The sequence below is a fragment of the Cervus canadensis genome, chromosome 4 (assembly GCF_019320065.1).
Source record: "Cervus canadensis isolate Bull #8, Minnesota chromosome 4, ASM1932006v1, whole genome shotgun sequence".
In the NCBI taxonomy this organism is placed as follows: Eukaryota; Metazoa; Chordata; class Mammalia; order Artiodactyla; family Cervidae; genus Cervus; species Cervus canadensis.
Window position 1 is genome coordinate 98,571,733 of NC_057389.1, and position 72,089 is coordinate 98,643,821.

Genomic DNA, 72,089 nt, shown 5'->3' on the forward strand with positions numbered 1-72,089 from the left:
TTATAACAACAATAAAAAGTGTGACTGAATATACACATATACATAGACACTGATAAGCAAAATCAAAATAGTCTAACAAAAATGAAGTACAATAGACTGATTCAGTGAACAAAGGGAACTAGAAATTATGTCTACCAGAATACTAACTAAAGCACAAACTGGAAAACAAAGCTAAAGTAAGGTGCCAATTGGGGAATAAAGCAGTGAAAGTAAAACTAACAAATATGTTGAGATTAAAGGAAAGAAGGAAAAGAAAGAAAGAATAGATAAGCAAAGTTAAATAGAGGTAGATAAAGATTTATATATATCAAAGATTGACTGCAAGGGGAAGAGAACAGTAGGAAAAGCAAAGGAATAAATGTAGAAAAAATAATAATAGGTTTTTAAAAATTATAATTAAAAAAGAGAGGGGAAAAAAAGACCTCCCCAGAACTGCAAAAGCCCAACATAGAGGCAGAGGTTTATAACAACAATAAAAAAATGTGACTGAGGAAAAAAAGGGGGAAAAAAGCTCAAAAGCTTAATTAGATTTCATAGTACCGATAAAATCAACAACTACAATGGGGATGGGGGGAAAGGAAAAAAAGAAAGAAAATCGTAAAGAATCTACAAAACAAGTCAAAACATAAGAATAATAACTGTTTTTCTTGAGTCACTGCTGTCAGAGTCCTTTCCCTCGCTGGGAGTCACAGTCCCCCTCACCTCCCTAGGACGGCCTCCAACAGTGTGCTGGTCTCTGGACCTGCTGTGGGGGCAGCTCAGACTCTAATCTGCTCCTACTCCTGTGAGTTCTCGCCTCCAATCCCCACAGCTATCAGAACTAGCGCGTTTCTCTTGTGGGAGCTCTCAATGACCTCTTAAATATTCCATAGACTCAGAGTCTGCCTAGTTGATCATGTGGATTTAATCTGCACTTGTACAGCTGGTGGGAAGGTTTTGGGTCTTCTTCCTTAGCCACACTGCCCCCGGGTTTCAGCTGTGGTTTTATTCCCACCTCTGCATGTGGGTCATCTACTGGGGTTTGCTCCTGAGGCTGCCCTGGAGGACTTGGGTTTGCCCTTGTGAGGGCCAGGTGTGGAGGTGGGGCAGCTGCTTGGGTTGCAGGGGTTCTGGCAGCACCAGGTACTCAGGGGGTTTGGCGGCTACGGCAAGCAGGAAATACAGTGCTCTAGAAGGGTATGGCAACCAGTATTGGCCCATAGGCTCCAGGATTCTTGCCTGGAGAACCCCTCTCCCTGACAGAGAAGCCTGGTAGGCCATAGCCTACAGGGTTGCCGAGATGGACACGACCGAAGTGACCCTGCACACATAGGCACAAGACTTTTTTTTGCCTGTGGCAGCTCTGCCCCAGTGAGAGCTGAGTGTGAAGCTGCTTGGCCAAGTGTGCAGGGACACGGACTGCCTCCGCCAGAGGAGTTAGGGCCATATCAGAGTCTTTTTTCCAGCCTCTTATAGCTGGTGATCAGAAGGCCTCTTTGGCCAGTCTTTCTCCATACCTCCGCCTGTTCAGGCACTTAGAGGGCTTCCTTGCCTGGGGTCCTTCTCTGTCATTCGGTGCATCAAGCACTTAAAGGGGCACCTGGGTGGGATCCTACTCTGTATATAGTTCAGTGCCTCAGGCATTTGATGGTCCAGCCTCTCTATTGTTCAGCTGCCAATGCTGGCAAGTGGGGGGAGAGAGGCTATGGTGATGGCGCCACCCCCTATGCATGATTCAGCAGTATCGCCTTGCTTCCATGGCTCCTTGGCTTCTCCTTGGCTTTCCTCCACAGGCATTTCCAACCACAACCTCCCTCACATCCCCTCCATCAGTCTTTCTGCAATCAGAGCAGCCCTTGCCCTGGGATTGCTCAACAATCCCTAAACTCCAGCTCCCAGCCACTGCGCCATCTGGGGTATGTATGGCTGCGGCAAGGACTGTCTGATTCTCATTCCATTTAGGCTGCCACAGATCAGCTGTTTCACTCTCAGCCTTAAATGGTTCTCCTCTGACTCAGACAATTGCCCCGATGTGGGGATCGGACCCCTGCTTCAGTTCCCCCACCCACCGAGGGCAGGTCCAGTCCTACTAACACTCCTGTTTTTCCCTAGTTCCTTCCTCCTACTGAGTTTTGCATGGGTCTGTATATTCTTTTCTGCTGGTCAGGTACTCCTGTCTGCTTTCAGCTGGTATTCTGCATGCGCTTCTGTGTCTGAAGGTGTACTCCTGATGTATCTGTGGGGGGAGATGTACTCCACGTCCACCTGCTCCTCTGCCATCTTGTTCTTCTTTTTTTTTTTTTTAACTAGAAAGTCACATTTTTATAGAAATAGCTATTATAAAAAAAGAAAATTCATATCAATGACTAAACTAGGACCAAATACAAAAAAATTAAATATCAGATATAAAGCAGTATTGTTTTGTTCTATGTATACTGTCAAATTTTCTTATTTCACTGTGTGGTACATACTATATTTAAATTTTTTCTTTTTCCTTAAAATTGACTCAAGAAACAATACAAAATATAAATACATCTGCAACAAATAAAGAGATTGAATTAGTAGAAACTTCATAAAGAGTCAGACACTACTGAGCACCAAACACTTTCACTTTCAATAAATGTCCAGGCCCCAAAGACTTCAATGGTAAATTCTGTCAGACATAAAAATCAAGACCTGTACTCAGAAAACTATAAGATACTGATTTTTGTTGTTCAGTCGCTCAGTCATGTCCAAATCTTTGTGACCCCCATGGAATATTCAGGATCGATTTCCTTTAGGATTGACTGGTTTGATCTCCTAGCAGTCCAAGGGACTCTCAAGAGTCTTCTCCAACACCACAGCTCAAAAGCATCAATGCTTCTGCAGTCAGCCTTCTTTATGGCCCAACTCTCACATCCATACATGACTACTGGAAAAACCATAGCTTTGACTAGACGAACCTTTGTTGGCAAAGTAATGTCTCTGCTTTTTGATACGCTGCCTTTTAATATGCTGTCTGGCTGGTCATAACTTTTCTTCCAAGGAGCAAGCGTCTTTTAATTTCATGGCTGCAGTCACCATCTGCAGTGATTTTGGAGCCCAAGAAAATAAAGTCTGTCACTGTTTCCATTGTTTCCCCATCTATTTGCCATGAAGTGATAGAATGGAATGCCATGATCTTTGTTTTTTGAATGTTGAGTTTTAAGCCAGCTTTCTCACACTCCTCCTTCATCTTTATCAAAGATACTGATTAAAGAAATATAAAAAATGATACAAACAAATGGAGAGATATACTGCGTTCTTAGACTGGAAAAAATATACTACCAAAGCAATCTATAGATTCAATGCAGTCCTTATTAAATCACCAATGGCATTTTTCACAGATTTAAACAAAAATTTTACAACTTGTGTGAAAACACAAAAGACAGGAATAACCAAAGCCATCTTGAGAAACAGGAACAGGGCTGGAGGAATCAGGTTCCCTGACTTCAGACTATGCTACAAAGCTACAGCAATCAAAACAGTGTGATAGTGTCACAAAAACAGAAATATAGATCAATGGAGCAGGACAGAAAGCCCAGAGATAAGCCCATGCACCTGTGGTCACCTAATCTATGATGAAAGAGGCAATAACACACAGTGGAGAGAAGACAATCTCTTTAAGAAGTGGTGCTGGGAGAACTAGACAACTGCACGTAAGAGAATGAAATTAGAACATTCCCTAACACTATACACAAAAATACTCAAAATGGATTAAAGACCTAAATGTAAGACTAGATACTATAAAAACTGTTAGAGGAAAATATAGGCAAGCACTCTCTGACATAGATCACAGCAAGATCTTTTTCAATGCCCCCACTTAGAGTAACGAAGATAAACAAGTAGGACCTAACTAAACTTAAAAGCTTTTGCACAGCAAAGGAAGCCATAAACAAAACAAACGATAGCCTTCAGAATGGGGGGGCAATTTTTTCGAATGAAGCAATTGACAAGAGATTAATCTCCAAAAGATAAAACAGTTCATGCAGCTCAGTATATATATACATATATATAAAAGCAACAAACAACCCAATGAAAAAGTAGGCGAAAGATCTAAATAGACATTTCTCCAAAGAAGACATACAGATGGCTAAAAAGCACATGAAAAGATGCTCAACACCCCTAACTGTTAGAGAAATGCAATTCAAAACTGCAATGTGATATCACATCACCTCACATTGATCAGCATGACCATCATCAAAAAAATCTGTAAACAATAAATGCTGGCGAGGATGTGGAGAAAAGGGAACTCTCCTACACTGTTGGTGGGAATATAGATTTGGACATCCACTGTGGACAACAGTATGGAGGTTTCTAAAAAAACTAAAAATAAGGCTACCCTATGATGCAGCAATCCCACTCCTGGGCATATGTCTGGAGAAAACCATAATTCAAAAAGATGCATGCACCTAATGTTCACTGCAGCACTATTTACAATAGCCAGGACATGAAAGCAACATAAATATCCATCCACAGAGGAATGGGTAAAGAAGATGTGGTGCATGTATATAATAAAATATTACTCAGCCATTGAAAAGAATGAAATAATGCCACTTGCAGCAAAGTGGATGGACCTAGAGATTGCCATACTGAGTGAAGTAAGTCAGGAGGTAGAGAAGGAGAAATATCATCTGACATTCCTTATATGTGGACTCTAAAAAGAAAGGATACAAATGAACTTACTTACAAAACAGAGACTCACAGCCTTATAAAATGAATTTATGGTTGCCTGGGGGAAGTATGGAGGGAACGGATAGTTAGGGAGCTTGAGATGGACAGGTACACACGCTATATTTAAAATTGGTAACCAGCTAGGACTCACTGTATAGCACACGGAACTCTGCTCAATGTTATGTGGCAGCCTGGCTGGGAGGGGAGTTTGTATGGCTGAGTACTTCGCTGTTCACCTGAAACTATCACAACATTGTTAATAGGCTATACCTCAATACAAAATAAAACTTTTTAAAAAAAGAATGAAATAATGCTATTTATTGTTTCTAGCTATTTATTATATCTAATAACATGGATAGACCTAGAGATTGTCATATTGAGTGAAGTAAGTCAGAGAAAGACAAATATCATATGATATCACTTACATGTGGAATCTAAAAAAGGGTACAAATAAATGTATTTACAAAAGAGGAATAGAGTTACAGATGTAGAAAACAAGCTTAATCAGTGAAGGGATAGAAACAAACTGGGAGATTGAGGTTGACATATAAACACTATTATATATAAAACAGATAATTAATAAGGACTTAATAGCACAGGGAACCCTACTCAATACTCTGTAATGGCCCATATGGGAAAAGAGTCTAAAAAAGAGTGGATACATGTACAACTAATTCACTTTTCTGTACACCTGAGACACAAATTGCAGATCAATATACTGTAATAAAAATTTCTAAAAAATCAACACCAGTGCATTACAAACTCTTTAAAAATAGAAGAGGAGGGAACACCTATTAACTCATTCTTTGAGGCCAGAATTTCTCTCACATCAAAACCAGGTATAAACATCACAAGAAGACCCAAAAATTCTCAACAAAATGCTATTGAACTGAATTCAGCAACTTAGTAACAGGATTATACACCACGTCCAAGTGAGATTTGTCCTGGAAATGCAAGGTTAGGTTAATATTCAATAATTAACTAATATAATACAAACAGGTTAATAGAATAAAGGCCAAAAACCCACATGATTATCTTATACATGTAGAAAAAGCATTTCACAAAATCCAGCACCCTTTCATGATTTAAAAATCTCTTTCTGTTTTCTCATTGTTAGTGTATAGGAATGCAAGGGATTTCTATGTGTTAATTTTATATCCTGCAACTTTACTATATTCATTGATTAGCTCTAGTAATTTTCTGGTAGAGTCTTTAGGGTTTTCTATGTAGAGGATCATGTCATCTGCAAACAGCGAGAGTTTCACTTCTTCTTTTCCTATCTGGATTTCGTTTACTTCTTTTTCTGCTCTGATTGCTGTGGCCAAAGCTTCCAAAACTATGTTGAATAGTAGTGGTGAGAGTGGGCACCCTTGTCTTGTTCCTGATTTTAGGGGAAATGCTTTCAGTTTTTCACCATTGAGGGTAATGCTTGCTGTGGGTTTGTCATATATAGCTTTTATTATGTTGAGGTATGTTCCTTCTATTCCTGCTTTCTGGAGAGTTTTAATCATAAATGGGTGTTGAATTTTGTCAAAGGCTTTTTCTGCATCTATTGAGATAATCATATGGTTTTTATCTTTCAATTTGTTAATGTGGTGTATTACATTGATTGATTTGCAGATATTAAAGAATCCTTGCATTCCTGGGATAAAGCCCACTTGGTCATGGTGTATGATTTTGTTAATATGTTGCTGGATTCTGTTTGCTAGAATTTTGTTAAGGATTTTTGCATCTATGTTCATCAGTGATATTGGCCTGTAGTTTTCTTTTTTTGTGGCATCTTTGTCTGGTTTTGGAATTAGGGTGATGGTGGCCTCATAGAATGAGTTTGGAAGTTTAGTAAAGTTGCAGGATATAAAATTAACACACAGAAATCCCTTGCATTCCTATACACTAACAATGAGAAAACAGAAAGAGAAATTAAGGAAACAAGACCATTCACCATTGCAACAAAAAGAATAAATACTTAGGAGGATATCTACCTAAAGAAACAAAAGACCTATACATAGAAAACTATAAAACACTGATGAAAGAAATCAAAGAGGACACAAACAGATGGAGAAATACACCGTGTTCATGGATTGGAAGAGTCAATATTGTCAAAATGGCTATAGTACCCAAAGCAATCTATAGACTCAATGCAATCCCTATCAAGCTACCAACGGTATTTTTCACAGAACTAGAACAAATAATTTCACAATTTGTATGGAAATACAAAAGGCCTCGAATAGCCAAAGTAATCTTAAGAAAGAAGAATGGAACTGGAGGAATCAACCTGCCTTACTTCAGACTATACTACAAAGCCACAGTCATCAAGACAGTACGGTACTGGCACAAAGACAGAAATATAGATCAATGGAACAGAATAGAAAGCTCAGAGATAAATCCATGAACCTATGCACACCTTATCTTTGACAAAGGAGGCAATGATATACAATGGAAAAAAGACAACCTCTTTAACAAGTGGTGCTGGGAAAACTGGTCAACCACTTGTAAAAGAATGAAACTAGAACACTTTCTAACACCATACACAAAAATAAACTCAAAATGGATTAAAGATCTAAATGTCAGACCAGAAACTATAAAACTCCTAGAGGAGAACATAGGCAAAACACTCTCCGACATAAATCACAGCAAGATCCTCTATGACCCACCTCCCAGAATATTGGAAATAAAAGCAAAAATAAACAAATGGGACCTAATGAAACTTAAAAGCTTTTGCACAACAAAGGAAACTATAAGTAAGGTGAAAAGACAGCCCTCAGATTGGGAGAAAATAATAGCAAAACGAAGCAACAGACAAAGGATTAATCTCAAAAATATACAAGCAACTCCTGCAGCTCAATTCCAGAAAAATAAATGACCCAATCAAAAAATGGGCCAAAGAACTAAACAGACATTTCTCCAAAGAAGACATACAGATGGCTAACAAACACATGAAAAGATGCTCAACATCACTCATTATCAGAGAAATGCAAATCAAAACCACAATGAGGTACCATTACACGCCAGTCAGGATGGCTGCTATCCAAAAGTCTACAAGCAATAAATGCTGGAGAGGGTGTGGAGAAAAGGGAACCCTCTTACACTGTTGGTGGGAATGCAAACTAGTACAGCCGCTATGGAGAACAGTGTGGAGATTTCTTAAAAAACTGGAAATAGAACTGCCATATGACCCAGCAATCCCACTTCTGGGCATACACACTGAGGAAACCAGATCTGAAAGAGACACGTGCACCCCAATGTTCATCGCAGCACTGTTTATAATAGCCAGGACATGGAAGCAACCTAGATGCCCATCAGCAGATGAATGGATAAGGAAGCTGTGGTACATATACACCATGGAATATTACTCAGCCATTAAAAAGAATTCATTTGAATCAGTCCTAATGAGATGGATGAAACTGGAGCCCATTATACAGAGTGAAGTAAGCCAGAAAGATAAAGACCATTACAGCATACTAACACATATATATGGAATTTAGAAAGATGTAACGATAACCCTATATGCAAAACAAAAAGAGACACAGATGTACAGAACAGACTTTTGGACTCTGTGGGAGAAGGCGAGGGTGGGATGTTTCGAGAGAACAGCATGTATATTATCTATAGTGAAAGAGATCACCAGCCCAGGTTGAATGCATGAGACAAGTGCTTGGGGCTGGTGCACTGGGAAGACCCAGAGGAATCGGGTGGAGAGGGAGGTGGGAGGGGGGATCGGGATGGGGAATGCATGTAAATCCATGGCTGATTCACGTCAATGTATGACAAAAACCACTACAATATTGCAAAGTAATTAGCCTCCAACTAATAAAAATAAATGAAAAAAAAATCTCAACTTGATAAAGGGCATCTAGGAAAAAGTTTATAGCTAACACCATAGTTAATGAGGAAAGACTAGAATTTTCCCCCTAATATGCAAAAAAGAAACGAAAGACCATTAAAATTTTAATCCAGATTGGAAAGGAAGAAGTAAAATGATCTACACTTGGAGATAACATGATCTTATGTATACAAAAATCCTAAGGAGGTCACTAAAATCTGTTATAACAATAATAACTGTAGGAGATAAGATCAATGGACAGAAATCAATAGTATTTCTGTACACTAGCAACAAATAATCCAAAAGTGACATTAGGAACTCAAAAGTTCACCCAAAAAGTCACTCAAAAGTGACTCAATTTATAATTGCACTGAAAAGAATAAAATATTAAGGAACAAATTTAATGAAAGAAATGTAAGACGGGAGAAGTTTTGAAAGAAATTAAAGATCTAAATAAATTAAAAGTTGCTCATATTCACGGGTCAGATTTAATATTATTAAGATTGTGTATTAGTTTCATAAACCTGATCTACAAGTCTTAGTTCCATGGAGAGGGATACTTTCATAAGGAAACACAGCAGTGATGCCACTGAAGTGCAATTTAAGACTGCCACCCAGCTAGTTTTTGCTCCTTATGCTTCTGAACCAATAGGCAAAAGGAGGAGTTTTTGTGCTAGCTGGGGTGATTCAGCCTGATTACCCAAGGGAACTTGGACTGCTACTCCACAATGGAAGTAAGGAAGACTATGTCTGAACCCAGAAAGTCTCTTACAGTATCTCTCTGTATTACTATGCTGTGATTAAAAATCAATGAAAAACTACAACAATCCAATTCAGGTAGGACTAGTAATGGCCCAGACTCTTCAGGAATGAACATTTGAGTCATCTATGGCCTATGAAGTAAAGAAGCATAACCATCTTAGGGTGCCTGCTGAGGGCAAAGGAAATATGGAATGAGTAGTAGAAGAGGGAAGTTACAAACACCAGCTAGGACCATGTGACCATTTACAGAACTAGGACTGTAGGTATTATGAGTATTTTTACCTCATTTTGTGGTGTATGTGTGTGAGTGTGCATTTCAGGATGCCAAAGAGAAGAGACAACATCACTCAAGGACTTTGTATTCTCTCCTGGGAAAAGGGTTCCTGCATTGTCAGCTGTACTCAGGATGAATGCATCGTGTTAGAAGTATAACTTTGCTGTTGTCTTTATTGGGGGTTAATATGGATGTGTATGGGCTTCCCAGGTGGCACTGGTGGTAAAGAATCCGCCTGCCAATGCAGGAGATACAGGAGACACAGGTTCAATCCCCTGGGTCAGGAAGATCCCCCGGAGGAGGGGATGGCAACCCACTCCAGTATTCTTGCCTGAAAATCCCATTGACAGAGGAGCCTGGCAGGCTACAGTCCATAGGGTTGCAAAGAGTCGGACACAACTGAAGTGACTGAGCATGCATACACAGGGATGCCTATGGGTGCCAAGTTGACAAGGTAGGACTGTCACAGTTAATTTTATGTGTCAACTTATTCAAGTTATGGTGCCCAATTGTTCCTTCAAATGTTGTTTAAATGTTTCTGTGAAGGTATCTTGTAGATATAATTAATATTTATAATCAGTTGACTTTACATAAAGGAGATTACCTTTGATATGTGAGTGGGCATCATCTGGACAACTGAAGGCCTCAAGAGCAAAAATCTGAGATTTCCTAGAAAAGGAGCTCTGCCTCAAGATGATAACATATAAATCCTATCTGAGTTTCCAGCCTGCTGACCTCCCCTACAGATTTCAGAATCAAGATGATAGCTCCAGCTCTTGCCAGAGTCTCCAAACTACTGCTTGCCCTGTAGACTTTGGCCTTGCCAGATCAACTCCTGTTACCAAAATGTACATCAGTTTCCTACGGCTGCCATGACAAAGTACCACATGCTTGATGGCTTAAAACCATTGAAATGTATTCCCTCACAGTTCTGGAGGCTAGAAGTCTGAAATCAAGGTGTCAATAGAATTGGATCCTACTGAGGTCTCTGAGGGAGTATCAGTTCCATATGTTTTCCTAGTTTTTGGTGATTGCCAGCAATGCTTGGCGTTCCTTTGCTTTTAGGTGCATCCTTCCAATTTCAGTATCCATCTTCACATTGCTTTCTCTGTGTGTCTCTGTGTGTTCACATGGCCATTACTCCCTACATGCCTCTATCTCTGCTTCCTACAAAGACAACAGTTATATTGGATTAAGGTCCCACCCTACTCCTGTTTAACCTCATCTTAACTGTAATTACATCTGCAATAACCCTATTTCCAAATGAAGTCACATTCTGAGATACTGGGAGTAAGACCTATCCATCCAGGGATACAATTCAACCCACAACAGATGGTAATACTCTCTAAGTTGATCTACATATTGACTGAATCCTTATCAAAATTTCAGATGAATCTCCTATAGAAATTAACAAGCTGACCCTAAAATTCATATGGAAAATGACTCAGACTAGTAAAAACAATCTTGAAAAAGAAAAAATAAAGTCAGAGGACTTAAATTTTCATGATTACAAACTTACAAGACTACAGTAATTGTGACAGTGTATAACTGGCATAAGGGTAGAAACATATGGGGGGAAACTCCTTACATTTATTGTCAATTGTTTTTTAGCAAGGATCCAAGAAAACCAGTGAGAAAAGATGAGTCGGTTCAACAAATGATGTTGGGACAACTCAATAGCCCATGCAAAAAAAAAAAGTTGGACCCCCATCTCACATCATAACACAGAATTTATCTCATAATCAATCACGGACCTAAATGTAAGAGTTAAAATGATAAACTGCTTATAAGAAAACATAGGAATAAATCTTTATGACCTTAGTTTAAGCAATGGTTTCATAGATATGACACCAAAAGCACAAAAGAAAATAGAGAAGTTGGACTTCTTTAAAATTAAAATCTTAGTGTGTCATAAAGCACATTCAAGACAGTGAGAAGACAGCCCACCTACTGTGAGAAGATACTTGCAGACCATATATCTGATGAGACTTGTATCAAGAATTTATAAAGCACTCTTACAACTCAATGACAAAAAAAGTATCCATGTGAAACTATCACACACTGAAAGAATATTCAGTAAAGTAGAATACAAAACACCAATAGCCTGAATATGTAAAATAATAGCATTAGGGAGTTTCCAGGTGCTCCAGCGATTAGGATTAGGCACTTTCACTGACGAAGCCCGGGTTCAATCCCTAGTCAGGAAGCTAAGATCCCACAGGCTGTGCAGCACAGCCAAATAAATAAAATAAAATAAAAATTTGTTAGAAGATACCAATATCAGGAACAAAGATGAGTGATTATTATGGGCACTAAAAGAATAATAAGGAAATATTTACTAACTTTATAGCCACAAATTCAATAATTCAAGTGAAATGGACAATTTTCTTAAAAGATGCAAAGTACCAAAACTCATTCAAGAAGAAACAAATTACCTGAATAGTCCTACGTGTATTACAGAAATTGAATTCACAATTAAAAACCCTTCAGAAAAGAAAATTCTAGGTTCAGTGATTTTACTAGCCATCATATGGATAAATCTCAAATGCATTATGCTAAGTAGAGGAAGTCAGACTTAAAAGACTACATATATAATATTCTAGAAAAGGCCAAACTATGTGGATGGAAAAGTAGCTTAGTGGTTTAAATGGACTGGGGGGAAAAGGAAGGCTTGACAATAAAGGTGCACAGGGAAACTGGTGGTAGGATGAGGGGTACAAAGGAATTCTATAACTTGATGGTGGTGGTAACAGGACTGTATTTATTTGTCAAGACTTGCATGATTGGATACAATTTACTATTTGTATATTATACCTTAATCAAAAAGGTTTTGACAAGTGGATGGTGGATCTATACATAGTAATTTACCTTAAAGAATTGAGTGGGCTATGAAGAAAGGCAAAAACATAATGATCTATAACACAGAATTCTCAAAAAGAAACACTGTGTCTAGATCTGACTAGGAAGGAAAGAATATTGGAGGGAAAGCTGTTTTAGACAGTTATATCCCCAAATCTCCCTGTTCCATATCTCTAGGCTAGTATACCTTACTGACTATTGCAAAAATCTGAAGTTTTGTTTTCTGCTGGGAGTAAAACAAGTAATTCACATTGAGGAGTTGCAGGGAAGTTCAGGGCCCTTAGATGCCAAAATTGGAAGATTAGGAGATGGCTTACTTAATGAAGAGTATGCCACCTTTGATCTGAGCTGCCAGAACCCTGAAGTAAGACTCCCACCATTCAAGAAGGAGTTTGGGATCCTCTGGAGAAGCTAACAAGTCCAAGAAAGATGTCCTAAAGATACTGACATTAGCATCTCTCCCATGACTCATCCAGTTCTCTCCCTAGGAAGTTCAAACTAAACAAGCTAGGTTCACATCCCAGAATTTCCAATCACTTTTTATTCCAACACTCATAATGTCAAATAGAAGACCAGACATCCAAGGAAAATCTCTAAACACAGAAAATAAGCATTGAATCAATCAAGTTGAAAACAGCAATTTGTAGGAAACAAACTCAGCTGGGAGAAGAAAACAAAAGTCATTAAGGATGTCAAGTTCTTTAAAGTTTAGAAAAAATGAATACATTTCACTTTATTCCTCCCAGTGACCACAATGCCACAAGCCACTTACCATTAGATTCTGAAAGGTGGACAAAAGGAGGCAAATTAGCTAGGGACCTCAGGACTCAAATACTAACCCAATGGGGAGTTTCCTGGGGTTTTCTTTCCTCCCATGTATCCAACTTGAGGTTAGAGAAGCCTGAAATCTGGAAATACCAACCTGGAAATCACACACATACACATGCCTTAAGAAAAGCTGAAGGTCCAGAAAAGTTTTGCCTACCATGACAAAAACCTTTTCACCACTCTGGTCTTGCGGCAAACATGAGGAGAGCTGCAATTCCCAAACAGGCATTGCAGACACTGAATTCACTGGTAAGAGGCTATGTTCCAACCTCTTTTCCCTTCAGTAAGGTGGGCCTCATGGAACCTGTGAGCCAAGATATCTCATACTCAGCATTATTGACATTTGGGGCTGGAAAAGCCTCTGCTCTGGAAGGATATACTATGCACTATAGGATGTACAGCAGTATCCTTGTATAACCCATCAGATGCCAATAGCACACTCCCCCAATTCCTATAATCAAAAATGTATACAGATATTACCAAATGTGCTCTTGGAACATCACCCCTGATTGAGAACCAATGCTATCTGACTTCACAACCTCTTGCAGGAAGGATAGGACATGCAAGTCAGACACATTGTAGAGCCTGTCTTCTCTCCTCACCTGCAGTAGGAGGTAACACCCTTCCCCATCTCAAGCCAGCACTGAGAATACTATGAGGTGGGATCCCATCATCTTGGAAGCATGCAAGTGGACAAACAAGACTAGCCCTGCAGAGACTTGATAAACTGCTGTTGGAACCACAGTTCACCAGAGTGAGCCAGGATGTGCATTCTGGACCTAAACAGATTTTTCAACCTGCTAAAATAGAAGATTTAAGTAGGAACTAGCGTCTCATGAGTAATACTCAAAATGCATAGGACACAGTCCAAAATTATTTGTCACACTATTGAAGTCACTCAGTTGTGTCCGACTCTCTGCAACCCCGTGGACTGTAGCCTACAAGGCTCCTTGCCCCATTGGATTTTCCAGGCAAGAGTACTGGAGTGGGTTGACATTTCCTTCTCCAGGTAATCTTCCCAACCCAGGGATGGAACCCAGGTCTCCTGCATTGCAGGCAGACACTTTACCATCTATGCCACCAGAGAAGCCCTTGTCACACTAAGCCTTTGTCACACTAAGAACCAGTAAACTCTCAATTCCAATAAGAAAAGACTATTAGCCGGTCAGAACAGCTGCTCTCCAAAAGTCTACAAGCAATAAATGCTGGAGAGGGTGTGGTGGGAATGCAAACTAGTACAGCCACTATGGAGAACAGTGTGGAGATTCCTTAAAAAACTGGAAATAGAACTGCCATATGACCCAGCAATCCCACTGCTGGGCATACACACTGAGGAAACCAGAATTGAAAGAGACATGTGTACCCCAATGTTCATTGCAGCACTGTTTATAATAGCCAGGACATGGAAGCAACCTAGATGTCCATCAGCAGATGAATGGATAAGAAAGCTGTGGTACATGTACACAATGGAATATTACTCAGCTATGAAAAAAATGCATTTGAATCAGTTCTAATGAGGTGGATGAAACTGGAGCCTACTATACAGAATGAAGTAAGTCAGAAAGAAGAACACCAATACAGTATACTAACTCATATATATGGAATTTAGAAAAATGGTAATGATAACCCTATATGTGAGACAGCAAAAGAGACACAGATGTATAGAACAGTCTTTTGGACTCTGTGGGAGAAGGCAAGGGTGGAATGATTCGAGAGAATAGCATTGAAACATGTACTTTATCATATGTGAAACAGACCTCCAGTCCAGGTTGGATGCATGAGACAGGGTGCTCAGGGCTGTTGTACTGGGCTGACCCAGAGGGGTGGGATGGGGAGGGAGATGGGAGGGGGGTTCAGGATGGGGAACACATGTACACCCATGGCTGACTCATGTGAATGCATGGCAAAAACCACCACAATATTGTAAAGTAATTAGCCTTCAATTAAAATAATTAAATTAAAAAAAAAAGAAAAGACTTAATGAGCACCAACATCAAGCTCACATAGCTGTTGAATTGCTGGGCAAGGATTTTACAGCAGCCATTATAAAAGTTCTCCATTGAACAATAATGAACACACTTGAAACATATTAAAGAACAAGAAACAGTGGAGAAATAGAAATTACTGGCAATAGGTTTAAAAGACAAGGGATTAATATCAAGAAATACAGTGTACAGAGATGTCCCAATACGTCCTACACTGATACATGCATTGACTGCCCATTAACAACCTCTGTACCTTCTGTCTACTTTTGCTGTGAACCTAAAATCGCTATAAAAAATAAAATCTATTTTTAAAAAAAGAAATATAAGAACCAGAGCAGAGGTTGGCAACTACCGACTTCTGTACATCTGAACTAATGTACATGTGTTCATTCTTAACTAAGAACAGTTTATACACTTTTATGAGATGCGAAAATAAAATTCCAGTTTCAGTGTCTGTAAATGTTGGAATATAGTCCTGTTCATTTGTGTATGTATTGTCACAGCAACAGAGTTCTGAAGTTTCCAGAGAGGGGGCTTAAGTACTACAGTGCATTTCTCCAACCCCTTTTCATCCCCAACATCTGTATAACTTGCTTTATTCAATGGTACATCAATATGATCAAGAAGAGGTGTGAAAAGTGCTTGTGTATTTCTGAAATGCTGGAACTGAGACATGACCAAAGTTAAGCTTGCTGGCTGGATGCTGGGAGACTCGGGATGAAATTATTCCCATTGCGTTAACCAACAGCCAGGCAGCTGAGTAGGGAGAGAGACCACCACCATCCAGGGAGAAAGACCAGCCAGAGTCTAACTGAGCACCCTCCAGGGAGTGAAACCACAGAGAGCCAGCCATGGTGGGGTGGGGGAGGCGGTGTGTGGAGGAGCGAGACAGCTGGTGCTTGTGCTGTGGGGCCTTCCTACCATCGTGCGCCTGGGCACCGTCACGTGTTTATGACGTCACAGGTCGTGCGCTCCAGCCCTGACATCCTTGAGGCAGGCTCACATGGCCGCCGCCCTGACTGGCCCTCACACTGTGCCTGGAGAGCCCTGGCCCACGACCCTGAGCCTCCTCCTACTCCTTTTTCTCCTGCCTCCCACCCAGGTTGCAGCCACAGCCCACAGGCACCCTGCCAGTGAGGACGTCGCCTTTAGCCGTGATGTGGGTAGGGCGCCCCCCAAGCCCAGGTTGGCGGTGGTCCTGGTGGTGAATCCGGTGAATCCCGGGCTTCCGACTCCCATGGGTGGAGACCCAGCCTTCCGCGGTCCTTTCCTTTTTCCACGCCTCCCACTCTCCCTCCCTTCCCTTTGCATGTGGCCACCCTGGTGCCGCTGCTACTCACACGCTTTGTCATCCTTCCTTCAGCCTGTGGCCAGCGTCCTGTGCAAGGGAGGATACTGGGAGGCGTGGATGCCCTTGAGAGAAAGTGGCCGTGGCAGGTCAGTGTGCACTACACAGGTTTCCACATCTGTGGTGGGTCCATCGTTGATGAGTACTGGATCCTGTCGGCTGCCCACTGCTTTGACAGGTGAGTGGGCGGTGATGGATACCCTTCCCATGGAGGTCTAGGGCTGCAGGACCAACCACATGGACTACATAGGCCTGGGACTTCTCGAAGTTGGGGAGAGAATGGGACCCAGCACACAGCTCCATTCACTACAGCTTCTTGCACAGGACTGAGGGCTCCCGTAGGGCCATCAGCTCTTCTGGATAGGTGTGGAACAAAATAATAGGATGAGAGGTGAGGTGAGGAGTCACATCTTAGGATGATAAGATAAGAGGTGATGAAAGACGTATCCTCTGCATGAGACGGGTGCTCAGGGCTGGTGCACTGGGACGACCCAGAGGGATGGGATGGAGAGGGAGGCGGGAGAGGGAATCGGGTTGGGGAACACATCTAAATCCATGGCTGATTCATGTCAATGTATGGCAAAAACCACTACAATATTGTAAAGTATTTAGTCTCCAAAGAATAAAAATAAATGGAAAGAAAAAAAAAGAAGTATCCTCGTTGGCAGCTCACTGTACATCTGACAAGCTCACCATCCAGCAGATACTAGTGAGTCCTTGAATCCTCCATGTACTCAGGTCAGGACTTCTTTGGGAGCAATTCTGCCAGTCAGGTCCCTACTGTGCTGGAACGGCTCACTTTCCACATCCTGGCTGAGAGCTTGGATGCCCAGGCCCCCATGTTCCAGGACTCCTTGGGCCTGTGAGCTCATGGAAGCTCCTCTTCCCATGGTTCAGGTGCTTGAACAACTGTACCTTTGTTCTCTCTCTCTACAGGAGTACGAACACTGAGGCATATGATATATATGTGGGCCTTGTGGACCTCCTGGTTGCTGGCAATCACACACAGTGGTTTGAGGTGAATAGGGTGATCATACACCCCACCTATGAATTGTACCACCCTATTGGAGGCGACGTCGCTCTGGTGCAGCTGAAAAGCCGCATTGTTTTTTCCGACGCTGTGCTTCCCGTCTGTATTGCACCCCCAGACTTGACTCTTTCGAACCTTTCTTGCTGGGCTACAGGATGGGGATCCATCTCCCAACAAGGTAAGAAAACAAAGTGCAGGGTGGATCCCTTTATTGGAGTTTGTGGAAGAGATGATGGCTTTATGACATTACCGGAGAGAACATGTTCTGTCCATTAAGAGCTTGCAAGTATCTGAGGACTGGAATCTTTATCCATCCATCAATCACAATATGTTTCTCTGTCAATGTGGAGTTGTGCTTTATTCCTGGCTGGCTTTGTTCTATATAGAGAAGTAGTTACATCTACTTTGAGTGTGAAACTAATATTTTGTATACCAAGAGCACAAATTTCCAGCGTAGTTGTTCTTAAAATTTTAAATTCAATTTATAATCTTTTTTAACCTATGAAAAAACACATTAGTTATTCTAGTTATCCATAAAGGCCTTGTACTTTCTTTCTAGGTTTAAATCTTTGTATTTTAGGATTTCTATGGTTATATAAAAGATTATTTTTAATTGCATTTTGCTAATCAGACACAGCTGTTGATTTCTGTGTATTGATAATATTTCCACTCACCATATAGGGCTAATTTTTAATAGTTTGTCAGTTGATTATTTAATTGTTCTAGATTGTCAAATATATTTTCTTCAGATAAAGCTTGCTTCATCACTTCCTGTTCTATATCTTATCCTTAATTAATTTTTCTTATCTTATTGCAATGATTAGAACCTCTAGTAGAAATGTTGCTAGGTCTCTTTTTCTTGCTTTTTATTTTAATTGAAATGCTTCTAATAGCTTACTGTTGCATCTATGGCTTGATTTGGAGATTTCAAATTGATATCTTATATCAGTTTAAGAAAGTTTAACATCTGCTTTACTTAATTAAAAAAAAACTCTTATTGAAGTTAAACTGATATAAATTCAAATTAGAATGTTAAAACTTTAGAATGTTAAATGTAATCCCCATGGTAAACATGAAAGGAAATTAAGAGGGAATTTAAATATTTCACTACAAAAAATCAACTAAATGCAAAGAAGACAGGAATGCAAGAAAATGAGGCAAGGGGGAAGCTATAAGGCATGTATAAAGTAAGTAGTAAAATGACAGAACCAAGTTCCTCCTTACCAATAATTACTTTGAATGTAAATGGTTGAACTCTCAAATCAAAAGACAGAGACTGGAATTAGGGAGATAAAGCCAAGATGGTAGAGTACACCTCCTCTCACTGGAACACATAAATTACAGTCATTGATAAAACAACTATTGATGAGAAAGACTGGAATCCACCAGAGAAGATTTTCTACAACTAAAGATGGGAATCATAAAGAGATGGGTAGGAAGGGCAAAGTCATAGTATAGTCAAGACCTATACGCTTGGGTGGATGACCCACAAATAGAATAATTACAAATATGGAGCTTCTCCCCAAGGAATAAAGGGTCTGAACCTCACATTGGGCTCCCCGGTCCTGGGGTCCTATACCAGGAATATTTGGTTTTGGAGGCCAACAGGCCTTACTTTTGGGACACTCAGAAACCTGTGAGAAATAAAGACTCCACTCTTAAAAGGCACGAATAAAATCTAACATGCTCCAGGACCTAGAGCAGAGTAGTAATTTGAAAGGAGCCTGGGTCAGATCCACCTACTTATCTTGGAGAGTCTCCCCGAGAGGTAGGAAGCAACTGGAGCTCAACCTGCAGACATAGACGCTGGTGGCAACATTTAGGGGAGCTCACTCTATCACATGGACACTGGTGTTGACAAGCACTATTTTAGAATCCTCTATCTAGTTTATTGGGCTTCCCTAGTGTAAAGGATCTGCCTGCAATGCAGGAGATCCAGGTTCAATCCCTGGGTCAGGAAGATCCCCTGGGGAAGGGAATAGTTACTGCAGTACTCTTGCCTGGAGAATTCCATGGACAGGGGAGCCGGATGGGCTACAGTCCATGGGACTGCAAAGAGTCGGACATGATTTAGTTCACCACTGACCCACCTGGGAAGCCCACATAACATCCCTAGTACTTATTTATCTTGTAACTGCTAGAAGTTTATAAGTTTTGACTGCCTTCAACCAATTCCATCCTCCCTCAACACTCCCCTGCCACTGGTAATCACAAAACTAATCTCTTTTTCTATGAGTTTGTCTTTGAAGTCTAATTGATATATTAGTTCCTGTTATATGACATAGTGATTTGGTATTTCTCCACAGCTTAAAATTATCACCATGATAAGTCTAATTATGATATGTCACTATACAAATATATTACATAATTTTTTATTTTATTCTGCACACTGTACATTTCATGCCTGTGACTCATTTATTTTACAACTGGAAGTTTGTACCTCTTAATCTTCCTCACCTATTTCTTTCCATTCTCCAACCCCTCACCTCTGGCAACCACCTGTTTTTTCTCTGTATCTGTTTGTTCATTTGTTTTCTTTAGATTCCACATATAAGTGAAATCATACAATATTTGGGCTTCCTTGGTGGCTCAGATGGTAAAGAATCTGCCTGCAATGCGGGAGACCTGAGTTCAGTCCCTGGGTTGGGAAGATTTCCTGGAGAAAGAAATGGCACCCCACTCCAGTATTCTTGCCTGGAGAATTCCATGGACAGAGGATCCATGGAGTTGCAAAGAGTCAGACACGACTAAGCAACAACAACAACAACAACAACACACACACACACACACAACATTTGTCTTTCTCTGTCTGGCTTATTTCATTTAGCACAATATCCTCTAGATCCATCCATGTTGTTGCAAATGGTAAGATTTCATTCTTTTTTATGGCTGGGTAAATTCCATTGCATATACGTACCACATATCCCAATTAACTCAAGAGGGGTGGAATGGGGAGGGAGATGGGAAGGAGGTTCAAGAGTGAGGGGACATATATATACTTATGGCTGATTCATGTTGATGTTTGACAGAAAACAACAAAATTTTGTAGAGCAATTACCCTTCAATTAAAAAATAAATAATTTTTGTTTTAAAAAAAGCATCAATTCTTTGGTTCTCAGCTTTCTTTATGGCCCAACTCTCACATCCATACGTACTGGAAAAGCCATAGTTTTGACTATACAGACCTTTGTCAGCAAGTAATGTCTCTGCTTTTTAATATACTGTCGAAGTTTGTCATAGCTTTTCTTCCAAGAAGCAACTATCTTTTAATTTCATGGCTGCAGTCACCATCTATAGTGATTTTGGAGCCCAAGAAAATAAAGTCTGTCACTGTTTCCATTGTTTCCCCATCTATCTGCCATGAAGTGATGGGACCAAATGACATGATCTTCATTTTTGATTGTGGCGTTTTAAGCCAAAATTTTCACTCTTCTCTTTCACTTTCATTAAGAGGCTCTTTAGTTCCTCCTGGTTTTCTGCAGGAATGGTGTCATCTTAAACCATCTTTATTTATATATATATATTTTTACTGTTCTGTTCAGCTTCATTGATGGTCTTTATTAACATGATCTTGTGGATGATAGCCATTCTGACAGGTGTGAGGTGGTATTTCACTGTGGTTTTGCGTTGCATTTCTTTGATGATTAGCAATGTTGAGCATATTTTCATGCGCCTGTTGGCCATTTGTGTGTCTCCTTAGGGAAAATGTCAGTTCAGGTCTTCTGTCCATCCTTAAATTGAATTTAGATAGATAGGAGATATACATATAGATATATATAGATATAAATATATAGAGAGTTGTATAACCTATTATATATTTTGGATATTAACACTTATAGGACATATTACTTGGAAATATTTTCTCTCATTCAGTAGGATGTCCTTTCATTTTGTAACTTTCTTAGTGGTATCCTTTACCTTGCTAAAACTTTTAAGTTTAACTTGATTTCATTTGTTTATTTTTCATTTTCCTTTCTTTCCTAAAGAGACAAGCCCAAAATACTATTGCTACAATTCATATCAAAGAGTGTTCTGTGTATATTCTTTTTTAAGAGTTTTGTGGTTTCTGGTCTGATGTTTAAGTCTTTAATCCATTTTCAGTTTATTTTCATATGTGGTATGAGAAAATGTTTTAATTTCATTATTTTACATGTAGCTATTCCAGTTTCCCAGCACCATTTATTGAAGATGGCCTTTTTCTCATTGTATATTTTTGCCTCCTTTGTTGTGGATTAATTGAACATAAGTATGTGGATTTATTTCTGGGTCCTCTATTGTTTTCCATTGATCTACATGCCTGTTTTATGTGCCAGTACCATACTGTTTGAGTACTGAAGCTTTGTAGTATAGTCTGAGGTCAGCCACCATGATACTTATAACTTTGTTCCCTCTTCTCAACATTGCCTTGGCTATTTGTTGTGTGTGTGTGTGTATGTGTGTGTGTGTGTGTGTGTGTGAGACTCCATATAAATTTTAGGATTATTTGTTCTAGTTCCGTGAAAAATATCATGGGTATTTTGGTGAGGGTTGCATTAAATCTGTAATGATTTAGGGTAGTATGATCATGTTGTGCTGTGCTTAGTCACTTAGTTGTGTCCGGATCTTTGCAACCCCATGGACTGCAGCCCTCCAGGCTCCTCTGTCCAAGGGAATTCTCCAGGCAAGAATACTGGGGTGCACTGCCATGCCCTCCTCCAGGGGATCTTCCCAACCCAAGGATCAAACCCAGGTCTTCTGCACTGCAGGCAGATTCTTTACTGCTGAGCCATATATGTATATATATGCCCACACACATACACACACATATTTGTTGTTCAGTCACTAAGTCATGTATGACCCTTTGAAACCTCACGGACAACAGCACGCCAGGCTCCTCTGTCCTTCACCATCTCCCAGAGCTTGCTCAGATTCATATCCATTGAGTCAGTGATGCTATCTAACCATCTCATCCTCTGCTGCCTCTTTCTCCTTTAGCCTTCAATCTTTTCTGGTAAGTTGGCTCCTTGCATCAGGTGGCCAAAGTATTGGAGCTTCCGCTTCAGTGAATATTCAGGATTGATTTCCTTTAGAATTGACTGGTTTGATCCCCTTGCAGTCCAAGGAACTCCCAAGAGTCTTCTCCAGCACCACAGTTCAAAAGCGTCAATTCTTTAGCGCTCAGCCTTCTTTATGGTCCAACTCTCACATTTGTACATGACTACTGGAAACACATGGACTTTGTTGGCAAAGTGATGTCTCTGCTTTTTAACGTGCTGTCTAGGTTTGTCATGATTTTCCTTCCAAGGAGCAAATGTCTTAATTTCATGGCTTCAGTCACCATCCACAGTGATTTCAGAGTCCAAGAAAATAAATTCTGTCACTGCTTCCTCTTTATCCCTTCCATTTGCCATGAAGTGATGGGGCCAGATGCCATGATCTTAGTTTTTTGAATGTTTAGTTTCAAGAGAGCTTTTCCACTCTCCCCTTTCACCCTCACCATGAGACTCTTTAGTTCCTCTTTGCTTTCTGCCATTAGAGTGGTATCATCTGTGTATCTGAGGTTGTTGATATTTGTCCCAGCAGTCTTGATTCCAGTTTGCAATTCATCCAGCCTGGCAATTTTCATGATGTACTTTGCATATAAGTTAAATAAGCAGAGTGATAATATACAACCTTGTCATACTCCTTTCCCAATTTTGAATCAGTTAGTTGTCCCATGTCCAGTTATAACTGTTGCTTCTTGACCCACATACAAGTTTCTCAGGAGACAGGTATGGTGGTCTGATACTCCCATCTCTTTAAGAATTTTCCACAGTTGTTTATACAGCCTTTGACTGTGTGGATGACAACATATGTGTGTATGTATGTACATATATATACATGTATATATATATATATATATATGTACTCAGCCATAAAAGTGAATGAAATTCTGCTATTTGAAGCAATGTGGATGGATCTAGAGAATATTATGCTTAGTTAAATAATTTATACACAGAAGGACAAATACTGTGTGAGTCATATTCCTAATTTGTGGAATCTAAAAAATACTACCAATGAGTATATGCAAAATGGAAACCAACTCACAGATTTAGAAAACAAACTAGTGGCTACCAAAGGGTTAGGGAAAGGGAAGTGGCAAACTAGGAGTATAAGATAAAGGGATATAAAATATTACATATAAAATAGATAAGTAACAAGGATATATTGTATAGTACAAGGAATTTCAGTCACTATCTTGTAATAACATTTTTTGTAATAACTTTTAATGAAGTTTAATCTATAAAACTCAGCAGTGGCCACAGGACTGGAAAGGTCAGTTTTCACTCCAACTCCAAAGAAGGGCAATCCCAAAGAATGCTCAAACTACCGCACAATTGCACTCATCTCACACGCTAGTAAAGTGATGCCTAAAATTCTCCAAGCCAGGCTTCAGCAATACGTGAACTGTGAACTTCCAGATGTTCAAGCTGGTTTTAGAAAAGGCAGAGGAACCAGAGATCAAATTGCCAACATCCGCTGGATCATCAAAAAAGCGAGAGTTCCAGAAAAACATCTACTTCTGATTTATTGACCATGCCAAAGCCTTTGACTATGTGGATCACAATAAACTGTGGACAATTCTGAAAGAGATGGGAATACCAGACCACCTGACCTGCCTCTTGAGAAACCTGTATACAGGTCAGGATGCAACAGTTAGAACTGGACATGGAACAACAGACTGGTTCCTAATAGGAAAAGGAGTATGTCAAGGCTGTATATTGTCACCCTGCTTATTTAACTTATATGCAGAGTACATCATGAGAAACGTTGGGCTGGAAGAAGCACAAGCTGGAATCAAGATTGCCAGGAGAAATATCAATAACCTCAGATATGCAGATGACGCCACCCTTATGGCAGAAAGTGAAGAAGAACTAAAGAGCCTCTTGATGAAAGTGAAAGAGGAGAGTGAAAAGGTTGGCTTCAAGCTCAACATTCAGAAAACTAAGATTATGGCACCCAGTCCCATCACTTCATGGGAAATAGATGGGGAAACAGTGGAAACAGTGGCTGACTTTATTTTTCTGGGCTCCAAAATCACTGCAGATGGTGATTGCAGCCATGAAATTAAAAGATGCTTACTCCTTGGAAGGAAAGTTATGACCAACCTAGACAGCATATTAAAAAGCAGAGACATTACTCTGTCAACAAAGGTCTGTCTAGTCAAGGCTGTGGTTTTTCCAGTAGTCATGTATGGATGTGAGACTTGGACTATAAAGAAAGCTGAGCGCTGAAGAATTGATGCTTTTGAACTGTGGTGTTGGAGAAGACTCTTGAGAGTCCCTTAGACTGCAAGGAGATCCAACCAGTCCATCCTAAATGAAATCAGTCCTGGGTGTTCTTTGGAAGGACTGATATTGAAGCTGAAACTCCAGTACTTTGGCCACCTGATGCGAAGAGCTGACTCATTTGAAAAGACCCTGATGCTTGGAAAGATTGAGGGCAGGAGGAGAAGGGGATGACAGAGGATGAGATGTTTGGATGGCATCACCGACTCAATGGACATGGGTTTGGGTGGATTCCGGGAGTTGGTGATGGACAGGGAGGCCTGGCGTGCTGCGGTTCATGGGGTCTCAAAGAGTCCAGACACTACTGAGCAACTGAACTGAACTGAATCTGTAAAATACTGAATCACAATGCTGTATACCTGAAACTAACATAATAGTGTAAATGAACTATACTTTAATTAAAAATTACTGATATGTTAAATTTTAGTGGAGTTTTTTTAGAAAGAAAAACAATGGATTTCTTTATATTAATCTTGTATCCTTCAGGTTTACTGAATTCCTTTATTAATTCTAATAGTTTTTTGGTAGAGACATTAGGGTTTTGTATATATCATGTCATCTGAAATAGTAACAGTTTAACTTCTTCCCTTCCAGTTTGGATACTTTTTATTTCTTTTTCTTGTCTGGCCTCTATGACTAGGACTTCCAGTCAGTCAGTCAGTTCAGTTGCTCAGTCTCATCTGACGCTTTGCAACCCCATGGACTGCATCATGCCAGGCTTCCCCGTCCATCACCAACTCCCGGAGCTTGCTCAAACCCATGTCCATCGAGTTGGTGATGCCATCCAACCATCTCATCCTCTGTCATCTGCTTCTCCTCCTGCCTTCAATCTTTCCCATAGGACTTCCCAATACTATGTCAAACAAAAGAGGAAATATTGGGCATCTTTGTCTTGTTCCTGATTTTAGAGGAAAAGCTTTCAGTTTTTCAGCATTGAGCATGGCATCAGCTGTTGGTTTCTCATAACTAGCCTTTATTATGTTGAGATATGTCCTCTATATACTAACTTTGAAGGGAGTTTTTATCATAAATGGTTTTTGAATTTTGTCAAATGCTTTTTCTGTGTCTATTGAGATGATCTTGTGATTTTTATCCTTCCTTTTGTTAATGTGGTAGGAGGGCATGGCAACCTACTTCAGTATTCTTGCCTGGAGAATCCCCATGGAGAGAGGGGGGTTGGCAGGCTACAGTCCATGGGGTTACAAACAGTCAGATATGACTGAAGTGACTTAGCACTTGTTAATGTGGTATATCACATTGATATTGAACCATCTGCAGATATTGAACTACAGAAATTGAACCATCCTTGCATCCCTGTAATTAATTTCTTTTGATTATGGTTTGATATTTTTTATATACTGTTGAATTCAGTTGGCTAATATGCTGAGGATTTTTGTATCTATATTCATCAGGATATTGTCCAGTAATTTTCATTTTTATAATGTCTTTGGTTTTGATATCAGGAAAATGGTGATCTTGTAGAATGAATTCAATAGTGTTTCCTCCTCCTCAATTTTTTTGAATAGTTGGAGAACAATAGGTATTAACTTTTCAGTTGTGAAACTGTTCAGTCTTTTACTTTTACCTCTTGGGAGTTTTGCATTACTGATTCAGTTTCACTACTAGTGATCAGTCTCTTCAGATTTTCTATTTCTCCTGATTCAGTTTTGGAAGTTTGCATGTTTTTTTTTTTTGCAAATTATCCATTTTTTCCTAGGGTGTCCAATTTGTTGGCATATAACTTTCATAGTGTTCTGTTTTAACTTTTTTGTATCTTTGTAATATCATTTGTAATTTTTCCTCTTTCATTTTTGGGTCTTCTTTTTCCCCCTATTGAACTTGGTTAAACACTTATTAATTTTCTTTATCATTAAAAAAAATTGCTCTTGGATTCATTTATCTTTTCTATTTTTGTCTATATTTTATTGTTTTCTATTCTGGCCTTTATTATTTCCTTTCTTCTGATGACCTTGGGTTTTGTTTTTCTTCTTTTTCTAATTCCTTTAGATGATATGTAGTTTGAGATTTTTCTTGTTTCTACAGGTATAAATTTCCCTCTTAGATTTACTTCTGCTGCATACCATAAATCTTGAAAAATTGCTTTTATTTTTATTTGTCTTGAGGTATTTTCTGATTTCATCTTTGCTTTCTTCATTTGCCCATTGCTTTTTAGTTGCATGTTGTTTAGTCTCCATGCATTTGTGTTTTTACTATTTTCTTCCTGTAATTGATTTCTAGTTTCATATCTTTATGGTCAGAAAAGAGGTTTGATATAATTTCTATCCTCTTAAATTTGTTAAACTAAATATATAGAATAAATACTAACAGACTGAAAGGGAGAAATTGGCCATGATAAAATAATAGTAGGGGATTATAACACTCCAGTTACAATCAGACAGATATCAATAAGGAAACATTGGCCTTTAAATGACACATTATTTCTTTAGGGAGATATACTCCTAAGTATTTTATTCTTTTTGTTGCAATGGTGAATGGTATTGTTTCCTTAATTTCTCTTTCTGTTTTTTCATTGTTAGTGTATAGGAATGCAAGGGATTTCTGTGTGTTAATTTTATATCCTGCAACTTTACTATATTCATTGATTAGCTCTAGTAATTTTCTGGTAGAGTCTTTAGGGTTTTCTATGTAGAGGATCATGTCATCTGCAAACAGCGAGAGTTTCACTTCTTCTTTTCCTATCTGGATTTCGTTTACTTCTTTTTCTGCTCTGATTGCTGTGGCCAACACTTCCAAAACTATGTTGAATAGTAGTGGTGAGAGTGGGCACCCTTGTATTGTTCCTGATTTTAGGGGAAATGCTTTCAATTTTTCACCATTGAGGGTAATGCTTGCTGTGGGTTTGTCATATATAGCTTTTATTATGTTGAGGTATGTTCCTTCTATTCCTGCTTTCTGGAGAGTTTTAATCATAAATGGATGTTGAATTTTGTCAAAGGATTTTTCTGCATCTATTGAGATAATCATATGGTTTTTATCTTTCAATTTGTTAATGTGGTGTATTCCATTGATTGATTTGCAGATATTAAAGAATCCTTGCATTCCTGGGATAAAGCCTACTTGGTCATGGTGTATGATTTTGTTAATATGTTGCTGGATTCTGTTTGTGAGAATTTTGTTAAGGATTTTTGCATCTATGTTCATCAGTGATATTGGCCTGTAGTTTTCTTTCTTTCTTTCTTTCTTTTTTTTTGTGGCATCTTTGTCTGGTTTTGGAATTAGGGTGATGGTGGCCTCGTAGAATGAGTTTGGAAGTTTACCTTCTTCTGCAATTTTCTGGAAGAGTTTGAGTAAGATAGGTGTTAGCTCTTCTCTAAATTTTTGGTAGAATTCAGCTGTGAAGCCATCTGGTCCTGGACTTTTGTTTGCTGGAAGATTTCTGATTTACAGTTTCGATTTCCTTGCTTGTGATGGGTCTGTTAGGATCTTATATTTCTTCCTGGTTCAGTTTTGGAAAGTTATACTTTTCTAGGAATTTGTCCATTTCATCCAAGTTGTCCATTTTATTGGCACAGAGCTGCTGGTAGTAGTCTCTTATGATCCTTTGTATTTCAGTGTTCTCTGTTGTGATCTCTCCATTTTCATTTCTAATTTTGTTGATTTGGTTCTTCTCCCTTTCTTTCTTAATGAGTCTCACTAACAGTTTGTCAATTTTGTTTATCTTTTCAAAAAACCCAGCTTTTAGCTTTGTTGATTTTTTTTAAAATTTTTTTATTAGTTGTTGTTGATTTTTGCTATGGTCTCTTTAGTTTCTTTTGCATTTATTTCTGCCCTAATTTTTAAGATTTCTTTCCTTCTACTAACCCTGGGGTTCTTCATTTCTTCCTTCTCTAGTTGCTTTAGGTATAGAGTTAGGTTATTTATTTGACAACCTAAAGAAACAAAAGACCTATACAATGAAAACTATAAAACACTGATGAGAAAGAAATCAAAGAGGACACAAACAATGGAGAAAATACACGTGTTCATGGATTGGAAGAATCATATTGTCAAAATGGCTATACTACCCAAAGCAATCTATAGATTCAATGCAATCCCTATCAAGCTACCAACGGTATTTTTCACAGAACTAGAACAAATAATTTCACAATTTGTATGGAAATACAAAAAACCTCGAATAGCCAAAGTAATCTTGAGAAAGAAGAATGGAACTGGAGGAATCAACCTGCCTGACTTCAGACTCTACTACAAAGCCACAGTCATCAAGACAGTATGGTACTGGCACAAAGACAGAAATATAGATCAATGGAACAGAATAGAAAGCCCAGAGATAAATCCACGAACCTATGGACACCTTATCTTGACAAAGGAGGCAAGGAATACAATGGAGAAAAGACAACCTCTTTAACTGGTGCTGGGAAAACTGGTCAACCACTCGTAAAAGAATGAAACTAGAACAACTTTCTAACACCATACACAAAAATAAACTCAAAATGGATTAAAGATCTAAATGTCAGACCAGAAACTATAAAACTCCTAGAGGAGAACATAGGCAAAACACTCTCCGACATAATCACAGCAAGATCCTCTATGACCCACCTCCCAGAATATTGGGAAATAAAAGCAAAAATAAACAAATGGGACCTAATGAAACTTAAAACTTTTGCACAACAAAGGAAACTATAAGTAAGGGTAAAAGACAGCCCTCAGATTGGGAGAAAATAATAGCAAATGAAGAAACAGACAAAGGATTAATCTCAAAAATATACAAGCAACTCCTGCAGCTCAATTCCAGAAAAATAAATGACCCAATCAAAAAATGGGCAAAGAACTAAACAGACATTTCTCCAAAGAAGACATACAGATGGCTAACAAACACATGAAAAGATGCTCAACATCACTCATTATTAGAAGAAATGCAAATCAAAACCACAATGAAGTACCATTACACACCAGTCAGGATGGCTGCTATCCAAAAGTCTACAAGCAATAAATGCTGGAGAGGGTGTGGAGAAAAGGGAACCCTCTTACACTGTTGGTGGGAATGCAAACTAGTACAGCCACTATGGAGAACAGTGTGGAGATTTCTTAAAAAACTGGAAATAGAACTGCCATATGACCCAGCAATCCCACTCTGGGCATACACACTGAGGAAACCAGATCTGAAAGAGACACGTGCACCCCAGTGTTCATCGCAGCACTGTTTATAATAGCCAGGACATGGAAGCAACCTAGATGCCCATCAGCAGATGAATGGATAAGGAAAGCTGTGTAACATATACACCATGGAATATTACTCAGCCAATAAAAAGAATTTATTTGAACCCATCCTAATGAGATGGATGAAGCTGGAGCCATTATACATGATGAGTAAGCAGAAAGATAAGAACAATACAGCATACTAACACATATATATGGAATTTACAAAGGTGATAACGATAACCCTATATGCAAAACAGAAAAAGAGACACAGAAATACAGAACAGACTTTTGAATTCTGTGGGAGAAGGTGAGGGTGGGATATTTCAAAAGAACAGCATGTATACTATCTATGGTGAAACAGATCACCAGCCCAGGTGGGATGCATGAGACAAGTGCTCGGGCCTGGTGCACTGGGAGACCCAGAGGAATCGGGTGGAGAGGAGGTGGGAGGGGGGAATCGGGATGGGGAATACATATAACTCCATGGCTGATCATATCAATGTATGACAAAACCCACGGAAAAAAAAATAAAGAAAAGAAAAAAAAAAAATAAATGGTAAGCTAGGAAAAAAAAAATATACAAGCAACTCCTGAAGCTCAATTCCAGAAAAATAAATGACCCAATCAAAAAATGGGCCAAAGAACTAAACAGACATTTCTCCAAAGAAGACATACAGATGGCTAAAAAACACATGAAAAGATGCTCAACATCACTCATTATCAGAGAAATGCAAATCAAAACCACAAAGAGGTACCATTACACGCCAGTCAGGATGGCTGCTATCCAAAAGTCTACAAGCAATAAATGCTGGAGAGGGTGTGGAGAAAAGGGAACCCTCTTACACTGTTGGTGGGAATGCAAACTAGTACAGCCACTTTAGAAAACAGTGTGGAGATTTCTTAAAAAACTGGAAATAGAACTGCCATATGACCCAGCAATCCCACTTCTGGGCATACACATCAAGGAAACCAGATCTGAAAGAGACACGTGCACCCCAATGTTCATCACAGCACTGTTTATAATAGCCAAGACATGGAAGCAACCTAGATGCCCATCAGCAGACGAATGGATAAGGAAGCTGTGGTACATATACTCAATGGAATATTACTCAGCCATTAAAAAGAATTCATTTGAATCAGTTCTAATGAGATGGATGAAACTGGAGCCCATTATACATAGTGAAGTAAACCAGAAAGATAAAAACCATTACAGTATAGTAACGCATATATATGGAATTTAAAAAGATGGTAATGATAACCCTATATGCAAAACAGAAAAAGAGACACAGATGTACAGAAGAGACTTTTGGACTCTGTGGGAGAAGGCGAGGGTGGGATGTTTTGAGAGAACAGCATCGAAACATGTATATTATCTAGGGTGAAACAGATCACCAGCCCAGGTTGGATGCATGAGATAAGTGCTCAGGCCTGGTGCACTGGGAAGACCTAGAGGGATCGGGTAGAGAGGGAGGTGGCAGGGGGGATCGGGATGGGGAATGCATGTAAATCCATGGCTAATTCATGTCAATGTATGACAAAAACCACTACAATATTGTAAAGTAATTAGCCTCCAACTAATAAAAATAAATGAAAAAAAAAAGACACATTAGGCCAGATGGACATAATAGCTATCTATAGAACATTCCATCCAGAAACAGCATAGTACTATGTTGGGTGCATGGGCTTCCCTGGTGGCTCAGACAGTAGAGTCCACCTGTGATGCTGGAGACCCAGGTTCGATTCCTGGATTGGGAAGATCCCCTGGGGAAGAGAATGGCTACCCACTCCAATTTTATTGCCTGGAGAATTCCATGGACAGAAGAACCTGAAGGGCTACAGTCCATGGGGTCACAGAGTTGGATACAATTGAGCAACTGATATACACACATATTAGGTGCATGAATATTAACAAACATTATATCCTATTCTTGTATTGATCCCTTTATTGTATAATGCCCTTCTTGGTATTTTGTCATAGACTTTTATTTAAAATCTTCTTTTTCTGTTGCCAGTACTGCCACCCCAGCATTCTTTTTGGTTCCATTTGTGTGGAAAAACTTTTTCCATCCCCTCACTTTCAGTCTCTGTGTGTCTTTAACTCTGAAGTGAGTTTCTTGTAGGCTATATATAGATGCGTCTTGTTTTTCATTCAGTTAGCCCCTTTCTGTCTTTTGATGGGAACATTAGTGTATTGATATTTAAAGTGATTATTGATACGTATGTACTTTTTGTCATTTTGTTACTTGTTTTCTTGTTGCTTTTTAGTTATTCTCTGTTATTATTATTTTTGTCTCTTCCATTGCGGTTTGATGGTTTTCTTTAGTACTCTTTTCTCTTTAGTTTTTGTGTGTCTACTGTAGGTTTTTGATTTGTGGTTACCATTTATTTTGACCTATGACTATATTTACTGGTTCAAACTCATAGCCAATTCAATTCAAGCACATTCTAAAAGATCTACTTTAATGGATACAAAAACAAGACCCCTATATATGCTGTCTACAAGAGACCCACCTCAAAACAAGGGACACATACAGACTGAAAGTGAAGGGCTGGAAAAAAATATTTCATGCAAATGGAGACCAAAAGAAAGCAGGAGTCCCAGTACTCATATCAGATAAAATAGACTTTAAAATAAAGGCTGTGAAAAGAGACAAAGAAGGACACTACATAATGATCAAAGGATCAACCCAAGAAGAAGATATAACAATTATAAATATATATGCACCCAACATAGGAGCACCGCAATATGTAAGGCAAATGCTAACAAGAATGAAAGGGGAAATTAACAATAACACAATAATAGTGGGAGACTTTAATACCCCACTCACACCTATGGATAGATCAACTAAACAGAAAATTAACAAGGAAACACAAACTTTAAATGACACAATGGACCAGCTAGACCTAATTGATATCTATAGGACATTTCACCCCCAAACAATCAACTTCACCTTTTTCTCAAGTGCACATGGAACCTTCTCCAGAATAGATCACATCCTGGGCCATAAATCTGGTCTTGGAAAATTCAAAAAAATTGAAATCATTCCAGTCATCTTTTCTGACCACAGTGCAGTAAGATTAGATCTCAATTACAGGAAAAAAAATTGTTAAAAATTCAAACATATGGAGGCTAAATAACACGCTTCTGAGTAACCAACAAATCATAGAAGAAATAAAAAAAGAAATCAAAATATGCATAGAAACGAATGAAAATGAAAACACAACAACCCAAAACCTATGGACACTGTAAAAGCAGTGCTAAGGGGAAGGTTCATAGCATTACAGGCTTACATCAAGAAACAAGAAAAAAACCAAATAAATAACCTAACTCTACACCTAAAGCAATTAGAGAAGGAAGAAATGAAGAACCCCAGGGTTAGTAGAAGGAAAGAAATCTTAAAAATTAGGGCAGAAATAAATGCAAAAGAAACTAAAGAGACCATAGCAAAAATCAACAAAGCTAAAAGCTGGGTTTTTTGAAAAGATAAACAAAATTGACAAACTGTTAGTGAGACTCATTAAGAAAGAAAGGGAGAAGAACCAAATCAACAAAATTAGAAATGAAAATGGAGAGATCACAACAGAGAACACTGAAATACAAAGGATCATAAGAGACTACTACCAGCAGCTCTGTGCCAATAAAATGGACAACTTGGAAGAAATGGACAAATTCCTAGAAAAGTATAACTTTCCAAAACTGAACCAGGAAGAAATATAAGATCCTAACAGACCCATCACAAGCAAGGAAATCGAAACTGTAAATCAGAAATCTTCCAGCAAACAAAAGTCCAGGACCAGATGGCTTCACAGCTGAATTCTACCAAAAATTTAGAGAAGAGCTAACACCTATCTTACTCAAACTCTTCCAGAAAATTGCAGAAGAAGGTAAACTTCCAAACTCATTCTACGAGGCCACCATCACCCTAATTCCAAAACCAGACAAAGATGCCACAAAAAAAAAAAAAAGAAAGAAAGAAAACTACAGGCCAATATCACTGATGAACATAGATGCAAAAATCCTTAACAAAATTCTCACAAACAGAATCCAGCAACATATTAAAAAGATCATACACCATGACCAAGTAGGCTTTATCCCAGGAATGCAAGGATTCTTTAATATCTGCAAATCAATCAATGGAATACACCACATTAACAAACTGAAAGATAAAAACCATATGATTATCTCAATAGATGCAGAAAAATCCTTTGACAAAATTCAACATCCATTTATGATTAAAACTCTCCAGAAAGCAGGAATAGAAGGAACATACCTCAACATAATAAAAGCTATATATGACAAACCCACAGCAAGCATTACCCTCAATGGTGAAAAATTGAAAGCATTTCCCCTAAAATCAGGAACAATACAAGGGTGCCCACTCTCACCACTACTATTCAACATAGTTTTGGAAGTGTTGGCCACAGCAATCAGAGCAGAAAAAGAAGTAAACGAAATCCAGATAGGAAAAGAAGAAGTGAAACTCTCGCTGTTTGCAGATGACATGATCCTCTACATAGAAAACCCTAAAGACTCTACCAGAAAATTACTAGAGCTAATCAATGAATATAGTAAAGTTGCAGGGTATAAAATTAACACACAGAAATCCCTTGCATTCCTATACACTAACAATGAGAAAACAGAAAGAGAAATTAAGGAAACAATACCATTCACCATTGCAACAAAAAGAATAAAATACTTAGGAGCACATCTACCTAAAGAAACAAAAGACCTATACATAGAAAACTATAAAACACTGATGAAAGAAATCAAAGAGGACACAAATAGATGGAGAAATATACCGTGTTCCTGGGTTGGAAGAATCAATATTGTGAAAATGAGTATACGATCCAAAGCAACCTATAGATTCAATGCAATCCCTATCAAGCTACCAACAGTATTCTTCACAGAACTAGAACAAATAATTTCACAATTTGTATGGAAATACAGAAAACCTCAAATAGCCAAAGCAATCTTGAGAAAGAAGAATGGAATTGGAGGAATCAACCTGCCTGACTTCAGACTCTACTACAAAGCCACAGTCATCAAGACAGTATGGTACTGGCACAAAGACAGAAATATAGATCAATGGAACAGAATAGAAAGCCCAGAGATAAATCCATGAACCTGCGGACACCTTATCTTTGACAAAGGAGGCAAGGATATACAATGGAGAAAAGACAACCTCTTTAACTGGTGCTGGGAAAACTGGTCAACCACTTGTAAAAGAATGAAACTAGAACACTTTCTAACACCATACACAAAAATAAACTCAAAATGGATTAAAGATCTAAATGTAAGACCAGAAACTATAAAACTCCTAGAGGAGAACATAGGCAAAACACTCTCCGACATAAATCACAGCAAGATCCTCTATGACCCACCTCCCAGAATATTGGAAATAAAAGCAAAAGTAAACTAATGGGACCTAATGAAACTTAAAAGCTTTTGCACAACAAAGGAAACTATAAGCAAGGTGAAAAGACAGCCTTCAGAATGGGAGAAAATAATAGCAAATGAAGAAACAGACAAAGGATTAATCTCAAAAATATACAAGCAACTCCTGCAGCTCAACTCCAGAAAAATAAATGACCCAATCAAAAAATGGGCCAAAGAACTAAACAGACATTTCTCCAAAGAAGACATACAGATGGCTAACAAACACATGAAAAGATGCTCAACATCACTCATTATTAGAGAAATGCAAATCAAAACCACAAAGAGGTACCATTACACGCCAGTCAGGATGGCTGCTATCCAAAAGTCTACAAGCAATAAATGCTGGAGAGGGTGTGGAGAAAGGGGAACACTCTTACATTGTTGGTGGGAATGCAAACTAGTACAGCCACTTTAGAAAACAGTGTGGAGATTTCTTAAAAAACTGGAAATAGAACTGCCATATGACCCAGCAATCCCACTTCTGGGCATACACATCAAGGAAACCAGAATTGAAAGAGACACGTGCACCCCAATGTTCATCGCAGCACTGTTTATAATAGCCAGGACATGGAAGCAACCTAGATGCCCATCAGCAGACGAATGGATAAGGAAGCTGTGGTACATATACTCAATGGAATATTACTCAGCCATTAAAAAGAATTCATTTGAACCAGTTCTAATGATATGGATGAAACTGGAGACCATTATACAGAGTGAAGTAAGCCAGAAAGATAAAGACCATTACAGTATACTAATGCATATATATGGAATTTAAAAAGATGGTAATGATAACCCTATATGCAAAACAGAAAAAGAGACACAGATGTACAGAAGAGACTTTTGGACTCTGTGGGAGAAGGCGAGGGTGGGATGCTCTGAGAGAACAGCATTGAAACAAGTATACTATCAAGGGTGAAACAGATCACCAGCCCAGGTTGGATGCATGAGACAAATGCTCAGGGCTGGTGCACTGGGAAGACCCAGAGGGATGGGATGGAGAGGGAGGCGGGAGCAGGAATCGGGATGGGGAACACATGTAAATCCATGGCTGATTCATGTCAATGTACGGCAAAAACCACTACAATATTGTAAGGTAATTAGCCTCCAACTAATAAAAATAAATGGAAAAAAATAAAATAAAAGATCTACTTTTTTTTTTTTACTACTTTCACCTGTGTTTTGTGTTTTTCACATCTTCATATCTATTCCTTGTTTATTATAGTTATCAATTCAGTTCAGTCACTCAGTTGTGTCCACCTCTTTGTGAGTGCATGGACTGAGGCATGCCAGGCCTCCCTGTCCATCACCAACTCCTGGAGCTTGCTCAAACTCATGTCCATCGAGTCAGTGATGCCATCTAACCATCTCATGCTCTGTTGTTATAGTTGATTTTAAAAATTTTGTCTCTAAACCTTCCTATTAGTAAGTGGTTGATCAGAGCCTTTGCTAATAATATCTATTTTCCTTTACTAGTGGGATGTTTTTTCCCTTTCATATAAATTCTTACTTCTTGTAGTCTTTTCTTTTCCATTTAAATATCCTTTAGCATTTCTTGTAAGATCAGTTTAGTATTGAGAACTCTTCTAGTTTTTGATTGTCTGAAAAAATCTTTAGCTCTTCTTCAGTTCTGAATGATAACCTTGATGGGTAGGGTATCCTAGGTTGTAAGTTCTTCCCTTTCAGTACTTTTTAAAACTATTTATTTTTATTTATTTTTTTACTTGGCTGTGTCAGGTCTTAGTTGCAGCATGTGGGATCTTTGGTTGTGGCATGTGGAATCTTTTAGCTGTGGCATGCTAACTCTAAGTTGCAGCATGTGAAGTCTTGGTTGCAGCATGTGGGATCTAGTTCCATGACCAGGGGTTGAACCTGAGCTCCCTGCATTGAGAGTGTAAAATCTTAACCACTGGACCACCAGGGAAGTCTTACTTTCAGTACTTTAAATAAATATATCATGCCACTCCCTTCTGGCTTGCAAAATTTGTTCAGGACAACCACATATAGCCTTATAGGGAATTCCTTTATATATGACTATTTGTATTTCTTTTGCTGCCTTTAAAATTCTCTCATTATCTTTAACTTTTGCCTGTTTAGTTATGTTTAGTTTAGTCTTAGTGTGAATCTCTTTGGGTTCATCTTGTGTGGAACTCTGTGCTTCCTATACCTGGAAAATGTTTCCTTCTTCAGCCTCAGGAATTTTTCAGCTGTAATTTCATCAACTTCACTTTCTACCCTCTTCTCTCTCTTCTTGTTTTGAAACCCCTAAATGCAAATATTAGTGTACTTGACATTATTTTAGAGGTCCCTTAAAGTATCCTCATTAAAATTTATTTTCATTTTTCTGTTCTGATTGGATGATGTCATTAGTCCTATCTCACATTCTTCTATATTACCTAGTCTGATGTTATTCCCTTCTTGTATATTTTTCATTTTGGTTATTGTATTCTTCAGCTCTAACTGGTCTTTTTACAATTTTCTAGTTCCTTGTTAAAATCCTCACTGTTTATTCTTTTCCCAAGTTCACTTAGTTTATTACTATAACTTTGAACTCATCTGAGGAATTATCTCTGTTTCATTAGCATTTTTCTAGGGTCTTATCTATTTTTCTTTTGAAACATATTCCTATGTTTCTCATTTTAACTTTTTTGTCTCTATGAAATTAGGTGAAAACAGTTATCTATTCTAGTCTTAAGGGGGTATCCTCTTATGAGATGCTCAACATCACTCATTATCAGAGAAATGCAAATCAAAACCACAAAGAGGTACCATTACACGCCAGTCAGGATGGCTGCTATCCAAAAGTCTACAAGCAATAAATGCTGGAGAGGGTGTGGAGAAAGGGGAACCCTCTTACACTGTTGGTGGGAATGCAAACTAGTACAGCCACTTTAGAAAACAGTGTGGAGATTTCTTAAAAAACTGGAAATAGAACTGCCATATGACCCAGCAATCCCACTTCTGGGCATACACATCAAGGAAACCAGATCTGAAAGAGACACGTGCACCCCAATGTTCATCGCAGCACTGTTTATAATAGCCAGGACATGGAAGCAACCTAGATGCCCATCAGCAGATGAATGGATAAGGAAGCTGTGGTACATATACACCATGGAATATGACTCAGCCATTAAAAAGAATTCATTTGAATCAGTTCTAATGAGATGGATGAAACTGGAGCCCATTATACAGAGTGAAGTAAGCCAGAAAGATAAAGAACATTACAGCATACTAACACATATATATGGAATTTAGAAAGATGGTAACGACAACCCTTTATGCAAAACAGAAAAAGAGACACAGAAATACAGAACAGACTTTTGAACTCTGTGGGAGAAGGTGAGGGTGGGATGTTTCGAAAGAACAGCATGTATATTATCTATGGTGAAACAGGTCACCAGCCCAGGTGGGATGCATGAGACAAGTGCTCGGGCCTGGTGCACTGGGAAGACCCAGAGGAGTCGGGTGGAGAGGGAGGTGGGAGGGGGGACCGGGATGGGGAATACGTGTAAATCTATGGCTGATTCATGTCAATGTATGACAAAACCCACTGAAAAAATAAATAAATAAATAAATTTAAAAAAAAAAGGGGGGGGGCTTTGAAAAATGCCACATTGAGCAAATTTACCAGTCTCTCCTGGGGCCCAAAGTCTTTGACATTTTGAGCATCATGCTACCTTTTACAAGTACAACACTTTCACAAGTACAGGTCTTGAGCTGTGTGGTCCTGCTGGTAGTTGCTGAGCATGCCTGTGTGTCTGATAACGGTCTCTATGGGCTGACCTGTGACATATTGAGCTGGAGTGCTGACTCTGATTCATGCATCTTTCACTGTCTGGCAGGGTGACCAGGAAACATTCACAGGCAGTGGTGGAGAAATACATTGTTTGAAGTCTCTGCTTGCAGCAAGTCTGCTCAAATCCCGTTGACAAAGTATGTCATGTGGCAAAATTCAGATCCAAGGACTGAGAATATACATTACACCTCTTGATGGGAGTAGCTGCAAAGACACAGAGCAACGGATGTATATGTAGGAAAATATGGATATGTAGGAAAATATGGAAAATTGAATTCATTAATGCAATTGATTTCCCTTCAATTTATAGTTTATTGTTAAGCAGATAAACACAATGTAGTACAACTGCATTTCTCCCCTCAGTTTCTTATACCATTATTCTGTGTTTGACTTCTGCATGCTATGTTGGTACTGTTGTTGCCTTAAATCTTCAGTAATCCTTCAATGTACTTTTCAATAGTCTCATTTTTAATTTCATTCAGGAAATGATTGACCCAGCACTCAAATTCAGTTTACTCTGAAATCAGGACCATTCACCTCCACTCATTGCCAAATTCAATGTTGATGTTTTCATCCTATCAATATTTTAAAATCTATTGAGGTTTAATTTGTGGCCTAAAATATGGTCTATCCTGGAAAATGCTCCATGTGTACTTGAGAAAAATGTTTATGCTGTTGTTGGGTGGAATATTTTGTATGTATCTACTAGATACATATTAGTTTATTGTGTTGGTTAACTCCTCTGTTTCTTTGTTTATGTCTGTTTGTGCTATCCATTATTCTGAAAGAGGTATAGAAGTCTACAATTATTATTGAACTTTCTATTTCTCCTTGAATACTGTCAGTTTTTGCTTCACATATTTTGATGTAGATGTTTATAATTGTTATATCTTCTTGCTGTATTCTTTTATTAATTTTTTTTAAAGTCGCTCAGTTGTATCTGACTCTTTGCAACCCCATGGATTATACAGTCCATGAAATTCTTTAGGCCAGAATACTCGAGTGGGTAGCCCATCCCTTCTCGAGTGGATCTTCCTGACCCAGGGATTGAACCAGGGTCTCCTACACTGCAGACAGATTCTTTACCAACTGAGCTATCCCTTTTTGGTCTCCTTTTTTATTTAAAAATCTATTTTTTCTGATATTAGTATAACCACTCCTGGTATTGTTTGGTTACTATTTCCATGAACTATCTTTTTCTTTTTTTTAAATTTCAACTTGTTTGTATCTTTGGATATGAAGTGAGTCTGTAGACATTTAGTTAGATCATGTGTTTTTAATCCATTCTGCAAACCTGTCTTTTGATTGGAGAGTTTAAATCCATTTACATTTAATTATCAATGAAGAAGGAATTACTTGTGTCATTGTGATGTAAATTTTCTATATGCTCCATAGCTTTGTTGTCTCTAATTTCCTGCATGACTATTTTTTGTGTTTAGTTGATATTTTTGTAGTAAAAAGTTTAAATTTCTTTTCTTTTGTGCATAATCTATAGCTATTTTGTGATTATCGTGGGAATGACATTTAACATTTTAATTTGAATTTACAACAGCTTACCTTCAATAACATACAAAAACTCTGCTCCTTTAAGATTCTATCCACAGCCAATTTGGTTGTTGATGTAACAGAATTGCATCTTATACATTTTGTGTCCCCAAACATAAACAATGCATTTAACTTTTAAATCAGGGCTTTCCTGATAGCTCAGTTGGTAAAGAATCCACCTGCAATACAGGAGACCCCAGTTGGATTCCTGGGTCAGGAAGATCCGCTGGAGAAGGGATAGGCTACCCACTCCAGTGTTCTTGGGCTTCCTTATGGCTCAGCTGGTAAAGAATCCGCCCACAATATGGGAAGCCTGGGTTCGATCCCTGGGTTGGGAAGACCCCCTGGAGAAGGGAAAGGCTAACCAGTATTCTGGCTTGGAGAATTCCATGGACTGTATAGGAATTTCTAGGAAAAGCTTGGTTCCTCCCTCCTTTGGAGAGACAGTTTTGCCAGATTAGAATTCTTGGTTGACAGTTTTTCTCTTTTATTAATTTGACTATATCTGTCCATTGTCTCCTGGTTGCCAAGGTTTCTGATTGAAATATACTGATCGTCTTACTGAGAATCCCATGTACGTGATGATTCTCTTCTCTTTTACTGCTTTCAGGTTTCCCTCTTTGGCTCTGGCTTTTGAAAGTTTGATTATAATGTATTTCAGTGTGGATCCCTTTGAATTCATTTTTCTTGGAGTTTGTTGAGCCTCTTGGATGTTTATACTTATGTCTTTCATTAAATTTGCAAAATTTTCAGCTGTTATTTCTCTAAATACTCTCTCTGCCCCTTTATCTCTCTCTTCTCCTGGGACACCCACAATGTATGTTGGCTTCTTGATGGTGTCTCACCAATTCCTTAGGCTCTGTTTGCTTTTCTTTAGTCTTTTTTCTTTCTAGATCTCAAAAAAGGAAAAGTGAAAAATGAAGAGAGAAAAGGGTTGTGGCCTCATAAATCCTCTAGAAGTCACTGCAGCTGGAGCAGGAGGTGCTTGTGACAATTGGGGGGTGGTGCAACAACAATGGTTGCCTCCTTTTTAAAAAATTTTTTTTTTTATTGAAGGATAATTGCTTTACAGAATTTTGTTGTTTTCTATCAAACCTCAACATGAATCAGTCACAGGTATACATATATCCCTCCCTTTTGAACCTCTCTCCCATGTCCCTTCCCATCCCACCCCTCTAAGTTGATACAGAGCCCCTGTTGGAGTTTCCTGAGCCACACAGCAAATTCCTGTTGGCTGTCTATTTTACATATGCTAATGTAAGTTTCCCTGTTACTCTTTCCATACATCTCACCCTCTCCTCCCCTCTCCCCATGTCCATAAGTCTATTCTCTATGTCTGTTTCGCCACTGCTGCCCTGTAAATAAATTCTTGCCTCCCTTTTTGTGTATACCTCTGTGATAAGAAGCAGCAATCATCAATCAAAGCACAGATCCCCAATATACAGGGTACAGAGTCTTCTTTGCTCACCCTGGCCCCCACATGCTGTATGCAAGCTTTCCAGGAATATGTGTACAGCTGCTTGCCCCAGGGATGTAGATGCTACTGTGTTAAGAGCTGAAATTGACTAACGTTGATTGCAATTTACCCTCCAAATCTTCAGTAGATTCTAGAACTCCAAAATACGTCAGTCAAATTCTGCCAGTGCAGTTCTTTTGTCCTGGTGAAAGACAGATTCCTAGTGCTTCCTGCTTGGCCATTTCCCAGAATGCTCCCCACAAATCTTTCACAGACAGTCATGGTATATACATGGATCCCAGAGCATAGAATCCATTGCCTATCAGGAACTAAGGCCACAGATTGAGAAGCTTGGACCTAAAGAAAAGAATGGCAGGTTCCACTCTCTTCTAGCTGAAACTGCCTTTATACATCTTCCCATCCTGTATGAGACCCTGGCTCTGACTTATCCTTCATTTAAGATACAGCCACAGAGGAAGCCAAGATGGCGGAGGAGTAGGAGGATGTGAAAGGCATCTCTCTCCACAAATGCATCAACAGTACATCTACAGATGGAACAGTTCTCACAGAGCACTGGCTGAACACTAGCAGAGGATCTCAGACACCGGAATGAGCAAGAAAGATCCCCATGTAACCAGGAGGGACAGAGGACAGAAGGGAAGGGGAAGAGGAGAGGGAGCTGTTTGGGGCCTGTGCCCCTGAGAGGATGGCTGAAGGAGAGGAGGGGTCCCTGCATCTGGGGAAGAAACTGGCCCTTGCCCACCTGCCAGCAGGTGATAGAAAAGGCCCCCACCAGGGTGGCCATCTTGTGTGGTAGACAGGGGCTAGGAAAGGCTGCCTCCAGGGCTGGATCTCTCACACCAATAGCCACCAGTTTTCCTGTGTACCTTGTTGCTGATGGGGCAGAATCTTTCACAGCCACTGACTCCCCAGTACACCTGTCACCATCAGGGCTCCTATAACACCACTGGCTGTGCCACCTCTATGCCCTGCCCTAACCAGGGTAGACCCAAGTGCTCCAGGCAGCCTCAGGCGCAGGCCCCTGTGGGTGGTCACACACAGAGGTAGGGCCAAAACCATAGGTGAGCCCCAGGGGACATGAAACGAAGGGGAAAAAAGGTTGAAATTACTCCTCTCACTTGAGCAAACCATGAACTGACATCCCATTACTGACTTTGTTAGAAACTCAGTGCCTACAAAACATCTGAACAGACAAGTTCTCTTGCCCAGGACAGGCCTAGCTTTAGCAGATGTAGACTTTGTGGGCACATACATGTAGGGGTTGGATCAGGCTAAAGTCTGAGTTGCCTCTGTACACCCATGACAGCTCCAGAGCCAGGATTTCTGCAATTAGAACCAGATTTCAGTGGATCTACTCTGGTGGCATGGTGAAAGCAACATCGGGGAGACACCAGGGCCAGTTACCATCACACCTGCAGTTAAAGTGGGGCTTAGAGCAGGGCCAGCCTCAGTGTAATCTGCGAGTTCACACAGTGGGTGAAAGGTGACACAACGGAGCACACCCACAGGTGAACAGCTCCAGAGGAAGAGCACTTGGTGGCCTCCCCACCAGGAGGACTCCTCCAAATCTGCCCACCTTGCACCACAGGCCAGAAACACACCTAAGAAGCAGACTTGGGGGTCCTCTGCTCCAACAACTAGGGAGATGCCTCTGCCTCTGACAGGGCAGTGAGAACCACAGGGCAAAGGGGAGACTCTGCTCAATGTCCAGGGCAGGCTATGTTCCCCACAACACATGTGAGCGATCTCGATGTCCATCAACAGATGAATGGACAAGGAAACTGTGGCACATGTATAAAATGGAATATTACTCAGCCATAACAGGGAACACATCTGAGTCAGTTCTAATGAGGCGGATGAACCTAGAGCCTATTATACACAGTGAAGTCAGTCAGAAAGAAAAACAAATATCATATAACGTGGTATATATATGGCATCTAGAAAGATGGTACTGATGAACCTATTTGTAGGGCAAGGGGCAACAGAGGATGAGATGGTTGAATGGCATCACTCACTCAATGGACATGAGTCTGAGCAAACCCCAGGAGATAGTGAAGAACAGGGAAGTCTGGCACACTACAGTTCACGGGGTCACAAAAGGTGAGACATGATTTAGTGGCTGAATGACCACAAGCACAGAGATGCAGACACAGAGAACAGACTCGTGGGCACATCGGGGGAGGGAGAGGGTGGGCCGAATTGAGACAGCAGCATTGGAGCATATGTATATCACCACACGTGAAACAGATAGCTGGCGGGGATTCACTGTATGATGTGGGGAGCTCCACCCGGTGCCCTGTGACAACCTAGAGGGGTGGCATAGGGCAGAAGGTGAGCGGGAGGGTCAAGAAGGAGGGGGCATATGTATACCTGTGGCTGGTTCATGTGGATGTATGGCAGAAATGGACACAACAGTGTAAAGCAATTACCCTCCAATTAAAAATAAATAAATTAAAAAAAATAAATCTACAAACAGTAAGTGTTAAAGAGGATGTGGAGAAAAGGGAAGCTTCCTACACTGTTCATGGGAATGCCAGTTGATACAGCCATTATGGAGAATAGCACAGAGGCTCCTCAAAACTAAAAATATGACTCAGCAACACCACTTCCGGGCATTTACCCATAGAAACCCATAATTAAAAAAAAGTGCACCCCAATATTCATTGCAGCACTATTTACAATAGCCATGACATGGAAGCAACCCAAATGTTCATCCACAGAGGAATGGATAAAAAATGTGGTACGTATATACAAAGGAATATTGCTCAGCCATAAAAAGGAATGAAACAGTGCCATTTGCAGAGACGTGGATAGATCTACAGATTGTCATACAAAGTGAAAAAGAAAAACAAACATTGTATATTATCACTTATATGTGGAATCTAGAAAAATAATAGAAATGAACTTATTTGGAAAGCAGAAATAGATACACAGATACAGAGAACAACTTTATGGATACCAAGGGGGAAGGAGGCAGGAAGGAACTGGGAAATTGGGTTTGACACATATACACTACTATGTATAGAATAGATAAGTGAGGAGAACCTATTGTATAGCACAGAGAACTTCTACTCAGTGCTTTGTAATGTCCTAAATGTGAAAGAAATCTTTAATTGATGTGTGTATACACATAACTGGTTTACTTTGCTGTAGAGCAGAAACTAACACATTGCAAGGCAACTACACTCCAATAAAAATTAATTTTTATAAAAGAGGAAAAAAAGATACAATTTCAGTGTATGGCTTTCCCTCAGCAGAACTCAGAGAATTATCCACAATGCAAGAACATGCTCTAAGATGCGCAAAGCGAAAGTAGTTCAAATAACCATAGAGCCACCTAATGAAGTTTTGTAGTTCTCAGTTTTACAATTCCCAAGAAACCAAAAATTACTGAAAAGTAGCCCCATCTTTATTTAGGTTGCTTAGATAACATTGCATGGGTTCTGACTTCAATACAACACATATTTCTTAGTTATTTCCCACTTCTATTCCACACCAGCAAATTCCTGAACATTACCCAAAAAAGATGTCTCTGACCTCAGCTCATAAGACCCCACTGTTTTCCACTTACTCAGCTCATCACTGAATATTCTTCAGAGAGCTTCTCTGATCATTTTTCTAACTTTTAAATTATTTCTGTTTCTATATAAAACATTCTTGAAACACTAAAACCAATACATTTAACATTTTCATCACCTCAAAAAGCTCTCTTACTGCTTTGCAGCCAAGCTCTTTCTTCTAGGGTAGCTTTTGTTGTGATTTCTGTGATTTACCCATTACATTTATGTTTTTGAACTTTATATATAAACGGAATACCCTTTTACTCAATATAGTCTGTAAGAATTATTCATGTTTTCCTTGTATCTTCAATTCCTTTTTATTTTGAGGAATATTCAGTTCAGTTCAGTCGCTCAGTGGTGTCCGACTATTTGCAACCCCGTGGACTCCAGTACACCAGGCTTCCCTGTCCTTCACCATCTCCCAGAGCTTGCTCAAACTCATGTCCATTTAGTCAGAGATACCATCCAACCATCTTGTCCTCTGTCATCCCCTTCTCTTCCTGCCTTCAATCTTTCCAAGCAGCAGGGTCTTTGCCAATGAGTCAGTTCTTCCCATCAGGTGGCCAAAGTATTGGAGCTTCAGCTTCAGCATCAGTCCTTCCAATGAATATTCAGGATTGATTTCCTTTAGGATTGACTGGTTTGACCTCCTTGCAGTCCAAGGGATTCTCAAGAGTCTTCTCCAACAGCACAGCTCAAAAGCATCAGTTCTTCAGTGCTCAGACTTTCTTTATAGTCCAACTCTCATATCCATACATGACTACTGGAAAAACCATAGCTTTGACTAGACAGACCTTTGTCAGCAAAGTAATGTTCTTGTTATTAATATGCTGTCTATGTTTATCATAGTTTTTCTTCCAAGGAGCAAGCATCTTTTAATTTCATGACTGCAGTCACCATCTGCAGTGATTTTGGAGCCCAGAAAAATAAAGTCAGTCACTGTTTCCATTGTCTCCTCATCTGTTTGCCATGAAGTGTGATGGGGCTGGATGCCATGATCTTAGTTTTTTGAATGTTGAGTTTTAAGCCAACTTTTTCACTCTCTTCTTTCACTTTCATGAAGAGGCTCTTTATCTCCTTTTCACTTTCTGCCATGAGGGTGGTGTCATCTGCATATCTAAAGTTAATTATATCTCTCCTGGCAATCTTGATTCCAGCTTGTGTTTCATCCAGCCCGGCATTTCACATGATGTACTCTGCATATAAGTTAAATAAAAAGGATGACAGTATATAGCCTTGACATACTCTTCTCCAATTTTGAACCAGTCCATTGTTCCATGTCCAGTTCTAGCTATTGCTTCTTGACCTGTGTACAAATTTCTCAGGAGGCAGGTAAGGTGGTCTGGTATTCCCATCTCTTGAAGAATTTTCTACAGTTTGTTGTGATTCACAGTCAAAGGCTTTTGCATAGTCAATGAAGCAGATGTTTTTCTGGAATTCTGTTGCTTTTTCAATGATCCAATAAATCTTGGCAATTTGACCTCTGGTTCCTCTGCCTTTTCTAAATCCAACTTGAACATCTGGAAGTTCACGTACTGTTGAAGCCTAGCTTCAAGAATTTTGAGCATTACTTCACTAGTGTGTGAGATGAGTGAAACTGTGCAGTTTTGAACATTCTTTGGCATTGCCTTTCTTTGGGATTGGAATGAAAATTGACCTTTTCCAGTCCTGTGGCCACTGCTGAGTTTTCCAAATTTGCTGGCAGATTGAGTGCAGCACCTTCACAGAATCATCTTTTAGGATTTGAAATAGCTTAACTGGAATTTCATCATCTCCACTAGCTTCATAGTTCATAGTGATGCTTCCTAAGCCCCACTTGACTTCACATTCCAGGATGTCTGGCTCTAGGTGAGTGCTCACACCATTGTGGTTATCTAGGTCATGAAGATCTTTTTTGTATAGTTTTTCTGTGTATTCTTGCCACCTCTTCTTAACATCTTCTGCTTCTGTTAGGTCCATACCATTTCTGTCCTTTATTGTGCCCATCTTTGCATGAAATGTTCCCTTGGTATCTCTAATTTTCTTGAAGAGAGTGCTAGTCTTCCCATTCTATTGTTTTCCTCTATTTCTTTGCATTGATCACTGAGAAGGCTTTCTTATCTCTCCTTGCTATACGTTGGAACTCTGCATCAAATGGGTATATCTTTCCTTTTCTCCTTTGCCTTTAGCTTCTTTTCTTTTCTCAACTATTTGTGAGGCCTCCTCAGACAACCATTTTGGCTTTTTTGCATATCTTTTCCTCGGGATGGTTTTGATCACCACCTCCTGTGCAATGTTACAAACCCCTGTCCATAGTTCTTCAGGCACTCTGTCTATCAGATCTAACCCTTGAATCTATTTGTCATTTCCACTTTATAATTGTAAAGCATTTGATTTAGGTCATACCTGAATGGCTTAGTGGTTTTCCCTACTTTCTTCAATTTTGTCTGAAATTTGCAATGAGGAGTTCATGATCTGAGCAATAGTCAGCTCCCAGTCTTGTTTTTGCTGACTGTATAGAGCTTCTCTATCTTTGGCTGCAAAGAATGTAATCGATCTGATTTTGGTATTGACCATCTGGTGATGTCCATGTGTAGAATCATCTCTTGTGTTGTTGGAAGAAGGTTTTTGCTGTGACCAGCATGTTCTCCTGGCAATACTCTGTTAGCCTTTGCCCTGCTTCATTTTGTACTCTAAAGCCAAACTTGCCTGTTACCTCAAATTTACCTTGACTTCCTACTTTGGCATTCCAGTTCCCTATGATGAAAAGGATATCTTTTTAAAAATTTTATTATTTTATTGAAGATTAATTGCTTTACAGAATTTTGTTGTTTTCTGTCAAACCTCAACATGAATCAGCCATCAGTTCAGTTCAGTTCAGTTCACTCACTCAGTCATGTCCAACTCTTTGTGACCCCATGAACTGCAGCACGCCAGGCCTCCCTGTCCATCACCAACTCCTTGAGTCCACCCAAACCCATGTCCATTGTGTTGGTGATGCCATCCAACCATCTCATCCTCTGTCGTCCCCTTCTTCTACTGCCCTCAATCTTTCCCAGCATCAGGGTCTTTTCAAATGAGTCAGCTCTCTGCATCAGGTGGCCAAAGTATTGGAGTTTCAGCTTCAATATCAGTCCCTCCAGTGAACACCCAGGACTGATCTCCTTTAGGATGGACTGGTTGGATCTCCTTCAAGTCCAAGGGACTCTCAAGAGTCTTCAACACCACAGTTCAAAAGCATCAATCAGCCATAGGTATACATATATCCTCTCCCTTTTGAACCTCCCTCCTGTCTCCCTCCCCATCTCACCCCTTTTGGTGTTAGTTCTAGAAGGTCTTGTAGGTCATCACAGAACCGTTCAGCTTCAGCTTCTTCGGCATTAGTGGCTGGGGCATAGACTTCAATTACTGTGATATTGAATGGGTTGCCTTGGAGACAAACGGAGATCATTTTGTCATTTTTGAGATTGCACCCAAGAACTGCATTTTGGACTCTTTTGTTGAGTATGAGGGCTACTCCATTTCTTCTAAGGGGTTCTTACCCACAGTAATAGATATAATGGTCATCTGAATTAAATTCACTCATTCCAGTCCATTTTAGTTCACTGATTCCTAAAAATGTCAATGTTCACTCTTGCCATCTCCTGTTTGACCACTTCCAATTTACCTTGATTCATGGACCTAACATTCTGGGTTCCTATGCAATATTGATCTTTACAGCATTGGACTTTACTTCCATCACCAGTCACATCTACAACTGAGCACTGTTTTCACTTTGGCTTGGCCTCTTCAGTCTTTCTGAACTGAAGCTATTTCTCCACTCTTCTCCAGTAGCATATTGGGCACCTTATCGACCTGGGGAGTTCATTTTCAGTGTCATATCTTTTTGCCTTTTCATCACATAAATACCAAAGTTTATTTGTCTATTCTTCTGTTGACTGACATTTGTGTTGTTTCAGTTTTGGGGTAGTGTGAAGAAAACTCTTATGAACATTCTTTTACAACTGTCTCTATGCACATGTGCTCTCATTGCTGTTGGGTGCATACAGGACAGTGAAATTACATATTCATGTAGTTTTGAGAAACTGCAAAGGATTTTCCAAAGTGTGTGTACAATTTTACACTGTCTTCAACAGTGAATAAGAGCTACAGGTCTGTTTGTCAGACTACAAGTCTTTATTTTACCTTCATTTTTACAGAAAATTTCCCTAGATAATAGAATCCTGGGTAGACAGTTTTCTGGTTTAATTTTGTTTTGCAAGAGTCTGATTGACTGTCTTCTGACTTGCATAGTTTTTAATGAAAAACTTGTAACTCTTATCCTTGATCCTCTGTGTTAAATACTTTCCCACTCTCACTGCCTTAGGATTTTCCCTGACTTTATTTTGCAGCCATTTGACTACGATCTTTCCCCCTTCCTCCCTTTCTTTTGCTGCACTACGTGGCCAGCGGGATCCTAGTTTCCCAACCAAGGATCGAACCCATGCCCCTGCAGTGGTAGTGTGGAGTCTCAACCACTGGACCACCAGGGAACCCACTGACTATGATGTTTGCTTTTTTATTCTGGTGTGGGGTTCTCTGAAATTCTTGAATCTGTGATTATTATAGTCTTTAATCTTGGAAAATTCTTATCCTTTATATCTCCACATTTTTTATGCCCTACACTCTCTTCTTCTGGAACTAATTCCACATGTGTTACACTGCTACTTTCTTACATCTCTTAAGGTTTTGCTTTATTCTCCACTCTTTTTCTTTTGTATTTCAGCCATAATAGCTATTGACCTATCTTCACACTTGCTGCTTCTTTCCTCATTTGTGTCCAGTCTGCTGAAACACCTGTTGAAGAAATTTTAAAATTTCTGATAGTGTGTATTTCTGGCATTTCCGATTGATTGTTCTTTAATAGTTTCCATATATCTACTTTAAAATTATTCATTTTTTCATGCTTGTTTACTTCTTAATTCCTTTAACGTATTAATCATAGCTACTTTAAAGTTCCTTTCAGATACTTTCAATGTTTCAGTCATCTCTGGGTCTGATTCTGTTCAATGTTACATCTCTTGACAGTGGGTCCAGTGTTTTATTTCCCCTCCCCCATTCCTGTGTGTGTGTGTGTGTGTATGTGTGTGTGTGTGTATCTTTTCATTTTTGGTTGAATGCCAGATATTAAAGAAGAACACTTAAGACCAAAGTCTCTGTACCCCAAAACAGGCATTCCTCTTCTTCTGCTAAACCGTCAGGGTGGGGAAGGTCTGATTCAGGCTAGTGAGAACTTGAACTGGGTTGTGGCTTCTGCGGTTGGTCTTGGCATCTGAGATTTTCCAGGGATGTGGGCCTGTTCTACTCTTCCTCCAGAATAGTGCACCTGTACTAGGCCCTGAGGATAGGAGCATGTGGTGCCTCCCACCACACACTACCAATAGAAGGCTTCTGCTCCATATGTGAGAGGTAAGAAAAATGTGTGCTTTCAGGTCCCCAGTGGTAGGTGGTAATCTTCTCAACACCTACACTGAGATGCTCTCTCTATGGTCCCTTGCTTTGCCCCAGGTATATTGCCTGAGCTGCTAGTGAAGGCCTAGGAGAAAGACCTACCAGTGAGTGCAATCCTCCTCTTGTCCGATTTCTCATCATTCTGAACTGGCACACTGGCCCACAATTGAATGGCTCATTGAAACTATAGTCAGCTGACTTCTCCCTCCCACTTGTGTTACACCTCTTCCTTTGTGCTGTGCTAATCATTTTCAGAGTGCTTCAGTCTGGATCTCTGTCCACCTGGTTCCGTGTGGGCCTCGGCATCTGTGTAAACATGGCAGGGATATTTTATCCTACCTCTGCACTGTCTTCATTCAATGTCCCAGGTGCTCCACAAGGCTCTTCACTCTTAACTGGTTACAGCTCAGCCTTCTAGACCCGTGTGAGCTCTGGGGACTATGAAGTCTAATCTGGCCACTCTGCCTTTCCTGTGGAATTGCATACGGTGTCCCCATGGCTCAGGGTCCAACGACACACTGCAGGCACTGAGGCCTCCTGGGCTCCCTCAGGGGTCCTTCGCTCTGGAGTGCCCTGATTCTGGCATCCATCTTTGCAGATTCTAGCTGCCTGTGCTCCTCTTCATGTCACAGCCTGGAATGTGCCCCAAGAAGGAAGATGAGGCCCTTATAGACCTTACCTCATCTGTCCTCTTTTCTCAGGGGCCACGGCCATGCCCTGCCTCACGCTGAATGGGAAATAATTGCCTCCTAGGTAAATATGTTTGCTGCTAGCTTATGGTAGAGGCAAGTTCACTCCTAGTTACCTCGCTGTGGGCACAACGAAAAGCCTCAGATAGATTTTTAGCTGGCTTAGTAGTTAAAAGTATTTTCCAACTGCATTGTACTACATTGCTTCTCCAGGATCACCAACATTGAGCTTTTTTATTCCTTCTATTAACCATCTAATTCTTCCATGGCTCCTCTCCTGATACTGCCTTGCCAATGCACTCAATAGAAACCACAAACACTGCTGACATTCTGCTTCCCATCATCTTCCTTTGAGGTACACATTTGTTTACTCTAAAACTAATTCCCCCCTGCCACAGACTACACTATCCCCAAATTCAGCACCCCACCCCCACCAATACCCACTCAGACCTGTCTTTAACCTATGAGAATAACCCCTTTCTAGGTAGAACAGGATCACTTACACATTGGTCAGGCAAGTACAGGTTTCCTAGGACCAATTACCATATCCATTGGTATAGACAAGGACACGTGGAATGACAACCCACAAAACTTTTGGAGGCTACTTTCTTGCACACATTCTGTCATCCACTCACTCTCACCCAGGGACTCAGCTGATGGAGCTGTTTGCACTTGAGCTGTGACAATGGGAATGTAATGGGATGAACCAAGTCTTGGCTCTTACATCTCTCTTAGGAAGTGTCATGTGGCACATATTTAAGCTTTACTGACAAAAGCCTGGGTCTCCATTGCAGAGAAGGGAGCCACGTGGAGGGCGGGAGCAAGAGAAGGAGCTCTGGTGTGAGCCCACTAAGCCTTGGGGGAGCTCCAGTGTGTGCCGTGGGGAAAAGGAATGACAAGACCATTCACTGGGCCTACACTGCTTTTGACAGGTGACACGTCAAACAAGCTGCAGGAGGTACAGCTGCCTCTGGTCCCATTGTACCTGTGCCGACTGCTCTATGGACAAACAAACATTCAGCCAGACATGCTGTGTGCCGGAAACATCAGGGACATGAAGACTGCATGTCAGGTGTGACCCACTGCAGGAATGGGAGGCTAAGCCCAGGGATTTCAGATGTTATATATGCTTTAAGCCAGGAGCACTTCTACTGGGCGGGTCAATGGTCCCCAGCATCCTTGTTCTTATGGGGCTCAGACGTACATCTCCACGCAGCCATGGGCTGAGTGGGGGACCACAAGGTGGCTTATGTGCAAATGCAACGCAGGCCTCCGTCAGGCCCTGTGAACCCCAGTGCTGGCCAGAGCAGCCCAGGGCTCCACGTTTTCCCAGCGGCCATGCTGACTGTCATCCCACAGCACCTACCCTCTACTTGCAGGACAGTGTCGTGAACACTGCTTGCCTGCAGCAGGGCCTTCCCATTGACAAGGTGGGGCTGCATGACTGGCAGGAGCCTGGCTCCATCCCACAGGGTTGGCACTGGGCCACCCTCATGCAGGAGGCCCCGAACTCCCAGTTTACAAGAAACTCCTCTTTTTTCCAGGGTGATTCTGGGAGCCCACTTGTCTGTGAATTCAACCACACCTGGGTGCAAATTGGAGTAGTGAGCTGGGGAAAGGGTTGCACATACCCTATGTTTCCTACAGTTTTTGCCCGAGTCTCCTTTTTCTCGAGATGGATTCAACGTCACATAGAAAACACACTCTTACCTCTTCAGCCACTCCCTGCCCTCTCCCCTACTCCTGGGGCCATCATCAACGTCCTTATGACCTCATTGGCTGCCCTGTCAATGCTGTAAGGACTAAAGCCTCACCCAGCTTCCTCACAGCTGCATGCCTCCATCCCTGCCCAGCTCCAGCCCCTCAAGTCCTCACACACCTGAGCAAAGTGAGGGCCATCAGCCAAGCTCACACGCAAGGTTGGGGGGGAGACTGCTAAGGGCCACGCCGAGCACGGCAGAGGCTGGTCTCACCACAGAAGGGCGGCGGTTCATGGGAGGGCAGAGGACATTTGCTGAGTTCTCCGGGCACCTAAGATTTGAGAGGATATTAAATATTTACAAAGCAAGTGTCCCAGAAATCCTATATTTATCTTTCTACACAGAGTACAGCCTCCCTTTCACATGCAGAGTATGTTCATCACCCTGCGTTGTCAGAATGAACACTTGTCAGAATGTCACCCTTGACAGAAGGGTGACAGAAGGATAAATCAAACTACAGCATGTCTAGAAAGGACAACCATGTCTGGATATAGAATCCAGGGTGTGACCAAAGCTGGGGCAGAGGGAAAGTCATCATCTTAAAAACAGACCTATCAATATCAGAGTATTAAATACTTAAACATCTAATTTGGAAAATGGAAAACATGAGCTGAGAGTAGGCACCCAAAGGAAACTTAAAAGGTAAAAGCAGAAATCAAAAGCTAAACAACAGAAAACATTAAAACTAACATTTTAGAAATACCAATTTTAACAAAAAATCAAAAAGTAAGAAAGGACATCATGAACTTAATCAAGATATGATGTGAGACTGAAAATACACAAAACAAGAAATGACAAGGGGGATATATCCTTTGAACATAAAAAGTTTAAGAAATCCTAAAAGATATTATTCAACTCTATGTAAATAAATTCAAATGAAAAGTATCACTTTTTAGGAAATAACTAATTTATTGAAACTGATCCCAGTAGAGACAGAAGGCTAGAGATCAAATTCCAAAGAAGAAATGGGGAAATTTAAGGAAAAAAACTATCCTAGTGAAAGTCCTTAGCTGAGATGGCCTCCTTGGGAGTCACATCAGGCCTTTAACCACAGGATTGTCCCAGTGCTGTCCATTCTGTTCCAGACACAGACAAAGGAGGAGAGTGTTGTGAAGACAAAAACTAATCACACACAAAAAACTAAGACAATCCAACCTATCAACTAACAAAAATCCTGATGAAAGATTAACAGAGCTCAACATTATTTTTTAAGTAATACATTATAATCCTGTAGAAATTATTCCAGTAATGCAAAGATAATTATTAGAAAACCCATAGATATAATTCACAATATTATTGCTTTTCTAAGTAGAATAAAATTAAAGAAAAGATGTTTAACACATTCAAAATCCATTTCCAACTTTTAAAAAAGGAACCATTGAATAATAAGATATATAGTGTATTAGTCGCTCAGTCATGTCTGACTCTTTGCGACCGCATGGAGTGTAGCCCAACAGGGTTCCATGTCCTTGGAATTTTCCAGGCATGAATACTGGAGTAGGTTGTCATTTCCTACTCCAGGGGATCATCCTGACCCAGGGATTGAACCCAGGTCTCCTGCATTACAAGCAGATTGTTTAGTGTCTGAGCCACCAGGGAAGTCCAGTAAGATATACATATACATATACATATACATATACACACATCAGCCTAAAAGCTAGCACTTTCCTTAGTGAGGGAACGAGTGCCTTTATGCTAAAGTTAGGGTCACAGAAAGGTTGTTCCTTTATCCCTTGCTCTTTAATACCATATTGGAAGATTGGCCACCACAGCCACACTAGAGAATCATCCAGGGAAATGGAAAAGGCCTTTTAATCTATCTCCTATTTTAAAACTTAGAAGGATTTTTCCCTGGTGGTCCAGTGGTTAAGACTCTGTGCTTCCAATGCAAGGGGCAGGAGTTCAATCTCTGGTTGGGAACAAAGATTCCACATGCCATGCAGCAAAAATAAATAAATACATTTTTTAAAAATAAATAAAAATTAAAAATCACATAAAACTGAATTTGTTTAAAAAGAAGACTTAGAGGATATCTGGAACACCCAAGAGAAAACTATGAAACTACCACAAATAGTAAGAAGGTTCAGTAAAGCCATTAGATAAAACATGACAAAATTAGTCTATATTCCCACTAAAAGATACATGATGAAAAACAAAAACAACAATTATAATAACAATGAAAAAGATAAGATACCTATGACCTTAACAGAAAATGTGAAAATTCATATGAGGAAATCTTTAAAATATTCCTAGGGAAAAAATAAATAAAAACCAAAACATCACACACAAAAAGAAAAAATAGTTTTGGATGAATGATAAGATATCCTATATTCTTGAACAGATAACTCAAAATGTGTTTTCTTTTCTGGAGTTAGATAAATTGATTTCAAAGTTTATAGAAAAACACAGATAGGTGAGAAAACCCAGGAATAAGACCAAATTCAAGTCATGGTGGGGACTAAGCCAGCAGAAATTAAAATATCCCCCAAAGATGCTACAATAATAACATTCCATAGACTTGACAATTTGTGCCTGTGCATACACACAGTGGATAAAACACTCAGAATTGAGGCCAAGTATATGCTGCTGCAGTCCATGGGGTCACAAAGAGTTGGACACGACTTAGTGACTAAACAACAATATCATGTTGGAAAATCAGTGTATGGGAAATGTGTCACTTTAAATCACTGAAGATGTTTAAGGTTTCAAAAGTGTGATTTGGCCTGGTCATATAAAGTTGGTCTTAGAAACAGTATACACCCTGACCAAGTAGACTTTTTTCCCAGCAATTTTGGAAGGGCTGATGTATTGCTGATCCTGCTCATGATGCCGGTTGTCTCACTGTATCTCACTGTACACACTGTTCATTGAACCCAGGGTAGGTAAGGCACAAGCTAAGAGGCTAGAAGACTCAAGGAGCCACAGGACTGTAGACACATTTATTTTCTCCTGGCTGATGCAGCAGCCATAACAGTATACACACTATATTCTCTCCTCTTGTGGCTAATCTAACAGACACAGCCATGAGAAACAGTCAAGTGCTGCCACTCTCTAAGTGAAGCTGATATATCCCTACAACACAAGGAGCTCATGACCAGTGAGCACCTCCTGACGCGCATGCGGGGCACTAAAAATGCTCTCAGCTGTTACATAGTCATTATTTACAAAGCATGGGGTGAGAAAGCCTGAACAGGCCATCATGGCCGATTTACTCTCTCCCCACACTCCACCCCCTCAGGGTCTCTTGCCTCACATTCAATGCACAGTCCATCTTCTGTGATATTCCCTTGCAGAGTGACACTGGCCCTTGGATTTATATCTTGCAACAGCATTAGCTACAACAACATTTGCATCTCCAAGACATAGCAAAACCCAACGCCAGGTATCAGCTGGAACTCATATTGCAGTTCTTGCCCTCACGGGGCTAGAAGAGCCACCCACCACATGTGGAGTGCCTTTATCTTCCATGGCCAAGTCCAGTCCACTGTCTGTCCGCGTGAGATTGCACGAAAGCCTCCACAGGGACAACTCCACCTCTGTGGAGTTTTTATTAAGGACCCGCAAAGTCCCCCACAGGCGCTGGGCCCACCCCTTCAAGGAGGGGATCTTTGTGGCATTCACAGCCCACCCACATGATTCCAAATGCTAAATCTGCAAGAGAATCAGAGGTTAGTAACACATCTTAGAACACAGCCATTATAGTACACTCTTCTACTAAACCTCCATCACAGGACACAGCCGTTACAGCACACTGTTCTACTAAACCTCCATCACAGGACACAGCCGTTACAGCACACTGTTCTAAACCTCCATCACAGGCCACAGCCGTTACAGCACACTGTTCTACTAAACCTCCATCACAGGCCACAGCCGTCACAGCACACTCTTCTACTAAACCTCCATCACAGGACACAGCCGTTACAGTACAGTGTTCTACTAAACCTCCATCACAGGACACAGCCGTCACAGCACACTGTTCTAAACCTCCATCACAGGACACAGCCTTTACAGTACACTATTCTACTAAACCTCCATCACAGGACACAGCCTTTACAGTACACTGTTCTACTAAACCTCCATCACAGGACACAGCCGTTACAGCACACTGTTCTACTAAACCTCCATCACAGGACACAGCCGTCACAGCACACTGTTCTACTAAATCTACATCACAGGCCACAGCCGTTACAGCACACTGTTCTACTAAACCTCCATCACAGGACACAGCCGTCACAGCACACTGTTCTACTAAACCTCCATCACAGGACTCAGCCGTCACAGCACACTGTTCCACTAAACCTCCATCACAGGACACAGCCGTCACAGCACACTGTTCTACTAAACCTCCATCACAGGACACAGCCGTCACAGCACACTGTTCTACTAAATCTACATCACAGGCCACAGCCGTCACAGCACACTGTTCTACTAAACCTCCATCACAGGACACAGCCGTCACAGCACACTGTTCTAAACCTCCATCACAGGCCACAGCCCTTACAGTACACTGTTCTACTAAACCTCCATCACAGGACACAGCCTTTACAGTACACTGTTCTACTAAACCTCCATCACAGGACACAGCCGTCACAGCACTCTGTAATGCCTTTTCAAATCTATCCAGTGACCCATGCACCACCTCCCAGTCTTCCACCGGAGCCCCTGCTGAGAGAATCGCAGCCACATGGTACCACCTGCTATATAGTGGCCACTGGCTTCCTCCATCCAGTGGAGCCTCAGGCTCCCCAACCTGCTGGGTATCCTGCCCACTACACCAATTATATCGCTGATCATCCAGTTCGCACTGTTCGCTGAACCCAGGGTAGGCAAGGTGCGAGCTAAGAGGCAGGAAGAAGACTCGAGGAACCATAGGAACTACAGACATGTTTATTCTCTCCTGGCTGATGCAGCAGTCGTAACAGTATACTTGCTATATTCTCTCCTCTTGTGGCTAATGCAACAGACACAGCCGTGAGGCAGCAGTAAAGTGCTGCCACCTTCTAAGTGAAGCTCATGTATCCCTACAACACAAAGTAGCTCCTGATCTAGTGAGCACCTCCTGACATGCATGTGCAGTGCTACAAATTATCTCAGCTGTTACATAGTCATTATTTACAAAAGGTGGGGCAAGAGAGCCTCAACACTCCATCTTGACCAGTTTGCTCTCTTCACACGGCTGAACACTAGAATTCTTTAGTAGTTTAAAACATACCCGTATTCATTCCAGGTAACAGTCACACAGTATTTGTTGAGCCCTGCTGTGAACCATGCACTGTCAGGGCCTTGGAGTGGCAAGAGGCACCAAAGCAATTAGTCTCTGCTGTCACTGGCCTTGTGTTTTGGCATAAAGCTGAGAGGAAGCTTCACTCAGGGCCAGAGCGATGCATTCCCATCATTATGATGTGTGATGTTTGCAACACGACTGTTTTAACAGCAATAGGTTAAGACAAACTCTTAACTTCATTTGATGTCTTTCCCCGTGTCTCCTTCATTCTCATCCAGGGCCACAGGGGATTCAGCTAAGGATGTATTCTTATTTACATTGTATACATCCTTCTGTGAAGAGGTAAGTAATTGCTAGCCATCTGGGTACAACAATGCTGCCGGGAATACTCAGGCCCTGTATGTACAACACAAGCTAGTCTGCAAGTCAGAATGAAGTTTTCACTACACAGGTCCAGATGGAAGCTCTATCCTGTCAGGAATAGGATTAATAACACAGCATGTGCAGCAGTAAACATACCAAACATCTGTTGGGATGGAAATTCATGACACAGAGAAGTCTCTGTGTCAATCAGACAGAAAACTTACATGGTGGAATTGCCAATTGAAGCGGAGTGCTTCATGCATCCCAGCTGACCTTCATGCCTTAGTTCCTCTTCCTAACCTGCCTTAGCAAAGTTTTCTGGTTCCTGGTGAAACAACACATATGATGGCTGCAGATGCAACCAAACTGCCTGCAAAAGTAAGTGCTCCAATGAAACAACTCCCACACACATGTATCAGTGCATCAGAGACCACCACTCAGTAGAACAAAGTGGCAACTTAAAATGCATTTTGAATTTCTCTTATGGAGGCCTTAATATCAGATTAATTTGTACATTTTGTCAGTATTACTGATCATACTAAAATTCAAATAATGACAGCAGGGAGTAACCCAGTCAAATAATAACCAAGAAAAAAAGAAGCCAAAACTGCAAATCACACACACACACAAAAGAAAAGATCTCAGAGACAAAACTTGTCTTACTGTATCCAGATGAAAACAAAACTCATGTCAAAATCATGAAGGAAACAAGGATAACAGTTATGAGAACCAACTGAAAAAGAATGAAAATAACAACAGCAAAGATGAAGCCGTTTATGAGAACCAGGACACTCTAATCACCAACAGCAGAAGCAGAAGTGAGAGTGACAACAACACACAGTGAGAGGGCCAGGAGGGGGTGCACAGCAGGCTGTTTTGATGAATTTGCTGACCTTGGGTAAGTCCCACGTTCTTACACTGTGAGTGCAAGTTCATCAACCCAGTTAAAGTGAGAGAATTTGTTTTTTCAGGCATGATCTCAACATTATTTACAGAGAATCAAACAGAACACACATCTAGAAGTTTCAACAAACGTTTAAAAATGGTTTTAGGGAGCTCCATACTACCAGCAAGATGGTGGAGTAGAAGGATGTGCGCTCATCTTCTCCTGCAAAAACACTAAAATTGCAACTAGCTGCTAAACTAGCTTTAATTGGATTAAAGATTTACTGAGCATGGTTCTGCCCTCCAGAGTAAGACCCAGTTTTCCCCACAGCCAGTCCCTCCCATCTGGAAGCTTGCACATGCCTCTTATCCTCATCAATCAGAGGGCAGACAGAATGAAAACCACATTTACAGAAAACTAACCCAAATGATCACATGGATCACAGCCCTGTGTAAGGCTATGAGCCATGCTGTGTAGGGCCACCCAAGACAGACGGGTCATGGTGGAGAGTTCTGACAAAATGTGGTTCACTGGAGAAGGGAATGGAAAACCACTTTAGCATTCTTGCCTTGAGAATGCCATGAACAGTATGAAAAGGCAAAAAGATAAGGCACTGAAATATGAACCTCCCCAGGTCAGTAGGTTATGCTACTAGAGAAGAGCAGAGAAATAGCTCCAGAAGGAATGAAGAGGCTGACCCAAAGCAGAAATGATGCCCAGTTGTGGATGTGTCTAGTGGTGAAAGTAAAGTCCAATGCTGTAAAGAAGAATATTGCATAGGAACCTGAAATAGTAGGTCCATGAATCAAGGTAAATTGAAAGAGGTCAAACAGGAGATGGCAAGAGTGCACATCGACATTTTAGGAATCAGTGAACTAATATAAGGCAGGAATGGGTGAATTTAATTCAGATGACCATTTCTTTAAGGGATTCTTGCCCACAGTAGTAGATAATTTTATAGACATTAGTAGATAATTATATCTATTACTGTGGGCAAGAATCCCTTAAAGAAATGGAATAGCCCTCATAGTCAAAAAAGAGTCCAAAATGTAGTACTTAAGTGCAATCTCAAAAACAACAGAATTATCTCGGTTTGTTTCCGAGGCAAACCATTCAATATCACAGGTAATCCAAGTCTATGCCCCAACCACTAATGCTGTAGAAGATGAAGTTGAACGGTTCTATGAAGACCTACAAGACCTTCTAGAACTAACACCAAAAAAAAAAAAAAATGTCCTTTTCATCAGAGGGGACTGGAAGGCAAAAGTAGGAAGTCAAGATATACTTGGAGTAACAGGCAAGTTTGGCCTTGGATTACAAAATGAAGCAGAGCAAAGGCTAACAGAATTTTGCTGATGAACATGCTGATCATACTAAACACCATCTTCCAACAACACAAGAGATGACTCTACACATGGACAACACCAGATGGTCAATACCAAAATCAGATTGATTATATTCTTTGCAGCCAAAGATGGAAGAGCTCTATACAGTCAGCAAAAACAAGACCAGGAGCTGACTGTGGCTCAGATCAATGGCTCCTTATTGCCAAATTCAGACTTAAATTGAAGAAAGTAGGGAAAAACACTAGACCATTCAAGTATGACCTAATTCAAATCCCTTATGATTATACAGTGGAAATGACAAATAGATTCAAGGGATTAGACCTGATGGACAGAATACTTGAAGAACTATGGACGGAGGTTTGTGACATTGTATAGGAGGCAGGATAAAGACCATCCCCAATGAAAAAAAATGCAAAAAGACAAAGTGGTTGTCTGATGAAGCCTTACAAATAGCTGAGAAAAGAAGAGAAGCTAAAGGCAAAGGAGAAAAGAAAAGATGTACCCATTTGAATGCAGAGTTCCAAAGAATAGCAAGGAGAGATAAGAATGAGACAAGTGCTCGGGCCTGGTGCACTGGGAAGACCCAGAGGAATCGGGTGGAGAGGGAGGTGGGAGGGGGGATCAGGATGGGGAATACGTGTAACTCTATGGCTGATTCATATTAATGTATGACAAAACCCACTGAAATGTTGTGAAGTAATTAGCCTCCAACTAATAAAAAAAAAATAAAAACAAAACAAAAAAAAAGAATGCCGTCTTAAGTGTACATTGCAAAGAAACAGAGGAAAACAATAGAATAGGAAAGACTAGAAATCTCTTCAAGAAAATTAGAGATACAAAGGGAACATTTCATGCAAAGGTGGGCACGATAAAGGACAGAAACAGTATTAAAGAAGCAGTATCTAACAGAAGCAGATATTAAAAACAGGTATCAAGAATACACAGAAAAAACTATACAAAAAAGGTCTTAATGACCCAGATAACCACAATGATGTGATCACTCACTTACAGCCAGACATCCTGGAGTGTGAAGTCAGGTGGGCCTTAGGAAGCATTACAACCAACAATTCTAATGAAGGTGATGGAATTTCAGCTAAGCTATTTCAAACCCTAAAAGATGATGCTATGAAAGTGCTGCACTCAACATGCCAGCAAATTTGGAAAACTCAGCAGTGGCCAGAGGTCTGGGAAAGGTCAGTTTTCATTCCAAGTCCAAAGAAGGGCAATGGCAAATAATGTTGAAACTACCATAAAATTGTACTCATTTCCATACTAGCAAGGTAATGCTCAAAACCCTTCAAGCTAGGCTTCAACAGTATGTAAACCAAGAAGTTTCAGATGTACAGTTGGGTTTAGAAAAGGCAGAGGAACCAAAGATCAAATTACCAATATCCACTGGATCATAGAAAAATCAAAGGAATTCCAGAAATACATATACTTCTGCTTCATTGACTACACTGAAGCCTTTGACTGGGTGGATCAAAACAAACTGGAAAATTTTTAAAGAGATGAGAATACCAGACCACCTTGCCTGCCTCCTGAGAAACCTGTATGCAGGTCAAAAAGCAATAGTCAGAACCATACATGGAACAATGGACTGCTTCAAAATTTGGAAAGGAGTACATCAAGGCTATATAATTATCACCCTGCTTATTTAACTTATATGCAGAATACATCATGTGAAGTGTCAGGCTGGGTGAAACACAAGCTGGAATTAAGATTGCCAGGATAAATATCAATAACCTCAGGTATTAAGGTTTTATTGTTCAGTTGCTCAGTCATGTCCAACTCTTTGCAACCTCATGGACTGCAGCATGTCAGGCTTCCCTGTCCTCCACCATCTCCAGGGGCTTGCTCAAATTCACGTCCATTGAGTCAGTGATGCCATCCAGCCACCTCATCCTCTGTCATCCCCTTCTCCTCCTGCCTTCAATCTTTGCCAGCATCAGGGTCTTTTCTAATGAGTAAGCTCTTTGCATCAGGTGGCCAAAGTATGTAGATAGGCAGATAATACCACCCTAATGGCAGAAATCCAAGAGTAACTAAAGAGCCTCTTGATGAAGGTGAAAGAGGAGAGTGGAAAAGCTGGTTTAAAACTCAACATTCAAAAAACTAAGATCATGGCATCCAGTTTCATCATTTCATGGCAAATAGATGGGAAAAGATGGAAACAGTGATAGATTCTATTTTCTTGGGCTTCAAAATCACTGCAGACAGTGACTGCAGCCATGAAATTAAAAGATGCTTGCTCCATGGAAGAAAAGCTATGACAAACCTACAGCATATTAAAAATCAGACATCATTTTGCTGACAAAGGTCTGTACAGTGCAAGGTATGGTTTTCCAATAGTCATGTATGGATGTGAGAGTTGGACAATTAAGAAGGCTGGATGCTGAAGAATGAATGCTTTTGAATTGTGGTGCTGGAGAAGACTCTTGAGAGTCCCTTGGGACTGAAAGGAGATCAAACCAGTCAATCCTAAAGGAAATCAACCCTGAACATTCATTGGAAGGACTGATGCTAAAATAAGCTCCAATACTTTGGCCACCTGATGCGAAGAACCAACTCTTTGGAAAACACTCTGATGCTGGTGAAGATTGAGGGCAGGAGAAGGGGATAACAGAGGATGAGATGGTTGGATGGCATCATCGACTCAAAGGACTTGAGTTTGAGCAAACTCCGTGCGATAGTGAAGGACATGGAGGTCTGGTGTGCTGCAGTCCATGGGGTCGCAAAGACCTGGACATGGCTAAGCGACTGAACAACAACAACAACAACAAAACAAAACAAAAAGTGACACATATAGTATGGATTTTTCAGTTGTTTCTGAATTATCGGTAATAGGAACTATTCATGACAGAAGACTGACAACATAAATGTATGTGAAAATTTGCAGCTGGATAGTCAGCATGAGAAAACTCATACGGGAGAGCTCTTACAAATATGATAAAAATGTGAAAGCTCTCAGTTATGTGAAAGATGACCATAAATTTCAAACCCTGAAGCAATCTTTTGAATGTAATGAATATGGAAAAGTTTTACATAATAAGATTGTCTTTGTTACAGCTAAGAGTTTGCTAACAGGAGAGGAATCCTGTAAGGATAATGAATTTAGGGAAAACTGTGATAAAGCAACTCTTTTAAAAATTAGAGGATAATTACTTTACAATAATGTGATTGTTTTTACCATACATCAACATGAATTAGCATTAGGTATATATGTATGTCACCTCCCTCTTGAATCCCCCTCCCACATGCCTTCCCACCCCACCTCTCTAGGTTGTCACAGAGGACTAGTACAGCAACTCTTTTTAACTGCATGAGAACTGGCACAAAGGAGAAATGTTTTGATCTTAATGAATGTGGTAAATCCTATGACAAAACCTCCTCTGTGGAATACACACTATGAATGTAATGAAAATGGGAATAACTTCAGTAGGAATTTACCCCTCACTCACCCTCAGAGAACTGTTATAGAACAAGGTGCTTTTGAAAGCACTAAGTGTGAAGAACTTGAGCCAGAGCTCAGCCCATACAGTACACCAGAAGACACAAACTAAAGATAAATTCTGTTATAATGGATTTACAAATGCCTTCTACCAGAAATCAGACCCTACAACACATCAGAGAACTCACAAAGAAGAGAAATTCTACCAATGTGATAAATATGAGAAATCCTCCCATCAAAACTCACCCCTCAGTGTACATCAGCAATGTGCCATGGGAGAGAAGTCATTAGAACTTATTGAATGTGGGAAATCCTTTTACCAGAAAGCACACCTCATTTAACATCAGAGGACCCACTCAGGTGAGAAACCTTCTGAATGTCAGAAATGTGGGAAATCCTTTTGTTCAAATTCACATCCTATTCATTATTCCAGAACCCATATGGGGGTCAATCTCTATAAATGTAATGAATGTGGTAAAGCTTTTGCTGATAATTCAGTCCTCAGAGCATATCAGAGAATTCACACAGGTGAGAAACCATATGAATGTAGTGAATATAGGAAAACTTTTGCCCATAATTCAAACTTCAGAGTGTTGCAGGAGGGGGGGACCCCCTTCCAGGGGCCAAGGATGGGCTCTTTTCTAACACTGAGAAATGAATTGTCTGAGGATACACACGTGCTGACAAAGCAAGAGACTTTATTGGAAAGGGGCGGCCAGGCAGAGAGCAGGAGGGTAAGGAACTCGGGAGAACTGCTCTGCACGTGGCTCACAGTCTCAGGTTTTATGGTGGTGGGATTAGTTTCTGGGCTTTCTTTGGCCAATCACTCTGACTCAGAGTCCTTCTTGGTGGCGCATGCACTGTGCAGCCAAGATGGATGCCAATGAGAAGGATTCTGGGAGGTGGTAGGACACGTGGCTTCTCCTTTTGACCTTTCCCAAATTTTTCTGGTTGTTGGTGGTTTGTCAGTTCCATGTTCCTTACTAGGACCTCCTGTCATAAAACAACTCACACAAATGCTTACTATGGTGTCTGGCCAGGGTGGGTGGTTTCAGTCAGTGCTGTGCTAAGGCACTTCAGTCGTGTCCAACTCTATGCAACCCTATGGATTGTAGCCCATCAGGCTACTCTGTCCATGGAATTCTCCACTCAAGAATACTGGAGTGGGTAGCCATACTCTCCTCCAGGGGATCCTCCCAACCCAGGGATCGAACCCAGGTCTCCTGCATTGCAGGTGGATTCTTTACCATCTGAGCCACCATGGAAGTCCTTCAGTCAGTGTGCTTCCCTTAATAAGAGCACTTCAGAAAATTCACACTGAGGTGAAACTCTACAAATGTAATGAATTTCAGAAAATGTTTGCCCAGAAGACACACCTCAGTACACATCAGAGGATTCACACAGGTGAGAAGCCCTATGAATGTTGTGAATGTGGGAAAACCTTCTCTCAGAAATCATACCTCAGTGAGAGAATTCACAAAGGAGAAAAACCTTATGAATGTCATGAATGTGGGAAAACTTCCTCCCAGAGGACACACCTCTGTGCACATCAGAAAACTCACACAGGAATGAAACCTTATAAATGTGAGGAATATGGGAAAACTTTTGCAGATAATTTAGCCCTCAGGACACATCAGAGAATTCACAAAATGGAGTAACTGTATGAATGTAATATATTTGGAAAAGCTTTCTCCAAGACATCCACCTCAGAGTACATCTGAGGACTCATATAGGGGAGAAATCTTATGAATGTAATGAATGTGGCAAAACTTTTTCTCAGAAGTCATATGTTAGTACACATCAGAAAATTCACATGGGGAGAAATCTTATTAATGTAATATATGGAGGAAAACTTTTGCACAAAATTCAACACTCAGAGTACATCTGAGAATTCACACAGGTGTAAAATCCCACAAATGCAGTGAGTGTGGGAAGACTTTCTCCCAGAAGTCACACCTTAGTGCACACCAGAGAATTCACACAGAAGAGAAACCCTATGAGTGTAATGAATGTGAGAAAGCTTTTGCCCAAACTTCAATTCTTGGAGTACACCTGAGAATTCATACAGGGGAGAGACCCTATGAATGTTATTAATGTGGAAAAAACCTTTGTCCATAAGGCAGCTCTTAAGAGTACAGCACACCATGGACAAGGAAATGGCAACCCACTCCAGTATTCTTGCCTGGGAAATGCTATGGACAGAGAAGCCTGTCAGGATACAGTCCATGGAGTCGAAAAAGAATCAGACATGACTTAGTGACTAAACAACAACAAAACAAATATTTTTGAAATTTTGTTGATTATTTGAATGTTAAATCCTTCTTTAAACATATGTTTAATTGTAATTTTATTTTTATGTAGTGCATTCATACCCAGAATGAATGAACATTCCACAGATTTATCAAATATGTGTTGCATAACTCTGATGCTACAAATTGGGAGTAGGAGCTACCCAAATTTCATAAATTGCTGAAGGAAAATATATGTTCATGTAATTAACCCAATTATAGGTTAATTTTTAATGTGTATTAATTACAATAAAGACTCTGGTAAAAAATAAAGGAGAAAAATGTTAGTTTTGAATACCACTATTAGGAAAATTTTCACAGAGCAGGAAGAATTTGGATGATATTTAGGATGAGGTCAATTCCCCTCATCTTGAAGTTGAGACTATCTGGTAAAATTTTAAGTAGATATATCTGGTCTCACAGAGCCTGCCTATAGGATAGTGAAACAGCTTAGAAAACAGTAAAATAGAGCACAGGTATCTTGGATTCAAAGGCAGTGTCCCATAAATAAACTATGTTCTAAGCACAGATATCTTGGATTCAAAGGCAGTGTCCCATAAATATGGTATGTTGTTAAGGAAAACATAGAAAATGAAGTCTATCTCATAGTAAAGAATTTGTCTGGAAAAAAAAGAGTACATCACACCAGAATGCACACCAGAGAGAAAAACAAGTGTCTGAATTAAGTAGGAGACTCAGATTCGACCCCTGGGTTGGGAAGATCCCCTGGAGAAGGAAATGGCAACCCCTCCAGTATTCTTGCCTAGGAAAGCCTATAGACAGAGGAGCCTAGTGGGCTACAGTTCTCGGGGTTGCAAAGAACTGGACATGACTTAGGAACTAACAGCAGCAGCAGCTTATACTTTATTAGCTAATACATAGTAGAAAAGCTCACGTCACATAGGCAAGCAAACTATTTTCCTTAACTGATTCCTTTTCCACTGGGCACATATTTGTCTTAGTTTCCCACTTGTTCCTTCATCTCGGTGGGGCTGGTCATAGAGTATGATGCTATTCAGTTCAGTTCAGTTGCTCAGTCGTGTCCAACTCTTTGTGACCCCATGGACTGCAGCACGCCAGACTTCCCTGTCCATCACCAACTCCTAGAGCTTGCTCAAACTCATGTCCATCAAGTCAGTGATGCCATCCAACCATCTCATCCTCTGTTGTCCCCTTCTCCTTCTGCCTTCAATCTTTCCCAGAATCAGGGTCTTTTCCAATGGGGTGCAATGAATTTCAGAAGACACACAGGTGGCCAAAGTATTGGAGTTTCAGCTTCAATATCAGCCCTTCCAATGAATACTCAGGACTGACTTCCTTTAGGATTGACTGGTTGGGTTTCCTTGCAGTCCAAGGGACTCTCCAGAGTCTTCTCCAACACCACATTTCAAAAGCAACAATTCTTCGGTGCTCAGCTTTCTTTATAGTCCAACTCTCACATCCATAGGTGACTACTGGAAAAACCATAGCTTTGACTAGATGTAGTGTAATGATGATACTATTACATTTAAGTAATAAATGGTCTTAATAAGTCACCTTACATTCTTCCTGTCCTGTGTTATGCTGGAATTGAGAGATTTCCATGGCAGACTTAGGTGATGTGTATTAAATATGATCGAGTACAAGGTGAAAGAACTAGAGTCAATAACTGGGTGAAACAATTTGCCACTAACTTATCTTTACCAGTTGTTTCTTGTTTGCTTTTTAAGCAAGAATTAAGTTTTTACTCTGTTGAACTCTGGTTTTACTCTGTTGAGTTCATTTTTAGAATTTAACCTATCATTGTATATCAGATACTTTATATGAGGATGAATCAAACATCTGTCAGTATCCTGAATGATAAGACTTAAATAAAAATCAGAAATCTCAGGGAAAAATATAAAAATGTTTTCTGCAGAGTAAACTTTAAACATCAAATAATTAAGGTTAGACTAAAATCTTATATATTTTGATATAAATTGATAAATGACATTTTTAACAAATAGTTTGCTTCAGATAAATTTTTCTGAGGAAATGTATGAATTTCAGAATTAAAAATAAACTTCTCAGCTAGAACTGAAGTATCAAAACATGTTTTATATGTAAGAACAAGTATTATGGAAACTATACAGGAATATATTTATCTGTACACAAACCCACTGTGAAATGTGAAGTTTTTGAGATGGAAGGATAACTTAAATTCTTAAATTTACTAATCAACCAATAAATGTTTGACTAGTAAAAAGAATGGTTTTAGGTGGTCAAACTTTTATGATGTCTAGGTTACATTCTCCAAGACTAAAGTTTCTACTTTATTTTAAAATATTTTTCCTTTTTTTATTGGGTAAATACACATGACATAAAAATTAGCATTTAGACCATTTTTAAGTGTGTAGTTAGTTCAGTGACATAAAGTTTGATTTGCATTGATATAGAATCATCACCATTACTCATTGCCCAGACTTTTCATCTTCCCAAACTGAAACTCTTTACTCATTAAACAATAACTCATTGTTATTATAACGCATTAAACAATAACCCTCTCCCTAGTCCCTGAAACTCACTATTGCACTTTCTGTCTCTATGAACTGTCTCCATATATAAGTGGAATGAGACAGTATTTGCCATTTTGTATCTGACTTATTTCATTTAGCATAATGTTTTCAAAGTTCTTACATGTCGTATTATGTACCAGAATTTAATTTCTAAGAGTAAATAATATCGCATCAGATGTGTATACTACATTTTTTTGTCCACTCATCTGTCAGTGGGCATTTGGTTGTTTCTTCCTTTTAGCTAATATAAATAATGCTGTTATGCACATTTATGTGAAAATATCTGTTTCAGTCCTGCTATTAATTCTTTTGTGTATATACCCAGAACTAGAATTGCTGAATCATATGATAATCCTATATGTAATGTTTTGAGGAAATGCAATACTGTTTTCCACAGCATGTGTACCACTTTATATTCTCAACAGTAATGTACAGGAATCTGATTTCTCCACAACCTCGAAAACATTTTCTGAATTTTTATAATAGTCATTCTAATGTATGTGTAGTCATGTCTTGTGTTTAGACTTACATTTCCCTAATTATTAGTGATGTTTATTGGCCATTTCACTGGAGAAATGTCTATTCAAATCCCTTGCTCATTTTTAATGTGGTTGCTTTTTTTTTTTTGTAGAGTTTTAGGTGTTGTTTATATATTGTGAATATTAATCCATTATGTGATTTGCAAATATTTTTTCCAGTTCTGCAGTTTGCCTCTTTACTCATTTTCAGATTGTTCTCAGTTCAGTTCAGTCGCTCAGTCGTGTCCGACTTTTTGCGACCCCATGAATTGCAGCACGCCAGGCCTCCCTGTCCATCATCAACTCTCGGAGTTTACTCAAACTCATGTCCATCGAGTCGGTGATGCCATCTAAATTGTGGCAAAATACACATAACATAAAGCTTGCAATTGTAACCATTTTTACTACACATTTCAGTGGTATTAGATACATTTATATTGTGGGCAGCCATCACCACCATGCATGTCTTTTTATCTTGCAAAATTAAAACTTTATTTGTTAGTAACTCTCCATTTCTCCCTCCCCCAATCTTTCAATCCCCATTCTACTTTCTGTCTGTATGAATTAGACTTTTCTGGGAGTTGGTGATGGACAGGGAGGCCTGTCATGCTGCGATTCATGGGGTCACAAAGAGTCAGACATGACTGAGCAACTGAACTGAACTGAACTGGCTGAGGATCATATAAGTGGAATCATATAGCATTTGTTCTCTTGTGACCAGCTTCTTCCACTAAGCATGACCACAAGATTCATCCATGTTGTAGCATGTATCAGAATTTCCTTCCTTTTTTGAGCTAAAATTATTCCATTGCAAACACTTATTTTCATGCTTTTTGAAAGTAAACATCCTAATGGGTGAGAAGTAATATCTCATTATTTTTATTTTCATTTCTCTAATGAGCATATTTTCAATGTGCTTACTGGCCATCTGTATACCAACTTTAGAGAAATGTCTATTTAACTCCTTTGCTGATTTTAAAATCAGGTTGTTTCTTTTTGTTGCATTATAGCAGTTCTTTATACTCTGGGTATTAACTCATCACATATGATTTGCAAATATCTTCTATATTTGCAATTCTATAATATTGCAGTTCTGTAATATTCTATAGGATGCCTCTAACTCTGTTGAGTATGCCCTGATGCACACTTTTTAAGTTTAGTGTAGACCCATTTGTCTCTTACTGTTTTTGTTGCCTATACTTTTGGTGTCATATCCAAAAAAATTTGCCAAATCCAAAGTCACAAAGCTTCCCTCCTATGTTTTATTCTGGGACTTTATTAGCTTAAAGTCTTATATTTAGGGCTTTAATCCATTTTGAATTAGTTATTATACATAAGAGCTCAATTTTTAAAAATTGAAATATAGTTGATTTACAATGTTGTGTAAGTTTCAGGTATGTAGCAACATATAATCTTTTGTCAATTCTTTTTGTAATAAACTATAGTTTATTACAGTTTATCTCTCCACCACCCCCACTATCCCCTTTGGGAACCATAGGTTTGTTTGTTCCTATTATTTTTTTCTTTTTGATATTACTGTAAATTGAGTTATTTCCCTAATTTCATTTTTGGATTATTTGTTGCTAGTGTACAGAAGTACAATTGATTTCTGTCTATTGATCTGATGGCCTACAACTTGTTAGTTAGAACTTATTTTTTATTTTTATTTTTTCTTGAAGAATAACACTTGTGTAAGTTTCAGGTT

General features: G+C 39.8%; 1 protein-coding gene across 1 annotated transcript; it reads left to right on the plus strand.

Annotated features, from left to right (window-relative positions):
* The first annotated feature begins 15,764 nt into the window (after positions 1-15,764).
* Positions 15,765-54,174, plus strand: PRSS38 (serine protease 38). Its single transcript, XM_043467066.1, has 5 exons — positions 15,765-16,365; positions 16,566-16,728; positions 17,487-17,758; positions 52,950-53,089; positions 53,562-54,174. The coding sequence occupies exons 1-5, from the start codon at positions 16,206-16,208 to the stop codon at positions 53,814-53,816; spliced, it is 990 nt and encodes a 329-aa protein (XP_043323001.1). The 5' UTR covers positions 15,765-16,205; the 3' UTR covers positions 53,817-54,174.
* Positions 54,175-72,089: the final 17,915 nt, after the last annotated feature.

Coding starts and splice junctions, on each gene's coding strand:
- PRSS38 (XM_043467066.1), top strand. CDS start 16,206: ATGGCCGCCGCCCTGACTGGCCCTCACACTGTGCCTGGAGAGCCCTGG. Junction 16,729..17,486: donor GCTGCCCACTGCTTTGACAG/GTGAGTGGGCGG, acceptor CTCTCTCTACAG/GAGTACGAACACTGAGGCAT. Junction 53,090..53,561: donor ACATGAAGACTGCATGTCAG/GTGTGACCCACT, acceptor TCTTTTTTCCAG/GGTGATTCTGGGAGCCCACT.